The following is a 60,948-nucleotide window of genomic DNA, read 5'->3' on the forward strand; positions in this document are numbered from 1 at the left end:
AAGTGGTGTGTTTGGTTGGTTGGCTGCTTTTGCATTATTCATGAAATCTGTTGCAGTCATAGACACAGCTACAGAAATATCAATATACTGGGTTACCATATACGTATTTCTTGCAGTGCAGTTCCTATTGAACAACTCTGCATCAAGGGACAAAAACCTTCAATATGCATGTGAGGAGAGGCAGGATGGAAGATTAGTCTCCCCAACAAACTTGCTCCAGTGTATGGTACTTAGAAATGGTATAACATTCTCCAGTTTTAACATTTCTCTTCATCACTTTGTTGACCTGGAATTCCTGCTCCTGTTCAAGATGCCCTTCTAGTTTGGCTTTCTCCTGCTGCAAAAGCATCAATTTTCTGGAAAGACCATTAGTGAGGAACTTTTCTTCCTTCTTGTAATTTACAGTAAGGGCATCTTTCTCCTTCTTTTTGAGATTCATTCCTGTTGTGTGTATCGCTAGATCATTCCTTTTTATTGCTGAATGGTGTCTCATTATATGGAAGCACCCACAACAAATTATTATACTTTGAATTTTACCAATAAAACATTCATTTTTTTGTCTTGTTATGTAAATGCCTACCCAATATCCTTATTGTGCAAAGTCTAAAATATTTGCTACCTAGACCCTTAAAGAAAATGTTTGCAGACCTCACACCAGCTGCATAGTCATGAACTGGGAGCTTGCTAGAAATGCAGTCTCAAACAACATTGTAGAACTACTGAATCAGAAACTAGATTTTAACAAGATCTCAGATAATTCATATGCATATCAAAGGTTGAGAAGCCCTATTGTTTTCTTTTTCTTACAATTCTAACAAGAAACAACACATATCTACCGTATATGTAAAAGTGCATGAGTCTGTGCATGTGTGCATTGGTAAGCCTAATAGAATCATTCATATCTATGACTTTCAGAAAAATTTTACTGGTATCTAAAATAAACTCATAAAAAACAAAATATGGAGATATATATAGGTTGAAAATTCTAAGTCTTATTTTAAAATTCTTTAGATAAAATGTTTATTATTTTACAATCTTAAGGTTATAAAATAATTCTTAAAAATTCCTTGTTAAAGCAGTTTCCAAAAGAGCAAATGTAGCACAAATAAAAACCGTTCTGTCTTCTGTACAAGGATGTACCAGTGATTAGTAGAGATTAACAGATGATCATCTTCATGCATGTGATCAACAAGACCAAAAGGTCAACAGGGTTTTAGTTTACCATATGCTGCAAAATTCATGCAGCAAACCTACTTGGCATTTGCTTACGTTATACATACCTTTTAATCAACAAATTAGAAGTTAAATAATAAATCATTCACTTACATTCCTACTAACATTTGTTCAATAAGTACTGGAATATGATGATTCTTCTCTTCTTTATGCAAAATAGTATGATAAAGCGATTTTCAAAGCCAGAGAAAACTAATTTATATGTAATTATTTTAAATTTGCTATAGCAATAACAAATGGCATTTTATTACTAAACTCAGATGTTCAGTTTGTAATCATCCAACCAGCAGTTGTAACTTTTTGGGTTTCCTAGTTGAACATTTAAAATTAAATTTATGTAACTACTATTTTAAAGAGTTTCACATTTTTACTGATTTAATTCTATCAATTCTAAGTTACTATTTGAGACTCAAATTCTTCAAAATAAAGAAAACATTTAAATCTCTTTTCCATATTTATTTCATTAATGCTAGCTAGAAAATAGCAATTTCTCCTTTTCAAACTATCTTTTCCAGAATTTCTTGATTCACTTTGTATCTTTTTGCACACATGTTTGTTCTAAATATATATCTGAACTCTAAATGACTTCTGTTCATATTAATAGTCCATAACAAGCTATTAAATCTTCCTTACAACAAGCAACAATATGCCAAAACACTTGCTCTGTAGTTTAGCACTTTCATGAAAAGAACCTATAAACTACCACAAAAATAAGTATAAAACAATCATTCCTTCATTAATATATATTATGCTCTCCATTCATAAAACAAAATTCAGCAATAGTCAGAAACTACCAAAGAATTATTCAAAGATCAGGATTTTGGGGGGGTTTATTTCATCTTATTTAAAAACGTGTATGTATTATGCTTAAAACAAGATTATTTGGTCCCTTTAAGTCTTTCAGATATTTACCTAAATTAGTCCCACTTTGGAAAGTGAAAGTTGTTTCTATGTTATGATTAAAATCTTATTTACTCATATTTATGTCTCATTCTTCAGATTAAGTTGAATTTGTGAAAAAAACATAAAATAGATATACCATATGTTATAATATCTAGTTTAAAAAACAAGAACTTATTAATGATAAGAAAAATACAATAAAAAGAAGGGTTACATTTAAAATTGTGTGCTTCTCTGGGAAATGCAAAAATAAAATAAAAAATATTACGGAAAAAGAAATACAAGCAAAATGTTAAACAGAATTCTAGCTTTAAATATAGGTGTTTGGAGAGCACATAGGTCATAATGTAATAAGCCCTGATTTTAAAAAGTCAAGTTTTTCACTATGAAAGATACCCTTTCGTATTTGTAAGGTAATATATGGAGAAAAATAGAAATCATTAATGATGCATGAGTCAGAACATTGGTTTAGAGTAAAAGCCAATTACAATTATGGAATCTGCATCTGTTCATTACAACTTTGTCAGTTTTCCAGAATATGAGGCTAGGCAGTTTTTACAAATGACGTAAATGGAAATGTGTTTAGAAACGGCTAAACAATTTGTGCAACACACAAAAAATGCGATGTTACAGCTAAAAAGGAATTCACTCGTCTTCGCATTACTATTTATATAGACTCCTCTTGGTTCTATTTCTATGGACTTTTCTTACTCTGCATAATTTTGCCATTAAGAGACTGACTCAACATTCCATGAATGTTTAAAATTTCTACTACTTTTTCTATTAGGATACAAAACATCTCCTACAAAGGTGTATAGAATGGTTTACAAAGAATCTAAATAATTTTGAAAAATTGCACTAAATTTGTCTGATGAGCATGTGACAAATGTTTAGATGAATAATCTTCCTAAAGCCATCTGTAATACATGGGCTCAGCTTTTTGGAAAACCAATGAATTTCATAAGACATGTCATTTAGTTGAAAAGAGGCTGTCTGGATTAGTGAGAAAGAAAATTCATTTTGGGCATATCAAGTAGACTAAAAATGACAATGTGATACAAAAAAATAACAAAGAAATAATACTAAAGAAAGTTAGGAAGAATTTTAGAGATCAGATAAGCATTTCCTGAAGTGTGTTCTATGATACCATGGTCTCTAACAAACTGAGAAAATGGGTTTTATCATTAAATAAGCTTCAAAGATACTGCATATTCTCCTTCCTGTAAGAGATTTACAATGCAGAATAATAGAGTATGAAAGACTCTGTGAGAAAAGTGCTGGAAAAAATATCAAACTGATTTTTGTACATGAAATTCCCACCCCTTTTTGAAAAATTTGAACACTCATACTTTTCTACAGAAGACAATTTAGGAATGTTTTAATAGATAATTATAGTTATATAGGCAGCAAAGTGTTAAAAGTAAAAAATGGCTCACATATGAAAAACTATTAAGTTAAAAAATGATCTGAGGAATTTAAAATAAAAAATAATAACATGGGGCACCTGCGCGGCTCAGTCAGTTGAGCGTCTGACTCCGGCTCAGGTCATGATCTCGCAGTTTGTGGGTTCGAAACCCTGAGTCGGGCTCTGTGACTGCTCAGAGTTACAGAGCCTGTTTCAGATTCTGTGTCTCCTTCTCCCTCTGCCCCTCCCCGACTTGTGCTCTGTCTGTGCCTCTCTCTCAAAACTAATGAACATTAAAAAAAATAACAGCAAATTGAGTCCTTCCTTTAGCTATTATTCATTCATTCAACAAATATTTACTGAGCATTAACTTAAGTGCCAAACATAATGCTAGGAGGTACAGTTTTGACTTTCTAAGAAGTTACTCGTACTTCATCTTTATATTTCCCCCCAAAAGACTAGGAATCTTTTTTGAGAGATACTTGAATAAACTGCTAGTTGCAACCCTAATGTAATCTCTCTCTCTCTCTCTAATGATAACCTTGTTGCATAAGCACTGACATTATTAAAGGTATATAACAAGCAAGAAAATAACCAAATTCTAGCAACAAATGCAAGAAAAACAAGTGGGACTACAATAGACTAAAAAAGCTTCTGCAGAGCAAAGTAAACCATCAAAATGAAAAAGTAACATACTGAATGAAAGTATTTTCAAATCATTTATCTGACAAGGGGTTAATATCCAAAATATATAAAGAACTTATACAACCCAATAGCAGAAAACAATCCAATGAAAAAATTGACAAAGTATCTGAACAGACATTTTTCCAAAGAAGACATACAGATGCTCACGTGTACATGAAAAGATGCTCAACATCATTAATCATCAGGGAAATGCAAATCAAAACCACAATGAGATATCACCTCACATCTTTTGGCTGTTACCAAAAAGACAAGAAATAACAAGTGCTGGAAGGATGTGGAGAAAAGGGGACCCTTGTGCACTATTGGTGGGAATGTAAATTGGTACAACCACTATGTAAAATTGTATGGAAGTTCTTAAAAAAATTTAAAATATAATTACCGTGTGATCCAACAACTCTACTTCTGGGTATTTATCCAAATAAAATGAAAATACTAACTTGAAAAGATATGTTCACCGCAGCATTATTTACAATAGCCAAGATATGTAAACAACCTCATTGTCTATTCATGGATAAATGGATAAGGAGATTGTGGTGTGTGTGTGTGTGTATGTGTGTGTGTGTGTGTGCCTGTGTGTGTGTGTGTGTGTGTGTTCTTTCTTAAAACAGAATTGCAATTAATGACAATGGTAGATTTGATAGAATTAGAAAAAAAACCCCACAATATTATTCATCCATAAAAGAGAATGAAATCTTGCCATTTGCAACAACATGGATGGACCTCAAGGCCATTATGCTAAGTGAAATAAGTCAAAGACAAATACTGTATGATCTCTCCTTTATATGGAATCTAATATAATACATACAAAGAACAGATTGGTAGTTGACAGCGTCAGGGGGTGGGGACTGGGAGAAATGGGTGAACTGTCGTTTTTGATTGATTTTAAATAAACCCAATAATAATAATAAAATCTCAGGGGTGCCTGGGTGGCTCAGTCGGTTAAGCATCCAACTTTGGCTCAGGTCAGGATCACACAGTTTGTGAGTTCAAGCAGCAGAGCCCACTTCAGATTCTCTGTCCCACTCTCTCTCTGCCCCTCCCCCACTTGCACTTGATCTCTCAAAAATAAATGAACACTAAAATTTTTAAAAAAATAGGGATGCCTGGGTGGCTCAGTCAGTTAAGCGTCCAACTTCATGGTTGGACCTCAGGTCATGATCTCACGGTTCATGAGTTCGAGCCCTGCATCAGGCTCTGGGCTGACAGCTTGAAGCCTGGAGCCTGCTTCCGATTCTGTGTCTCCCTCTCTGTCTGCCCCTCCCCTGCACATCCTCTGTCTCTTTCTCTCAAAAATAAGTAACCATTAAAAAAAATAAAAAAAAAATTTTTTTTAAATAAAATCTCAGGGCCAGGGAAATTCTTTTAAGCAAAAGAATCTGAAGTTACATCTCTTCTGCTCACATTCCATTGGTGAAATCTTTGTCACATGACCATGGCTTTGCTGCAAGGAAGACTGGGAAATCTAGTCCAGGCCAGGCAACCATATCTTAGTTATGGCTCTGTTATTATGGAAGAAAGAGGAATAAAATTTAGTAACTGTGCCTCCTAATAGTCTATATATATCTGTAAAAAAAAAGACAAATTATCTGTTCCCTCTCGGCCAACATCCAATGGTGATGTGGGAAAGGATAACCATAATGAAACTCTTATTTGGAAAAAGGAAGAATTAGAAACACTAACAGTCATTGATCTGTATCAGCTGTTAAACCCACTTAGTAGATATTGCAAAGACTCCTACCCCTGACAGTAGATTAAATTCCTTGAAAAGACTGACTGCCCTGATTTTGCTGATGGGGAGAATTACTATCACCACCCTCCTCTAGGGGCCTATCTTTGCTCTTTGGGAATTTCTTTTTTGTCTATGATTCCCCATGATAACATACAAAGAGGAAGTTGGGTAAATATTCTTCTTGGTAGCTATACCAATTTCATATACTGGTTCTTGCTGCTGCAGGTTTTTCTAAACATTATCATCCTTTGTGTCACCTAGAGGGTTTTTTTTTAAATGTTTATTTATTTATTTTGAGAAAGAGAGCACACGAGCAGGTGAGGGGCAAAGTGAGAGGAAGAGAGAGAGAATCCCAAACAGGTTGCACACTGTCAGCATAGAACCCAAGTTGGGGTCAATCCCATGAACCGTGGGGTCATGACCTGAGCTGAAATCAAGAGATGTTTGCTCATCTAACTCTAAGCATTAGAGTTTCTAATGCTGCACTGGTTAATGCTCAACTATTGTCTCTGGGAATTCCCAAACCATTGGCACCCATTATGCAAGTTCTGATGCTGGCACTTCTTTATCCTACAAGAAGAATTTAAACCTTCATTAATATAAAACATTTATGCCTTGGGGCGCCTGGGTGGCTGAGTTGGTTAAGTGTCCGACTTCACCTCAGGTCATGATCTCACCGTTTGTGAGTTCAATCCCTGCATTGGGCTCTATGCTGACAGTTCAGAGCCTGGAGCCTGCTTCGGATTTTCTGTCTCCCTCTCTCTGCCCCTCCCTTGCTCACACTCTGTCTTTCTCTCTCAAAAATAAATAAACATTAAAAGAAATTTTTTAAATTTATGCCTTGCTGCTCTGGGCTTTTTGCAAATAAAATAATTTTTTTTCATTTCAATGGCAAATAATGGTATAATATTTTTGAAATCTTTTTTAATGACAACTGAACTTAACAAATGTAATATCAACAGTACATATAACCCAACCAAAGTGATGTTGATATGAGTTAGTTTGGGTAAATTCCTGCATGTTTCCACAAGTATAAATACATGAGAACAGATGCTTGACATACAGGGATTGTAATTCACTATTCATTGTAAGATACTCCTGATTTCCAGAATGTTAAAATATTAAAAAAAAAAAGGTGTGTTTGGAATTGATGATTCGAAAGGATATCTGCATCTCCATGTTCACTGCAGCATTATTTATAATAGTGAAGACATGAAAACAACCTAAACATCTATCAACAGATGAATAGGCAAAGAAAATATAGTGTGTGTGTGTCTATGTGTGTGTGTGTGTGTGTGTGTGTGTGTGTGTGTGTGATGGAATACTAATCAGCCATAAAAAAGAAGGAAATCCTGCCATTTTTGACAACATGAATGGAATTTAAGGGTGTTATGTTAAGTGAAACAAGTCAAAGAAAGACAAATACTGCATGATTTCACTTATATGTAGAATCTAAAAAACAAACAAAACCCAAACTCAGAAAAAGAGATCAGATTTGTGGTTAGCAGGGGTAGAAGTAGGGGAATTGAATGAAAGTGGGGGTTAAAAGGGACAAACTTCAAATTATAAGATAGATAAGGGATGCGCATTACAGTAGTTAACACTGCTGCATGGTATATATGAAAGTTGCTAAGACGGTAGACCCCAAGAGTTCTCATCACAAGGAAAAAATATTTTTCCTTTTATTTTTTTAATATCTATATGAGATGATGGATATTAACTAAACTTATTGTGGCAATAATTTCATAATATAGAAAAGTCATGCTGCACACCTTAGTGCTGTATGTCAATTATATCTCAATAAAACTGAAAGAAAAAAAGAATTGATTTAAAAAAAAGGAAATAATGCTAATTATATGAAACCTCTTCTCAAAACTGAATATAATAAGGGATCCTGAACCAAAGTAAGAGCAGTAGGATGTGTAGCTAAATTTGGAACTCTTTTTATTTTGCTGTAAAGGGCATTAGTGGAACAAGCGGCACAATTAGAATCTCTAGACCGTAACTGTCTAGTAGAACTTTATGCAATGATGAAAATGGTCTAAATCTATGCTTTCCAATACAATAGCCACTGAACTGCCAAGTGCTTGAAATGTTAAGTAGTGTGACTGAGGAACCAATGTCTAATTAATTTAAGTAGCCACACATGGCTAGTGGTTATCATATTGGAAAGCACAAGTATATAGATTAGACAATGATACTGTATCAATGTTAATTTACTGATTGTGATAATTGTATTAAGTTTTCAAGACTGTCCTTAATTTTCAGAAATATATAGTAAAATTTTTAGAGGTTAAGGGGCATTATGTGTGCAGCTTAAATGGTTCATAGCGTTTCAGAGAAAGGTAACAGAGAATGCTAAATCAAATGTGGTAAAATGTTAATATTTGGAGCATCTGAGTAAAGGGTATAGAATTCTTTGTACTACTTTTGCAAATTTTTGTAAGTGTAACATTACTTCCAATTAAAAGTTGCAACTGACTGAGCCACCCAAGCACCCTAGTTAGGAAATGCAAAAGACATATACTTACATATTCAAGGTAAGCCCCCAAACATAAACCCAAATAAATCTGTACCAATACATATCATTGTCAGACTTCTGAAACTAATGACAAAGAAAAAAATCTTGAAAGTAGCAAGAAACAATTCAGATGACAGTAGATTTTTCATTAGAAACCATGGAGCCTAGAGGGAAGTGGGATAACATTTTTCAAGAGCTACAAGTAAAGAATTGTTAACCCAAAATTCTATATCCATTAAAATTCCTTCAGAAATGACAGATTAGTTAAAACATTCCTAGATGAAGAAAAACTAGCAGAATTTGTCATCAACAGACCCGCTGTATAAAAAAGCTACAGGAAATCCTCTAAACAAAAAGGGAATAATAAAAGAAGAAATCTTGGAATATCAAGAAGGAAGAAAGAATACAGTAAGCAAAAAATATGGGTAAATACACTATGCTTTACTTCTCTTCTTGAGTTTCTAAATTATAGTTGACAGCTGAAGTAAAAATTATCATATTAACTACTATGTCTCTAAATGTATGTAGAGCAATACTTCAAACAATTATATTATAAATGGGAAAAGATAAAATAACAGAAGAGAAATAAAGCTTCTATACTTGAACTGGTAAAATGACAAGAGCAGTTGGGTGTGTGTGTGTGTGTGTGTGTGTGTGTGTGTACAGCAACAGCTAGAGCAACCTCTAAAAAACTATACAAAGAGAAACTCAAAAACACTAAAGATAAATCAAAATTCTAAAAAATGTTCAGGTGACCTAGAGAAAATCAGAGAAAATAAAATAAAAATGAAAAAACACATTAAACAGAAAAAAGAGGCAGACTTAGGTCCAATATATTCATAATTAGACAGTGGCTGTCTAAAACAAATTTAACTTCAGGGGTGCCAGGATGGCTTAGTTGGTTAAGCGTCCAACTCTTGATTTCAGCTCAGGTCATGAACTCAGGTTTGTAAGACTGAGCTCCACATCAGGCTCTGCACTGAGCATGAAACCTGCTTAAGATTCTCTCCCTCCCTCTCTCTCTTCCCCTCCCTTACTTGCACACACATGCATGTGATCTCTCTCTCTCAAAAAAAAGTGTATATATATGTGTATATGTGTATATATGTGTATGTATATATATATATATATATATATATATATATATATAAAGAAATACGACTTCAAATATAGTAATATAATCAGGATGAAAATAAAAGGATAGAAAATATGTATAATGCAAACATAAATCAATAGAAAGCAAGTGTGGCTCTAGTAGACTGCAGAAAATTACTAGATACAAACAGTGACATTATATGATGAAAAAGAGTCAATCCATTAAGACAATATAGCAATCTGAAATGTGTACACACCAAACAGCAAAGCTGCAATATTTGAGGTAAAAGCTGATAGAATAGAGGAAACAGACAACCCACAATTACAGTTGGAGATTCCAATACCCCTCTCTCAACAATTGATAGAACTAGACAGAAAATTAGGAATGATATAAGATCTGAACAACACAATCAATAAACAAGATCTAACAAACATTTACAGAATACTCCACTCCTAAAAGTAGAATACACACTCTATTCAAATGCCCATAGAACATATACCAACATAGACTATACCTTGGGCTGTAAAACAAACCTCAACAAATTTAAAATAATTGAAATATAATAGAGTATGTTCTCTGATCACCATGGAATCTAACTAGAAATCAAATATCAGAAGGATAATGGGAATATCTTCAAACACCTACAAACAACAAAACATACTCCTAAATAATCCATAAGTCAAAGACAAGTCTGAACATAATTAAAAAAAATACATTGAACTGAATAAAGTGGGAATAAAACACATCAAAATATGCATGACTCAGATAAAAAGGTACTGAAAGCAAAAATTTTACCCATTAAATATATTTATATGAAAAGTCTCTTATCAATAATCTGTTCTCACTTCAAGATCCCAGAAAAAAAATCAAAATAAATCCAAAGCAAGCAGAAGGAAGGATATAATAAAGATAAGAAATCAATGATATAAAAAGTTGAAAACCTATAGAGAAAAATGAAAGAAATTGTGAGCTGGTTCTTCAAAAAGAACAATAGAACTGACTAACCTCTTACAAAACTGACAAAGCAAAAATAGACAAAATAGACAAAGACAAAAATTACCAATATCCAAAATGAAATAGTGATGTCATAACAGACCTGCAAGCATCAAAAGGATAATAAGAAAATATTACAAAGAACCCTGCCCACACAAATCTGACAATTTGGATAAAATGGTGCAATATCTCAAAAAACACAAACTACCATAACTCATAATATGAAATAGATAATATCAACATAATCATAATTACCTTAGACTGAATAACCCATCATTTAAAAAACTCCAAATGTAATAAATCTCCTGGCGCAGGAGTCTACCAAATGTTTAAATGAGAATTGACACAAACTCTGCACAACCTTTTCCAGAAAAGAGAAGAGGATGGAACACTTTACAATTTATTTAATGAAGTTAATAATAGCCTGACACCAAAATAAAAAACAGTATACTGAAAGAAAACTACAGACCACTATCCCTCATGAGTATAGATGCAAACATCCTTAAAGTATTAGTAAATAGAATTCAGCAATATATAAAAAGGTTTTTTTCTCTATGATCAATGAGGTTTATTCCAGGGATACAAGTCTGGTTCAATATTTGAAAATCAATTTATTCCTTCATTATTAACAAGATAAAGAAAAATCACTAGATCATAATGGTCAATGCATAAAAAACATTTGGCAAAATTCAATACTCATTTTATAATTTAAAAAAACTCAGAAAAATGCGAATAGAAGGAGCTTCTTCAACTTGACAGAATATATACAAAAACCTACAGCCCACATTACAGTCAATGATAAAACAGAAGGGAGAAACTTAGTGAGAAATCCCTAAGACAGGGAACAAGTAAAGGAATGTCTTCTCTACACTACTTCTATTTAACATAGCCGGTGGAATGGTAGAAAAAACAAAATGCACAGAAACTAGAAAGAAAGAAAACTGTCTCTATTTCCAGATGATATGATTGTCTACATAGAAAAGCCCAAGGAAGCCACAAAAAACTTACAGAATAATTTCAGCAAGGTTGCAGGATATAAGATAAACACACAAAAACCAACTGTACTACTATATACTAGAGATAACCACATAGACACAAAATGTAAAAAGTACAGTACCTTTTATAACCATTCAAGAAAAATGTATAAGCCTAACAAGTTATAAATCTAACAAGACATACAGTACTTGCATGCTGAAAATACAAAATGGTGATAAGAGATAAAAATCCTAAAAATGCAGAAACACACTGTATTCATGTATTAGAAGACACGATATAGCAGCGATTTCAATAGTCTCCACACTGATATTCAAACTTAATTCAGTTCCTATCAAAAATCCCAGCAGGAATTTTTATAGATTATTCTAAAATTTTTATGAAGAGTAAAGAAACTAGAAAAACTAAAACAACTTTGTAAAAATAAAGTGAGAGGAATAGAATGCCCATTTTCAAGGCATTATATAGACACAGTAATCAGGACGTTATGATATTAGATGAGGGATACACAGATAGATCAATGGAATACAAATAAGAACCAAGAAACACATCATACAAATGTGCACAACTGATTTTTGACTAAAATGTAAAAACAATTCCATGAAGCAAAGATAGCTGTTTCAACAAATGATGCTGGACCAATTTGGTGTCCATTAACACCCCCTGACTCCCACCAGAAAAGAATTTATCTAAGTTTCACACCTCATACAAAAATTAAATCAAAATCAATCATGGGTTTAAGTGTAAAATATAAAGCTATAAAACTTCAGTGCCATTGAATAAACCAGATTTTACATTGTTTTGGAAACAACCCAGACGTCCTTCAATGGGTGAAAGGTTAAACAATCACAGTGGCACATCCATATTACGGAATACTAGTCAGCAATAAAAAGTAACAAACTACTGATACATGCAACAACTCATCTGGATGAATCCGGATGCTGGGTTATGCTGTGTGTGTGTGTGTGGGGGGGGGGACATTCCCAAAAGGTTACATACTGTATGATTCCATTTATATAACATTCTTTAAATGACAAAACTGCAGAAATGGAGAACAGATTAGCTGTTTGTTGTAGGGTTACAGGAAGGCAGTGGGAAACGAAGTAGCTGTGGCTGTGTCAGGTTAACATGAGGGATCCTTATAGTGATGGAAATGTTCTGTATCTTGACTGTTTTAACATCAATTGTTCTAGGTAGGATATTGTACTATATAGTTTCGCAACATGCTATAATTGATGGGAACTGGGTAAAAGTTACACTCTCTGGTAGTATTATTACTTAAAACTACATGTAAATCTACAATTATCTCAAAATAAATGTTCACTTCAAGAAATAAAAAAAACAAACGACAAAATACTTCTGCCTAAGAAATCTTTGTACTATATAAAATGATAATTTTATTATCTTTTATTCTCTGTGTTGGATAATTAATTTTGATGGAAACAAATAAAAAATAATTTGAATAAATTACGAATGTTGAATATAGCATAACTGATTAAATTTAGCAAAATATGTAAAATATTCATTTAAAACTGACAACATAAAAAATGATATTTCATAGTCCTGTAGGCAAAAAGATATGTCTATGCTTCTTCTCATATTTCAGACTTTTATGCAAGAACATTTTTCCCCTTAAAAACCACCTTATAATGGGCCTCTATTATATTAAGTTTCTTCCAGCAATACCTCATGACATTGCTGATCCTAGTTAATCTTATAAGCATTCTCATCAGTGTCAAGGGAAACTACACTGAAGTAACCATCTGTTAGAAATGGAAATCTTAAAACTCTCTACAAAAGTAATTAGCGGGACACTTTTAGATTTCTAGAGTTTTTTTTTTTAATCAACTGCATACAAACAGCATTTGCTAGCCTTGATCTTGACCAATTAATTTAAGTCCACTGAGTGTCAGTTTCTTCATACTATAATATGGGGTACTTCTTACGACAAATGACAAAAATAAACTACAAGTATAGAAGTGGTTAGTAATAATATCTCACAGGGAACAGTCATTTAATAAAGTTTAATAATAGCTGATACTTCTGGGGTAAGGCATAAATAATATAACATAGGTATAAATTATATCATGCTGCTTTTTAAAATCTCTTGAACCAAATAAAGTTTCCTTTTTGGGAAGGGGATCAGATTGTTGGAGTTGTCTTCACAAACTAGTCCAATTAGAGTAAAATCATAAGGAGGTATTTGTAAATCTTTTCTAGTGTAGACTATGTCACAATACCTGTGACACTCCTCATGATGTTCACTAGCACTGACACAGTCATCGTGTGGTAAGAAACCAAAAACTGGAACTCTTCCTCTTTCCATGCATGTTTTAGTTATGTCTTCTTTTTAGGCAAGAGGACTAAATGAGATAACTATCACTTTGGAGTACACACAGAGTGGCTTCAAAGAAAGGAACCAAAGTTTACTTTGCACATAATTTCCCTTCTATATAATGCTAGTGTTAGATGCTAAAGGCAGGCAAAATGCAAAGTTGTTAAGAACGAGAGGCCTGAGGGTGAAAATGCCTGGGTTTAAATCCAGTCTCCACCACTTCCCAGCTGTAAGATTTGATCAATTTACATCATATCTCTACAGTAGAATTTCCTCATCTACAAAAAGTGGCAAGAATACATAATATATATAAAATTCTTTGCATAAATAAATACTTTCAGACATTAAGAGTAAAATTAATGTTATTAATAATAATAAAACAATCTTACCTAATACAACTGCTTAAGTGTAAAAGTGATAATTACTATTGTGGCATCTAAAATATCTTTTCTGACAAGGTAAGATGTAAGGATTAAAACACAAACTACAAAAGGGTCACTAGAACTGAAATAATTTTCAGGGTGATTTTGCATGAATATGGTCATTATTCTAAGAAAGTATTATGTACTCTGCTCCATTTATATCTGATAAAAGAACCATAATTTCCTTTTTAGCTTATTGATGGCAATTTTCAAGCATAAAATTAAAAAAAATTGCTACTTATTTAATAATCATCTTCATATTCAACAATTTATTTAAAAAAACTTTTAAAAATTATTTATGCTACCTAGAATATTAGTCAATTCAGAGAGAGAGTAAGAATTTTATAAACATATGAATCTATGAATCAGTCTCCTTAACAGTCAAACTGAACTGATCTTTAGAAATCAAATTGTGATAAACAAACTACATTATGAATACTTGAAGATTAGAAATTAGATCTCATTTGGGCCTGGGAAGGAGAAATTAACTAAGAAATTCTATAATTGTAAGTAACAGCTGCACAGTCAATATTTAATCACTATATTGTGAGACAGTTCAGTAGTGGAAGACAGGATTAACATATTGCTTTAAAACATTCCATTACTTTCTGCATCTGTTTACTGATAATAAAAGACACAGCTGTTCTAAACGAAACACACTAACAGGTGTAAAGTGCCAATTTGGCATTTTACATAAAAGTTACTCCTCATTTCCTTTTGGAATACTCTAAAATTATACTGTAAGAACAGCTACCAATAACTTAGAGAATTTTTTATACTAACTTGGATCATTCTAGTCATTGTGGAAAAGATACACTTCTTTCTTCATGAATTCAAGATTATTTTTAAACAATACACATCCTGAACTAATTATAATTACCCCAGATGTTTTCCATAAAAATGGTCACACATCTGAACAGGGTTTCTTTAGCAACTGTTCTATATCAAATTTACTGCAAAGAGCATCAAAATTATGAAGTAACACTGTATCAGATTTGTTATGTTTAAACTACAAATGATAATGAAGCTTCAGCTTATAATTTATTTTGACAAGTATTCAGCTAATCTGTAGCCATATATATTTAATCAAAGGCCACATAAGGAAATTGAGTATTTTTATAATAAATTCTCAATAATCACTCACCTAAAGCAAGTCAGAGTAACCAAAGTTTGTGAATACCACATAACATTAACCAAATAGTTTTTTTTATTTTTTTGTTTGCTCGTTTTTAAAACATCATATGCCACAATCAACTTAAAATATCTCAAGTAAAAGAACTAACTTTATTCTAGGAATTTAATAAACATGGATAATTAATTTTTAGATTTTATAAATTATAATGGTGACATTATGGGACAATTACAAAATCAAGGTCAATGAAAATACTAACGTATTGGTGATAAGAAAGAACACTGAAATATTTTAATTTGGTTATTATATTTACTTTAATATATAAAACTTGGAGAGGAAATGTTAAGGTAGGATATCAAAGAAGTCCAAAGCATTCCAATCTCTTTCTTTTCTTTTCCTAAAATAAAGACATTTGTCAAATTAGCTTCAGAAAAAGAGGTTCACTAACATTTACAAATACTTAAGAGAGTCCTTGAGACTATGTCTATATTTTGAGATATACACCTAGGGAAAAACATACAAGATATATACATTTTAATTATTTAAGATTATATAAAGACTTCAGATCTTTCCCCAATAGTTCTGTTTCCTTGTTAGCTAAGTTACAAATTTAAACAAAATACTCTACAGCTTTGCCATAAAGTGTCCTCAGTCAGGTCATTTAGTTACAACTGCTTTATGGTCCTTCTGGAAACAAGTTATGCTCAGTGAAAATTCTATTAGTTTGCTGCTTAAGTTTTGAAAAGAAACACAGGAAACAAAGTTTTACATCAAAAGAATACAGATAAACATCAATTTTACTGCAGAATCTAACAAAGCTTAACTCTGTCTATAATGTGGTAAAATCATGTTACCGTAGAAACATACCACGGGATTTTCTGATTTGTAAAATAAGTCAAAGTATATAATCAATAATCCAAATCATATGATAATGATATTTGGGAGTTGTTTATATACATTTCATAAGGCTCTCAGTCTTCATAAATTTAGTTACTGTATATAATGATTTATCCAAGCTATCTTAATCTTTATCATATTTAATTATCAAGAAAGAATTTTATTATTTGGAATTTCATAGAAGTATATGCTGTGGTATACTAAATACAAAAGCACAATGTATACCTTAAAGAATTTTAAAATTTCTTTCTCATACAAGATTATGTTAAATTGTTTAATTTTAATAATTTTAATTCTTATATTCTAATAATTACATATTTATTTTGCAGTCTTATTATGTTCATAAGGAATTGTGGACCGACCAATTTGTGTTAATAAAAGAAGCAGCTGATATAGATATAAAAGAAAAACTATGAGAGGAAAGAATCAAATAGAGCCTCTCTTAGAAAACTGAGATTTTAAAGTACTTGCTAAAGCAGTTAGGTGACCTAACACCATTTTGTCTCTAACAAAATCACTTGTCAATTCATTAAAGACAGTAGGAATGACAGTTCAATGCCTTAAAAAGAATTAGCCTTTAAAGAAATTACAGGGGCGCCTGGGTGGCGCAGTCGGTTAGGTGTCCGACTTCAGCCAGGTCACGATCTCGCGGTCCGTGAGTTCGAGCCCCGCGTCAGGCTCTGGGCTGATGGCTCAGAGCCTGGAGCCTGTTTCCGATTCTGTGTCTCCCTCTCTCTCTGCCCCTCCACCGTTCATGCTCTGTCTCTCTCTGTCCCAAAAATAAATAAACGTTGAAAAAAAAATTAAAAAAAAAAAGAAATTACAGAATGAGTGTTTCTAACAATGAAAAACTACTGAATTTTAAAAAGCCATATTGTATAAATTTAGTCAAATTTCTACATTAGGTATAGGTATGGAGAGACTCATGAGATCCCGGCATGGGGGTTACATTACATAGCACTTGAGTAGCCACTGCACTTCACCTAACAATCGAGTACCGAGTTACAGCTGTGGCTTGAAAAATTTCAGGATGGTAAGAAATCAATAAATTCTCTAAATCTCTTTCATAATTTAATAATCTTATTGCATGTATCTCCTACTTCAGTCTTAAAAACTAATATATTTGCTCCCAAATTAGTAACAAATACATAATTAGAATCAGATGTTCAACTAGGTTCTAATAAAATGGTATGTTAAGACTAGCAAAGCTCAACTTCTTTGTTCTATACAATTTCTTTTAAAATATCCCTAAGTATTGATTGTTATTTCTAAAACTATGATGTGGTTATCCATAGTAAATTCTGAAAGCATTATTAAGTCTAACTAGTGTGCTTTCTGTCTACTTACTATGCCATTATTTCTTCAGATGAAGTAAATTCTTCCTCCCATTCATTCTCTGTTTTTCAAAGACTCAAAAGTTTGCATCACTATATAAATCCATGTAGAGTAATACATAGAGGACTTCATTTTGGAAGGGTATATTAGAACCTTAACTTAAACGCATGGAATTAATTCTGCCTTTACTTGAGATGTGAACAGTGCTTAAAAAGGAAACAGAGATTGTGGTACATATAGTTTATGTCAGATTACCTCCAATCTTTAGTGAAAAGGGTAAATTACAAAATACTGCTTGTAAGTACCATTCAAAACGTTACATATGTTACATATCACCTTGTTTTATATCCCAAAACAAAAGCCGTGTCTTTGTTTTCACTGAAAATTTAAATAAATAGCTTTATTTGCTACCATATTAGCAATTTAGTTTCTGATTTCAATATTGATTAAATACTGATTAACAGTAAAGGAAATTTAATTATGCTTTAATTGTCATAATTAAATAAAATAAGACACTCATAAATATAACAGACTACTGATACGTATTAATCCAAAGAGAACTATTTTTAGTAGTAAATAAGTGAATTTTAAAGAACTAAAATTTCACTGTTAAGTATACAGTATCAGAATAGGTGAAAATATTACCTACTAAAAATCAAAAGGGATTTTCAAATTGTTCTATGACTGTGTCATTTGAATTTTTCCAGGTTAAAAAATCATATAAAATAAAAACAGAGAGGAAGACAAACCATAAAAGACTCTTAGATAGAACAAACTGAGGATTGTTGGAGCGGTATTGGGAGAGGGGATGAGCTAAATGGGTGGTGGGCATTAAGGAGGGCACTTGTTGGGATGAGCACTGGGTATTATATGTAAGTGATGAATCACTAAATTCTACTCCTGAAACCATTATTACACTATATGTTAACTAACTAGGATTTAAATAAAAGAAAAAAAAATAAGGCATGACATTAAATAAGAGAAGGCATGACATAACTCAACAACAAAACTATAGGGTTGCTATTATGATGCACTTATGTAAATATTTTTATAATCATCAACTTCTTGACGTGGAGTGGTCTGCTGATCACAGAGTAATGCCTCCCCATTACCAACCTGTAGTACCAAAATAAGCTGAGGTGTCCTGACAGGTATTTATTAGCTTCCTAAGGGCCTTTCTAAGGGCCTGTTTTGTGCCAGTGCTGCTCCAAATACTGTCATAACAATTCTTCTGACCAAAGCATATATTGCGGATAAATACTGAGCCTTTATTACTTCTGTAGACAGAACAATGAATAAAGTCATGAACATAATATGCTAGTGTGGCTAAAAGTTTGGTTGATGTAAAATATCTTGCCCTGATGGTGATACATGGCCAAAATTAACTGAAAATGTGTTTATGTTCTTACATACTTGTTAATATATAATGCCTTAAAATTTTTTTAAATGTTTATTTTTGAGAGAGAGAGACAGAGCATGAGCGGAGGAGGAACAGAGAGAGAGGGAGACACAGAATCCGAAGCAGGCTCCAGGCTCTGAACTGTCAGCACAGAGCCTGATGCGGGGCTCGAACTCATAAACCGTGAGATCATGACCTGCACCGAAGTCGGACACTTAACCAATGAGCCACCTAAGCGCTCCAATATATAATGCCTTTTACAATTCAAAACAGATCAGCCTCCACTAAAATTTTTCTATATTAATACCTGTGATTCTTCATAAAGTATATCCTTAATTTTTCAAATTAGTAAGGTGGTTGTAATGACATGGATGGAGCTACAGAGTTATGCTAAGCGAAATAAGTCAGAGAAAGACAAATACCATATGATTTCACTCATATGTGGAATTTAAGAAACAAAACAAATCAGCAAAGGGACAAAGAGAGAGAGATAAACCAAGAGACAGACTCTTAATTAAAGAGAACACACTGATGGTTACTAGAGGGGAGGTGGGTGAGGGGCTGGGTGAAAGAGGTTATGGGGATATAGGAGGGCACTTGTAATGAGCACCAGGTGTTGTACGGAATTGTTGAATCACTATATTGTACACTTGAAATTAATATTACACTATGTCTTAACTAAGTGAAATTTCAATAAAAACTTTAGGGGTGCTTAGGTGGCTCAGTCGGTTAAGCACCCAGCTCTCAGTTTCAGCTCAGGCCATGATCTCATGGTTTTGTGAGTTTGAGCCCCACATCAGGCTCTGCGCTGACAGCATGGAACCGGCTTGGGATTTTCTCTCTCCCTCTCTCTCTACCCCTCCTCCACTCATGCTGTCTCTCTCTTTCAAAATAAATAAATAAAACTGAAAAAAACTTTTAAAAAAGCAATTAAAAATATAAACTCAGGTGTCGTATATGACATATTTATTGCACAAACTGAAAGATCATCAATGCATTAGTCTGGGTGTCAAAGGAAGGGAATAGAGATGGATTAAGAGAGAGATCAACAGACAGATGGAGGGAACAGATACAGACCTTGGAGTAAACTTTTTTTGTTTGGTGATTTCTGAATACATTTCAAATTCTTATGATAGTACAATTTGGGAAAGTATAGTTCACTATGGAGCTATTGGCTTAAATTCAAATTGGCCTGCCTAGGTCCACTTTTAAGAGAGTATTCAGGTGAGTGTAACGACACTGTGAATCAAGACTTTTGTGATACTACGAAGCCAAAACAAACAAACAAACAAAAAACAATAAAGAAATACACTGTAACCAATGCTGGGATAAGGCTGCAACTGTTAACTTTAACCTTGTTAAAATTAGTTACCAAAAACATTCTCTTATTCTCAAACATTCCTTATATAAAAAGTAGAGGTTATAAATTACCATGGCTTTTATGTAAACAGTGCCTCTAATGTTCTAAAGTCATTAAAATAGGGGCACCTGGGTGGCTAAGTTGGTTAAGCCTCCCACTTCAGTCCAGGTCATGATCTCATGGTTCCTGAGTGTGAGCCACGCATCAGGCTCTGTGCTAATAGCTCAGAGCCTGGAGCCTGCTTCAGATTCTGTGTCTCCCTCTCTCTCTGCCCTGCCCCCCCCTCCACCCCCCGTTCATGCTCTGTCTCTGTCTCTCTCTCTGTCTCAAAAGTAAATAAACCTTAAAAAAATTTTTAAGTCATTAAAATAGCTTTCATTTGTATATTGATTAATTTATTTTTTGAATGCTTATTTTTGAGAGAGACAGCAAGTGCAGGGAGGTGCAGAGAGATGAAGACACAGAATCCAAAGCAGGCTCCAGGCTCTGAGCAGGCTCCGGAGCCAGATGCAGGGCTCGAAACAAGAGCTGTGGGATCATGACCTGAGATGAAGTCAGATGTTAAACCCACTGAGTCACCCAGGTGCCCCTGTAATATTTATTTAGCAAAATTTCACAATTCAAAGGTAAATGCCCTATCCATTTCAAATGATAAGTTCTTAAATGAATAAAATTTGTATCAGAAAGCTAAACTCAAAATATGCCCAATTTCAGAATAATTTATTCATAGGGGGCTAATTCAAACATAGAGCTAAAGCAAAACATATTTGTTCTAGCTAGACATTGGACCCGCGTTACAGAAAACATTTTTATACATGAAAAAACACCTTTAACACAACTCTAAATGTAAAAGTTTTATAACTATCATTATTGAAATCAGTAGCTTTCATAAAGGGTTTGAGGTACATACAAAACATATTAATAACCATTAATATCAATAATTTTTTGTATATAAATATCATTGCTTACCATGTCGATATTGACTTCTTGGCCTAAAAATAAAAGATAATTCAGATATCAAATGATATTAAATATTGTCAGATAGTGGATCCAATTTTAAAAACTGGAAGATGGGGGGATGGGTTAAATGGACGATGGGCATTAAGGAAGGCACCTGTTGGGATGAGTACTGAATGTTGTGTGATGAATTGCTAAATTCTATTCCTGAAATCATTATTACACTATATGTTAACTAACTTGGATTTCAATTAAAAAAAAGAATAAATAAATAAAAATAAAAACTGGAAGAAATTCATCAATATTTACATAAGCAATCTAAGCTGTTCCTTACAGTAGCTATCATTATTGAGCACTATCTATGTGTGCCAAGTGCTGTGTATATAAGTCTTTACCTGGATTATTTGTAACCTTTAGGTCATCTCTGCAAGACTGGCATTTTCCAAAATGTATAAATAAGGTAACCATGAGATTAACTGAAAAAATTAGTACATTTCTCAGAATAAAGGCAAAAGGCATAGTTATGCTTGGAGTACAGGTGTTCTAGGAAAACTACAATACATGGTCACCATACCAATGAAGAAACTGCCTCAGACAGACTCATTCAAAATACATTCAATGGACATTTATTGAACAAATTTTGCACAGTGTGTTAGTTAATGGGAAGGGCAATCTGACTTTGCAGAGCAGGTAACTGTCATATTTGCTTTCGAAGCCTCACCTCTAATCACTATATATACTACCTACAACTCATAAATAATTTGTATCTCTAAGGCTTTATGTTTTTCCAAACATTTTCACATTCATATACCCTTTGATTTTAAAGGTATACTTATATATTACCTGTTCACTTCAACCAATAACTCTTATACTTAAAAAGTCCTCTTAGAAGTCTGATATACATTTTTATTTTCTACTAGTTTTGCTCTAGTTTGACATTATATGTGTGTGTGTGTGTGTGTATATATATATATATATGTATATATATGTATAATTTAATACACCCAGAACTTTGAAACACAGTATGAGATAGGATTCTAAGTTTTGTCCAAATTAATAATGTAATGCCTGAATATGGTTCTGAATAAATCATTACTTCACCAATGATTTATATAGCACTTGCTTTTTCATTCTCGTAGGTTAAATCTGAGTCACCAATTTCATTCCATTGATATCTGCTTAATCCCATGTTATTAATATATTATCTTATCTACTAAAACTATGTTATTATTACTTGGCCCTACTACTCCTTCTATACTTGCTATTTTTGTCTATTTATTTTTGTAGATTAAAGTTTCAATCAAGGTAATCAAATTTGAAGAAAAAAACAAAAATTGAAAAAAAAATGAGACAAAAAGACAGTTATAAGTATGAATGGTAAACACAGAAGCTGATAAAATGTTGGTTAATTTAACAAATGATATAACATTACTAAGTTTTGTGTTAAAATACTGAAACAAATGCTAGATAAAATATTTTAACAAGAAACAGCCTTGGGGGCTCTATGGGTAAAGTTAAATTTATGTAATTCAGGGGGAGGAGAGATGTTGACTAATTTTGTTAAAAAAATTTATAGTCCAGGATATATTTTAAACATTTAAAAGTAACCATTAAAAATAAAAAAAACAACAAACACCAAGAACAACAACCAAACAAAAAACAGAAATAAAGTCCATAGCTTCCAAACTAAGGGAAACTGAAAAAGGGAAAGTAAATTTAATTCTTTTAAGCAGAAAGCATTAATTGAGAGAAAGAACACACACACACACACACACACACACACACACACACACACGCCAAACAAAAAGCATAAAATAAGATAATGGCAATATGTCCAAATACATCAGTAATCCCCATAATTATTTATTATTTTTTGTAATTATTTATTTTTTATTTATTTTAAAAAATTTTAAATGTTTATCTAGTTTTGAAAAAGAGAAAGAGACCGCATAAACAGGGGAGGGGCAGAGAGAGAGGGAGACACAGAATCTGAAGCAGGCTCCAGGTTCTGAGTTGTCAGCACAGGGCCCAGTGCGGGGCTCAAACTCAACAAACCGTGAGACTGTGACCTGAGCCAAAGTCAGACACTTAGTCTACTGAGCCACCCAAGTGCCCCATAAATGTAATTATTTAAATTCACCCATTAGCAATATCATATTGTCAAGGAGATTCACAAGTTATATCCCCAATATTGCTAAAAGACTGGAGATAGAGAGAAACCATGCTGCCACCTGGTTTCAATCTTTTATACAAAATAATTTAAGTATAAGATGGTACAGATGCTCTTCTAAGATATTATTATCCCCTCTTATCCTCACCAAAACACTATCTCCCAAACTGAATATAAAGATCTCTTATATTGGAAACTGGGTTTCCAAAATGCTGGTAGCCAGGTTTACCCTTTAAGAAGGAAATTAAACTATTCTTCCTTGGGAATATGACCAGCCCAAAGAAAAGACCTGAATTCTGGCCTGGTCCACAAAGGAACAGTTGTCAAATAACCATTTAACGAAGGCTTCAATAAACAAGTCCCACCCAACCAGCTATTTAATGTCTCTTATTCTTAGTATAAACAGGCAGCCAAGGATAAGAAGACGTCTGAGAAAAGACACTATCATAAAAAACTGAACTGCAAACTAAAAGAGGAACTCAGAAGGAACAAAGGGATATGAAACCTTCAAAAGAACTCAAATTGCCTATGAAGAAAGACGCTCATTCATTTATTATTGATGGAAGTGCAAAATGGTAGAACCCCTATTGATAGGGTTTGGCTAGATCTAACAAAATTTTAAATGTATTTACCCTTTGACCCAGTGTTCCTATTTCAAGGATCCATCCTGAATATACATCTCCACCAGTAAAAAATGACATAGGCACAAAGTTATTCATTAAGGCATTATTTGTAATAACAAAGACCAGAGCAATACAAATAAACATATTAGGGTACTAGTTGAATAAACTGTAAAATCTCGATATAATAATATGCAGCCATAAGAATAGAGTGAGGAAACTATGTGCTAATTTGGAGCCATTTCCATAATATATTGTTAAATGAAAAAAAGCAAGATGCAATACAAGCTTGTCTCAAGAAACAAAAAAAAGCTCAAATAAACCTAGTCTTATACTTAAAAGAGCTAGAAAAAAAGAACAAAGCCCAAAGCTACTAGAAGGAGGGAATAATAAATACTACAACAGAAATAAATGAAAGACTAAAAAAAAAAAAAAAAAAGATCAATGAAACAAGAAGCTGGTTCTTTGAAAAGATAAGCAAAATTGATAAAACTTTAGCATAACTCATCAAGAAAAAAAAGAGAGAAAACTCAAATAAATAAAATCAGAAATGGAAAAAGAACAACTGACACCACAGAAATACAAAGAATTTTAAGAGATTGCTATAGATAAATGCCAACAAATTGGACAATCTAAAGGAAATGAATAAATTCCTAAAAACAGATCTTCCAAAAGTGAAACAGGAAGAAATAGAAAATTTTAACAGATTATAAGAAATAATTTTGAAGTGATTGTAAGAAATGAAATTGAATTGGCAATTGAAAAGCTACCAATAATAAAAAAATCCAGGACCACATGATTTCACAGGTGAATTCTACCAAACATTTAAAAGAGTTAATACCTACTCTTCTCTAACTATTCCACAAATAGAAGAGGAAGGAAAACTTCCAAACTCATTCTACAAAGCCAGCATTACCCTGATACTGAAACCAAAGATGCTATGAAAAAAGAAAACTATGGGCTGATATCTCTAATGAACAAAGATGCAAAAATCCTCAACAAAATACTAGCAAACCAAAGTCAACAAAACATTACAAAAAAAAAATTCACCATAATCAAACTGGATTTATTCTAGGGATGCAAAGGTGGTTTAATATTCACAAATCAATTGATGTGATATGTCACATTAAAAGAAAGCATTTGCCAAATATAACATCCATTCATCTCAATAACGTGGGTCTAGATGGAACATACCTCAACATAGAGGTCATATATGAAAACCTCACAGCTAACATCATCCTCAATGGTAAAAAACTTAAACCTTTTCCTTTAAGATCAAAAATAAGACATGGATGTCTACCCTCACCACTTTTATTCAACTTAATACGGGAAGTCCTACTTTCAGCAATCAAACAAGAAAAAGAAATAAAAAGAATCCATACTGGGGCACCTGGGTGGCTCAGTCGGTTAAGCATCCAACTCTTGGTTTTGGCTCAGGTCATGATTGTGTAGTTTATGAGTTCAAGCCCTGCATTAGGCTCTGTGCTGCCTGTGGGGGTTTTCTCTCTGCCCCTCCTCCACTTGTACACACTCTCTCTCAAAATAAATAAATAAATGTAAAAAGAAAATAATCCTTACTGGTAAAAAGTAAGTAAAACAGTCACTATTTGCAGATGACATGATATTATGCATAGAAAATCCTAAAGACCACCAAAAAACTATTAGAACTAATAAATGAATTCAGTAAAGTCACAGGATACAAAATTAATAGAATTTTATTGCCTTTCTATACACTAATAATGACCCAGCAGAAAGAGAAATTAAGAAAACAATCCCATTTGCAACTGCCCCCAAAAGAATAAAATACCTAGGAATAACTTAACCAAGGAGATGAAAGACTTGTACTTTGAAAATTGTAAAATATCAATGAAAGATGACACAAATTGAATAATAATCCACACTAATAGATTGGAAGAATACTGTTAAAATATACTACACAAAGCAAGCTATATTCAAAGCAATGCGTATCAAAATACCAACAACATTCTTTACAGAACTAGAACAAATAAAAACTAACATTTGTATAGAACCATAAAATACCCTGAATACTCAAAGCAATCTTGAGAAGAAGGAACAAAACTGGAGGCATCACAATCCCAGATTTCAAGATATACTAGAAAGCTATAATAATCAAAAGAATATGATACTGTAACAAAAACACACACATAGATCAATGGAACACATAGAGAGCCCAGAAATAAGCCTATGATTATATGGTCAACTATATATGACAAAGAAGGCAAGAATATACAGTGGGGAAAAGACAATGTCTTCAATAAATGGTGTTGGGAAAACTGGATAGCTACATGCAAAAGAATGAAATTGGACCATTTTCTTATACCATACATGAAAATAAATTCAAAATGGATTAAAGACCTAAATGTGAGACCTAAAGCCACAAAACTTTTAGAAAAAATATAGGCAGTAATTTCTTTGATGTAGTCCTTTGCAACATTTTTCTAGGTGTCTCCTCAGGCAAGGGAAACAAAAGCAAGAATAAACTACTGGGACTAAACCAAAATGAAAAGCTTTTGCACAGCAAAGGAGACCATCAACAAATGAAAAGACAATCTACAAAATGGGAGAAAATACTCGCAAAAGATATATCCAATAAATGACTAATATCCCAAAACACAAAGAACTTCTACAACTCAACATCAAAAATACAAATGACCCAATTAAAAAAATGGGCATAGGACCTGAATAGACATTTTTCCAAAGAACATATACAGATGACCCAACAGGCACATTAAATTTTTTTTAATGTTTATTTATTTTTGACAGAGGGAGAGATAGAGACAGAGCATGAGTGGGGGGGGGGGGCAGATAGAGGGAGACACAGAATCTGAAGCAGGCTCTAGGCTCCGAGCTGTCAGCACAGAAGTCCATGCGGGGCTCAAACTCAAAACTGTGAGATCATGACCTGAGCCGAAGTCGGATGCTCAAGTGACTGAGCCACCCAGGCATTCCTCACAGGCACATTAAAAGATGCTCACTATCACTACTCATCAGGGAAATGTAAATCAGGACTACAATGAGATATTACCTTATACCTGTCAGAATGACTAGAATCAAAAAGACAAAGAATAACTAGTGTTGGTAAGGATGTGGAGAAAGAGAAACACTTGTTCACCATGGGTGGGAATGTAAATTGGTAGAGCCACTGTGGAAAACACTATGGAGGTTTCTCAAAAAATTAAAAATAGAAATATCATATAATCCAGTAATTCCACTATGAGGTATTTACCCAAAGGGGGGAAAAACATCAATTCAAAAAGACATACATATACTCCTATGTTTATTGTAGCATTAGCTACAATAGCCAAGGATGCAAGCAACCCAAGTGTCAATGAATGGATAATGAAGATGTGGTAAACACACAGACACACACACACACACACACACACACACACACACACACACACACATTCCTTAGCCATTAAAAACATGAGATCTTATCCTTTAAGACAACATGGATTAAGGATATTATAATAAGGGAAATAAGTCAAATAAAGACAGACAAATACTATTTAATTTCACTTATATGAGGAATCTAAAAACAAAATAAATGAACAAAGAAACAACAACAAAAACACTCTTTTTTTAAAAGCTATTTTTATTTATTTTGAGAGAAAGAGAGAGAATGCGAGCAGGGGAGGGGTAGAGACAGGAGGAAAGAGAGAGAATCCCAAGCAAGCCCCGCACTGTCAACATGGAGCCTGACGTGGGGCTCGAACCCATGAACTATAAGATCATGACCTGAGCCAAAACCAAGAGTTGGATGCCTAACTGACTGAGCCACCCAGGTGCCCCAAAACTTTCTTTCAAATACAGAGAAGAAACTAGTGGTTGCCAGAGGGGAGCTGGATGGAGGGATGGGTGAAATAAGTAAAGGGGAGTAAGAGGTACAAACTTGCAGTTATAAAATAAAGAAGTCATGGAGATGAAAAATACAGCATAGAAAATACAGTCAAAATTATTATAATAACGTATGGTGACAAATGGTGACTACACTTATCATGGTGAGCAGTGTACAGAATTACTGAGTCAATAAGTTGTACACTTGAAACTAATATTGTATGTATATTATACTTCAATTAAAAAAATCAAGGTGCAGAACAGTGAATAAAATATGCTGCCTTTTACTCAACAAGTAGGAATAAATTACACATATGTATATATGTATTTGGATATTTTTGCAAAGAGAAACAATGGAAATATACAAAACTAATAAAAATGATTCTCTATAACAATGTCTATAAGAATGGGATGGTGGAGGGGAGGGAATGGAAGTAAGACTTCTTTAAATATATTTTTAATTTAGGTTTTGACTTTGAATATTAAAAATATGTTTTATATAGCTTACAATAAAATTAAACTGTGAAACTGAAAGCAAATTGAAGCAAAAAAACAAAAACAAAAAATCCCAAACTCTGTTACAAAACCACCCGTAAAACCACATAAAAGTCATATCAAATATTCTTACAATACTGACTTTCTTTTAGATATAAACAAAACATGTGAAAAAGTCTTAAATTTCCATCAGCACTTTCACGGTTGGCAATAACCTTGGTATTGACTTCTAAAAGTAATTTTACATACATTGTAAAATAACAAAATAACATGTTATGTTACAAGAAGTCATATTTTTAGGGTAAGAAAAAAATTAAATATGAAAACAAAGCAGTAAAATAAAACCCTGAAATATTTTAGTTGAGTTAGAAATTATTTATTTGAACTCAAGAGTTTTTTTTAAAAAAAAGACATGGGTGGTATGTATCTCTATCCATCCTTGCCACTCAGGAAGCCGAAAATTATTAAGATCATCCCAGTGAAGGAGTACATCTAAAACACCTGCCATGAGGTTCCATATGCCATTCTGAACAAAAAGAACCAGGAAACATGGCTGATTTACAGGGGCGAGGGAAGTACAAGATGAGCCTGGGCATCATATATGTGAAAAAATAGTGATGTGCTCAAAGACTATATAACAGGACATGTCAGAAAGACATAAAACCAGCTTGAAAGGACTTTTAATGGCTAGGTTTGGGACCATTTTAGTTTAAAAGAGTATTTGTGGTTGGCGCTAAGATACTAAATTAATAAACATTCAAGAATCCATAGTACCAGTTAAAGGGAAAGGAAGAAAAAAACCCTCATCTGCCACCATAGAAGAGAAATATCATATGACTTTTATAGTGAAAATTGGTAAATGTTCCAGAATTAGACATTCATCCTGTTTTTTGTTTTTACCTTAGCTGATGAGGGAGAGCTCTACCTTACAGAAAAAAAAGAAATCAGCTAATAAATATAAAAAGAACAATCCAATTAGAAATTGCTATTCTGGGGCACCTGGGTGGCTCAGCCGGTTGAGCATCTGACTCTTGCTATTGGCTCAGATCATGATCCCACGGTTATGGGATTGAGCCCCATGTCAGGCTACACACTGAGCATGGAGTCTACTTAAGATTCTCTCTCTCTCTCTCTCTCTCTCTCTCTCTCTCTCTCTCTCATCCTCCTGCCACTCCTCCTTGCTCATGCGTGCTCTGTCTCAAAGAAAAAAAAAGAAATTGCCAGTCTGGAACCTCCAGTGTAATAACCCATTTAGGAATATTTGCACAATACCAAAGTATCTTCCCACAGATTAGTCACTAATTGCAAAGGGAAAGGCTATCTTTACAATGATGAGGTCAAGTAGTCACCACCTTCACCAAACGATCGAACTTAGCATCAAGTGGAACAACCTGGTATTACACCCTTTTGCTATATGTAAGATGAAATACCCAGTATCACCTATGAAGTATTCTTGCCAAAAAGATTTAACCTGAATCTAATCAAATTATTTGAGCTTAGAAATACAAAGCATAGAACAAGTAGAAGAAAACCAAGAGAAAACAAACAAATCCAGGATATAATTCTTTCCTCAAGACAACTTTCTTGGTCTCCTTAAAAGGGCAAAGCCATATAAAAAAATGAGAGAACTGTTCAATATGAAATGAAACTAAGAGATAAAATAGCCAATGCAATGAATGAATCTGACTGGATATGAATCCTAAAAAATCAGTTCCACAAGACATTTTTGGATTGGGAAAATCTGAATATGGATGGATAATAGGTGATTTAAGACATTTATATTAATTTTCTTACATGTGACACCAATTTTATTTTTGAATAATGTTCTTATTTCTAGGAAATGCATTCCATTAGGAGACACATCTTGAAGTACTTCAAGATCAAGTGTCATGAGGATTACATCTTTCAAATAGTTTAGAAAAAAAATACAAATGTGGATAAATATGGCAAATGTTAACAACTGTAAGTCAAGAAGGTGAGAATATGGGTAATCATAGTACTGTTCTTTCAGTTTTTCTATATGTTTAAAAATGTTCATAAATTATTTGAAAAATTTGGATATGAACAGTTGATATTAATAATAGATTAGCACAAATCTTTTTAAAGTTGGAAAATAAAGTTGAGAAAATTTAGAAAATACAGCATAAAGGCAAAGAGACAGAAAATTATCCATATATGCGCACATGTGTATATGTGTGCATGCATTATTTATCAGTCTATACATCAATTGAAGAAAAATTTCATAAAACAAATTTAAGAGAATACACACAGAAAGAAACCAACTAAAAAATAAGGAAATATCTCAGACTAAAGAACATAAATTTAAAACTGAAAAGGCACATGGAGTGCTCAGCACAATGATAAAATCAAATCCTCACCAAGACACATTATCAGGAAATTCCAGAATGGTTAGAATAAAGAAAAGGTCCTACGAGTTTCAAGAGAGAATAAACAAGTCAGATACAAAAATGATTAAGACTTAAAATGGCTTCAGACAGCACCACTAAAAGCTAAGACAAAAAAAAAGTAATGCCTTTAAATTTCTGTGAGAATTTTTTTTTCCATACTAGAATTCTATATCCTGCTGAGTAAAAGCAATCAGATGTAAGTGATTTCAGGCATGGGAGGTCTGAAAAACTTTCTTATGTACCATTTCTCAAGAAATGACTGGACGACATGCCTCACTAAAAAAGGTAGAAAACAGGAAAGAGAAAGACATTGGAATTCATGAAACTATATTGAACTCCAGAGAGATGTAAAATGAAGCCCCAGATGATGTTAGATCCCTGGGAAACAGCTGGGTATGAGGCATAGAGAATGACCAATTCAAAGTACAGCAGGTCAGAAGCCTCCAGTGAGGTAACTTTAAGAAAATAAAAATGATAGATTACATAATATGTGTAAAATGTACTGAAAAGCAATTTAGACACTTGGGAAGACTTGGGGAATAAGTGAATGACAGACGTAAAAACCCCAAAAGAAAAAAAAACACACAAAGAAAATATTTTTATATTTGATCCTGAAATAGGAAAAAGTTCTTTGGAAAAAGAACCTATTATTTAATTTCTTCTTGGTCTATAGACCCCTTGATTATGATACAAGGTCCTTCTTCATCTCTTGTTACAGCCTTTAAAGTCTAGTTTGTCTGATATGAGTATGGCTACTCCAGCTTTCTTTTGACTTCCAGTAGCATGATAGATAGTTCTCCATCCCCTCACTTTCAATCTGAAGGTCTCCTCAGGTCTAAAATGAGTCTCTTGTAGACAGAAAATAGATGGGTCCTGTCTTTTGGTTGGAGCATTTAGTCCATTTACAGTGTTATTATTGAAAGATATGGGTTTAGAGTCATTGTGATGTCTGTAGGTTTCGGGCTTGTAGTGATGTCTCTGGTACTTTGTGGTCCTTGCAACATTTTACTCACAGAGTCCCCCTTAGGATCTCTTGTAGGGCTGGTTTAGTGGTGATGAATTCCTTCAGTTTTTGTTTGTTTGGGAAAACCTTTATCTCTCCTTCTATTCTGAATGACAGACTTGCTGGATAAAGGATTCTTGGCTGCATATTTTTTTTCTGTTCATCACATTGAAGATTTCCTGCCATTCTTTTCTGGCCTGTCAAGTTTCAGTAGATAGGTCTGTAACTACCCTTATGTGTCTACCTTTGTATGTTAGGACCTATTTATCCCTAGCTGCTTTCAGAATTCTCTCTTTATCCTTGTATTTTGCCAGTTTCACTATGATATGTCATGTTGAAGATCGATTCAAATTACATCTGAAGGAAGTTCTCTGTGCCTCTTGGATTTCAATGCCTGTGTCCTTCCCCCAGATCAGGGAAGTTCTCAGCTATGATTTGTTCAAGTACACCTTCAGCCCCTTTCTTATGGAATTCCTATGATACAGATATTGTTCCGTTTGATTGCATCATTTAGTTCTCTAATTCTCCCCTCATACTCTTCAATTTTTTTAATCTTTTTCTCAGCTTCCTCTTTTTCCATAATTTTATCTTCTAATTCACCTAGTCTCTACTCTGCCTCTTCAATCCGTGCTATGGATGCCTCCATTTTATTTTGAACCTCATTTATAGCATATTTTAGTTCCTCATGACTATTTTTTAGTCCCTTGATCTCTGTAGCAATAGATTCTCTGCTGTCCTCTATGCTTTTTTCAAGCCCAGCGATTAATTTTATGACTATTATTTTAAATTCCTGTTCCATTATATTGCTTAAATCGGTTTTGATCAATTTGTTAGCTGTCGCTACTTCCTGGAGTTTCTTTTGAGGAGAATTCTTCCGTTTTGTCATTTTGGGTGGTCCCTGCAGTAGCTCCAAACTGCAGGGCACTTCCCCTGTGCTGTCTGGAGAAACGTGTGCTGGTGGGCGGGGCCGCAGTCAGACCCAATGTCTGCCCCCAGCCCACCTCTGGGGCCACAGTCAGACTCGTGTGTACCTTATCTCCCCCTCTTCCAGGGGCAGGACTCACTGTGGAGTGGTGTGGTCCCTGTCGGGGCTGCTTGCACACTGCCAGGCTTATGGTGCTGCTTTGATGGGATCTGGCTAAGGGTGTATTAGATGGGGTGGATCCGCAAGGTGCACAGGAGCTGGAAAGGCAGGCTTAGAGCTAGCTTTGCCACCGGTGGTCCCCTGTGGGAGGGGCCCTGCAGCACCAGGAGGGAAGCAGGCCCATTGGAGGGATGTATCCACAGAAGCACAGCGTTGGGCGTTTGCACGGTGCAAGCAAATTTGGTGACAGGAACTGGTTCCCTTTGGAATTTTGGCTGGGGGGTGGGAGAGGGAAATGGCACTTGCCAGTGCCTTTGTTCCCCCATCAATCTCTGTCCTTTTGGGACTCAACAACCCTCCCTTCTGGTGTCCTCTTGCCCTCCCCGCTCTCTGAGAGCAGAGCTGTTGACTTTTAACATTCCAGATGTTAGTGCCACTGGCTGTCAGAACTCACGGAGTCTGGCCCCTCCACTTTCGCAAGCCAGACTTTCGGGTCTCTAGCTTGCCTGGCGGGCTGCCCCTCCACTTCCCCCGGCAACCTCCTGCCAGTCCTTGTAGCACGCACTGGCTCTCTGCCCTTCCTATCCTCTTCTGTGGGCCTCTTGTCTACGCTTGGCTCCGGAGAGTCCATTCTGCTAGACTTCTGGCGATTTTCTGGGTTATTCAGGCAGATGTGGGTGGAATATAAGCAATCAGCAGGACGAGGTGAGCCCAGCGTCCTCCTACACTGCCATCTTCTCAGCTATAGCTCCTGTTGGATTTCTGATAGTGATTGCATTAAATCAGAAGATTGCTTTGGGTATAGTATAGACATTTTAATAATATTTGTTTTTATAATCCATGAGCATGGAATATCTTTCCATTTCTTTGTGTCATCTTCAATTTCTTTCATCAATGTTTTATTATTTTCAGAATACAGGGTTTTGACTTCTTTAGTTAGGTTTATTCCTTTGGCTAGGTTTATTATTTTTGGTGCAATTATAAAGGGGATTATTTTCTTAATTTCTCTTTCTTCTTTTTCATTATTGGTAATAAATCTATTGGCAATAGATTTCTATACACTGATTTTGTATTGAGCAACTTTACTGAATTCATTTATCAGCTCTAGTTTTCTTGTGGTCTTTAGGTTTTCTGTGTATATTATGTCATCTGCAAATAGGGCAAGTTTTACTTCTTCCTTACCAATTTGTATGCCGTTTATTTCTTTTTGTTATCTGATTACTGTGGCTAGGTCTACTAGAACTATGTTGAATAAAAATGGTGAGAGTGGACAACCGTGTCTTATTGCTGACCTTAGGGGAAAAGCTCTGTTTTTACTCGTTAAGGATGATGTTAGCTGTAGGTTTTTTATGTATGGCCTTATGTTGAGGTATGTTTCCTCTAAACCTACTTTGTTGAGTGTTTTTTTTTTTTATCATGAATGGATGTTGTACTTTGTCAAAAGCTTTTTCTGCATCTGCTGAAATGATCACATGGTTCTTACCCTTTCTTTCTTTTTTTTAAAACTTTATTATGTGAGAGAGCACACACATGGGGGAAGGGCAGAGAGAGAGGGAGAGAATCCCAAGGAGGCTCCACATTGTCAGCAGAAGCCTGGTGCGGGCCTTGATCTCACGAACCATGAGATCACGACCCAAGCAGAAATCAGGAGTCAGACGCCCAACTGACCTAGCCACCCAGGAGCCCCTCCTTTCTCATATTGATGCAATTGATGTATCACGTCGATTGATTTGAGACTACTAAACCATCCTTACAACCCAGGAATGAGTCCCATTTGATAGTGGTGAATGACTTTTTTAAGTGTATTGTTGAACATGGTTTGCCAGTATTTTGTTGAGGATTTTTCCATCTATATTCATCAGGGATACTGGTCCATAGTTCTCTTTTGTGGTGTCTTTATCTGGTTTTGATATCAAGGTAAGTTTGGCCTCATACAATTGATTTGAAAGTTTTCCTTCCTTTTCTATTTGTTAGACAAACTTAAGAAGAGTATTAACTCTTTTTGGTAGAATTTGCCTGTGAAGTCATCTGGTCCTGGACGTTTGTGTGTTGGGATTTTTTATTTTTAATAAATGATTCATTTTCTTTGCTGGTTATCCATCTGTTCAAATATTCTATTTCTTTTTATGTGTATTTTTCTGTTGTATTCTGCATTCTTCAAATTTTCTACAGTGAACTGGAATTAATTTTATAATTTAAAAAGTTTCATGTTTGCAAAAATTAAGAAACACACAGAATTGAAAGATAAATTCAAATGACTTATATGATACTAACCAGTTGTTTCTTAGACTAATTTCTCTTAAATATTCATTTCCTCCCTTTAAAAATGAGAATAATTTCACTTTCAAAGAATGACTCTGAAGAGTATATGCATGAGTGCAGTCACATAATTCCTAACATATTCAATGCTTGATAAATATGTTGAAAGAAATACAAAAATCTAATGGTCTGAGAATTCATATTTCAAGTAAAATGCAAACTCTCCCATGAAGACCTGAATCAGAACAAGTGAAAAATGTTATTCATTCTTTCACTCTGTTCACTCTTACCTGCAATCCAGTTCAAATTGGACAAAAACACACCACTCTAAATTCAATATAAAAGGCAAACCAAATTGCTACCTTCCTTCCTTGGGGCATCTGTCTGTGTAAAGTCCTCCCTTATACTGGAAAGAAATTTTCAAATTTTGCTCTAAAATTCTCTCTTCCTTCCTAAAGTTGAATGTAAATGCTAGAGAGGACTTATTCAAATCCACATTTGTTCAAGCAGATGCTGAATGAAAGTCACTGAAGTACAATTTCCCACAGCTGATGAGAGCTTGGAAATTCATACACAGTACTGATTCAATTAAACAGGTAATTATCAACTGACCATAGACTGGGATGGAAGCACTTTTAACATAATAAATACCTAAAATTTTAATAGTGGTCAAGGATTCAAGGTTTTTTAATTGTAGACTATAGATATTAAAGACAAAAGATAAGAATTTTCTTTCACTAGAAGAATCTAAAATTACCTTATGTGCTACAGGATTTTTTTCCCATTATGTCGAGTTTCAGATTTTATTGTGTGGCAGGTATGGGAATTGTGAATATCAGTCTTATGACAAATGCATGATTCTTGCTATATCCTTTATTCATTCAGCCCCTGAGCTAGGTAAATGTCTTCATTTTCACACTTCTAAAATAAATAATACAGTTCAAAATATTTCTCTAAGCACGGAGACAAATGGAAACCTGAGTCACCATGTACTTACAACAAACCATCAACTTCTTAGGAAATACAACTGCAGCAGTCCTTAGCTTCACAAGACTAAAAATCCAGATTTAGAAGACAAATAAATTATGACATAATTGTATCTTACTCTTATCAAACACTTTACCAAACTTTCTTTTAGGTGAAAATTTTATTCCTGAATTTCTTTATTTGTAAATCTTACTTATTGGTGATAGAGTTTTAAAATCAGAGAAGAGTTTTAATCTCATCCTTTTGGAGAGAAAAATGACAGAGTCACAGAAGTATAGTTTTTAGAAGCAATAAATGAAAAAAAAACCAAAACCCTATATAGTGTTTTGACATATATGATCTTGTTTCACCTGGACAATCCTATCAGATGATAGCAGTATTCGTGTTTTTAAGTAAGAAACTAAGGTTCAAAGAGGATAAATGACTTTCTTTAGGTCAATGAACTAGAAAGCACCAGAGCCATGATTTGAACGCAGGTCTTTTCACTCTAAACAGTGTTCTTTGTAGTATACAAAATCATTTCTTCTGTGCCATATTTTCTCTCAGGGTAGTTTGTGTAAATGCAAGGATTAAGTGCCAAAGTCTACTAATGTTAATAACTGCACCATCATTTAGAAAACCATTCCTTATTTTCAAATATCTTTTCCCAAAAGTGACTCTAAAAAACAGGTTCTAGCCTCAACATGGCCAAGATGACTCACTAGGAAATTGTTTTTGCATTTCTCATTAAGGAATCCAGTTAGGTAATCTTTTCCCATTCTGTGTTAACAACTTTCATATATTCAGAGATGACTAAAAGAAACAAATAACTTGTCCTTATAACAAAGTATAAATGTAACCATAATTTTGTAAACAACTCTGCAGAATGTTAGCATGGTGGGAAGGGAGGTGAATCAAGAGAAAAGAGATCTGCTGGGAACAAACCTTGGGTTAGTCACTTCAACATGCTGTGCTTCGTCTGCAAAACAGAGTAATGACCTATAGTATATCTGTGAGAATTACACAAAAATGTATATGATGGCAATTTGTAAGGCATCTAGCACTGTATAAATGTAAGAAAACAGAATTCATGATTTTTTCATGTATTGCCTAATGCAGATACTAACCACCATTTAATCAAAATATATAGTTGAACCTATTTTAAGCTATACAAGAGTTACTAAAAAGTGTACAGAAATCAAAGAAAGCAAATCTTGAATAATCTTTTCACTTACATATATTACTTGTAAATTAAAATTTTTACATATTAAGAATGACTCTAAAATGCTAAGTTTACTTTCTATAAATCATATACATTATCAGTCTCATCACTTATTATCTGAAGTGTGTCCTAACAGGCAATGTATCATCTCTTTTTCCAATATAGAATGATCTAAAAATTTGAATTAATCTAATGTTTACACATAAAAGGCATTCAAATATTTACTGACTCTAATGGTGATGTTAACTATCAATTCTCAAAGAATTAAAATATAATGAATGAGATATACTTAATACAAATTACAATAAAAAAACTTAATTTTCCTTAAATGATAGAAACTTCTCTTCAAGATCTTCCCTTGCTCTAAGAATTATTGTTATGTATACAAATTATTGTGCAGTATTTTAATAATAATTCAGCTATCTATGACTTGTGGTTAGAAATTTAATTTATAAGTGTGTTTAATATAAGTTAATAAATGCAATCATATTATTTTCCATATTGTTAATATTATTAAGTTTATTTTTTTATTTAGAGAGAGAGAGAGTGAGTACAAGCAGGGGAAGGTAAGGGAGAGGGGGAGAGAATCCCAAGCAGGCTTTGTGCTGTCAGCACAGAACTGGATGCAATCTCAGGAACTGTGAGATCACGACCTGAGCCAAGATCAAGAGTCGGATGCTTAACCATCTAAGCGACCCAGGTATCCCTCTTCTATTATTTTGTATTAAACTTATCCTATATAACCTCCCACAATAATTAAAATTAAACCCAGTAATATATTCTGTATGTAAAGTTTTTATATCTTTCAAAGAAAATTATGCAACACAATATATAGTTATGTAACATATGCAGCTATCTTGCTCAACTTTTATTTGCTGATCTTCCATTTATAAATGTTTCCTCTATAGTTTACACTTCGAGTTTTTCTTATACTCAAGATCCTTAAAAAAACCTATTTTACAGTACCTTGTAATATAATTCTATTAAACCATGCTATTTCCTTCCTTCCTCATTCCCCAATTATTAGGTTCTTTTTCTTCAGTTTATCTTATCATCTCCTTAAGAAATAATTAACAAAGAATCATTTTTATTTAATGCACTTGAACAAGGAAAAGGGAAGAGAATACGTGCTGCTAAGATGTGCAGGAAAACTGACATCCTTCCTATTGTTGGTCTTCCCTACTGACTAAATTCAAACAAAAATTTTGGGTCATGAAAAAAAGAGATAGCAAAAGTTGAACACCAAAGTATGGACTTTCCATGGCTGACCGAAGAAAAAGATAATTCTGATACCTATAACTTATAAATTGTGTTTATGTCCTACACATGTCTACTTTAACATTTTGAAAGCACTCACTTTTTTTTTTTTAATTTTTTTTTCAACATTTATTTATTTTTGGGACAGAGAGAGACAGAGCATGAACGGGGGAGGGGCAGAGAGAGAGGGAGACACAGAATCCGAAACAGGCTCCAGGCTTTGAGCCATCAGCCCAGAGCCTGACGCGGGGCTCGAACCCTCGGACCGCAAGATAGTGACCTGGCTGAAGTCGGACGCTTAACCGACTGCGCCACCCAGGCGCCCCTGAAAGCACTCACTTTTAATAGTGACAGTACATACCAGCTGACATATTGAATCCAAAGCTTTAAGGAAAAAATAAAGAAAAGCTTTTTGAGAAATTTCTAACTATGCAACTATCATGTAGCAAGTATTTCAGATTTTGCATTAAAAAAAAAGACTTTTTAGATTAGAAAGGCAGGAATTACCAAGAATTTTCTGGTGGTTTTCTGAATTCTTCATTTGTAATTATACCAAACTTCTTACTTCTCATATTAAGTCTCTGAAAATGAATAAAATATTTTATAAGTTTAAGAAACTGTAGTTACATTGGAAACAAAAGATAACTAAAGACAATATTCCTAGTAATAATTCTCAGGAAAAACAACAGATAAAATAATTAAGAACGGTATTTAGAATAGTCAGATATCTATATAATATGTAGAGAATAGTAAAGAAATATACAATTTTCATAGCTTAAGATGAATATAATCTCTTAGACTTCAAAGAATCATAAAGATGGAAAATTTGGCCTACCATATATTAAAATTTCTCATATTGCAATAATTATAAAAAGTTTAGATCTGATAACAAAATAGACTCAACAACGTTAACCAAAAATAATAATAACTCATTTATTGGGCATATAGTATGAGTTAATCAATGTGTTAAATGGTATATATGTCTTATTCATATTTACATTTGATTTAATGACATATTTAGCTCTTGAAAAAAATTTATTATCTCCATTTTATGGATAAAAAAAGCGCAGAGGTTAAGTAACTTAATCAAGGGCATAGAGCTAATATGCTTGAATGCATAATAATATAGCATATGATCTAGGCATTTCAGGTAAACATGAATTATTGAGACAAATGGCTAACATTTTAGAAAAGAAAAGTAGATATCCATGTCATTTCTCATACCAAATGAATTTTCATGAAGATTTTCATTAATAATGTAAAAGTAGCAGAAAAAAATAATAATTACATTTATATAATTTTTAATTGTGATTATTTTTGTTAGAATACCAAGGGAAAAAAAATTTTAAAAAGCCTCTACAATATTTGATTACATAAAACCCTAAAACATCTCTGTGGCAAAATATACTACCATCAAGTTAAATACAAATAATAAACTGGTAATATTATTTTCAACAAAATAGAACAAAGTTTTACTCTCTCCAGCAGAGTGGTTTTATAAATAATAAAACTACTGGTACTCTAAACAGAAAAAGAAATTGGTAAAAAACAGAACAGGGCATTCACAAACGAAGACACAGAATGCTCAATTAACATACAAAAATATTTCATATTCACTAGTAATCAATAAAATGCATACTAAAATAACAGCAAGATATTTTACTTGCCTGATGAGCAAAGATAACTGGCATTGGCAAAGGTGTGGTAAAATCTCCACTGACAATTACTGCTGATGTGAGAGTTAACTACTACCATCTTTTCTGGGAGTAAATGTGGTAACGTATAAAACATCTTTTTAAAATAGTCATATTTTTAGGTGTAAAAATTGCACATCTTACACATTTATCCTAAGCAAATAAATAGGCACATATTTTTATAAAAAAGTTTGTGGGCTGCATTGTTTATAATGGAGAGAAATAACTGGAAGCAAACAAAAATGCAACAATTCGATATGGTTTAAATAAGTTCACACAAATCTATATGATATACTATGCTATGATTTAAATGGTAACACAAATCTTTACTGATATGGTAAACACATATTTACTTAACTGGTAACTGAAATGGCAACACATATTTACTGATACGACAATGTGTTCATGATTACTGATCAGGGAAGCAAGACACAGACCCCCATGTTTAATATTATTTTAATTTCATGAATGCTGTCTATGTGCATAAAAAAAAAAAAAAAGACCTTTTAAAAGAACAGAAATTGGGCCTGGGTAGGAATTTAGGTAACCTTTTCCCTTTTGGTTTTGAATTTTTCACCTTCTCTAAAATGAATAGCAACACTTACACAAATTAATCTAAAAAACAAACAGGAGGTAAAAAGGAGAGAAGCAAATACAGATAATGCTTTTATAATAACAGGTTATAAAGGAGAGAGAGAATGAAGGTGATAGACAATGGGGTAATAGATGAATAAAAAAGAGAGACAGTAGATTCATAGATACCAGGGTTGAGAAAGGGCAATAGCCAAACAAAGGAAAACACACAGCTTGGACCATAGAAAAACAATATTTCAAAATTATTATACAAATAGGTTTGAATCCATGGTCAAAGACCCTTGAACAATTATAGATAAAAAGAAGAGTGGATGCAAAAAATCCACTTATTACCCTATTTCTGACAATATAGTTACCAATGATCTCAATAAAAATAATAATGTCATGGCTCACTCAGGAAACATTATGACTTAATATTTTCCAAGAATCTATATGCAGGACAGAAATGAACATAAAACAAAATGATTAAGCTCATTCATATGAAAGTACTTTGTAAACTGCTCAGATTTACAGCAGTGATACTACTAATCTGTAAAAACTGAGTCTTTGAAGTCAGCCCAGAATGAGAACTGATTTATGAAAACTATCGAGGCAATGTAAGAAACTTTTTAGATATGCTTAGAGCAGGAAGTGAACAAAAAAGACCTGTTTATTTCAAATGATATGTAACTCTGAGGAAGTTGACCTAGATAAAACAACATAGATAAGCGTCTGCTCTGCTTCCTTTTCCTTGCCATATTAAAAAAAAATTCAAATTAGAAAAGGTGGAACATTTATGCAAAACTGACACTGTAGATACAATGTAGATACATTACAGAATCCTATAAATTCTTTGAATTAAAAGTCTCCAAGTGGAGTACCTGGGTGGCTCAGTCGGTTAAGTGTCTGACTCTTGGTCTCAGCTCAGGTCTTGATCTCAGGGTTGTGATTCAAGCCCTGAACTGGGGCCCACAGTGGGCATGGAGCCTACTTAAAAAAAAAAAAAAAAAAAGACAAAGGAAAAAGGAAAAAGAAAAAAGTCTCCAAGGAAATCCCAGATCATCCTGACATGAAAAATAGGTGATGATAATACACTGGCAGCTCAGAAGATCTTCAACCCTTCAGAAGCAGGGATATATATATATATATATATATATATATATATATATATATACACACACACACACACACATATATATATACACACACATATATATGTATATACATATATATATATCCATGCCCCAGTTCTCGACAAAGAAAAATCAGTAAATAGTATCCTCTAGAACTAATGTAACTTTCATGTACATGGGCACACTGAATCATGGTCTATGAGAAGAATATCCAAATTTCTTGGAACACTAAATGACTGAGGTCTAAAGGGAAGTCTCCATTCCTTGCAGTGAGAAATAGTTTCAAGTACTCGCAAGAAGCTAGACAGACATGAAGAAAATGAAGAAAAGATGAAATCTGTTCTTCTTCTACCAGCAGTTAAAATGTTTCCCAAAATTAAAGGTACTAGATGTATCACTCTGCAATTAAACAGAGCTAAGGTGTGTGCCTTACCTCCACTAGAAAGTGGTCCTAATGCTCCATTTCCTCCATCAGTTCCTATCTTTATTTCCTCCTATCCTGCTGGATCCTATGTCTATCTTATTCTGTTAATGATTCCCTCTCTTCTGTACTTTTACACATTCTTCTCTATGCCTCTTTCCTAATATATAAACATGTTCAAAGGGTGGTTTGTTTTTTTTTTTTTAGTATATTTAAAACAAAAATTCTCACTTGGCTTCGTGTCCTACTTTGGCTAACACACTCTATCCTCATTATATTATGCTTCAGGTGTACACTCTTCTTTTCTCATAAACTTGTCAACCCTCTAAAATAAGATATACATTCTTTCTGGTCTACTGAAAGTACTCCTGCTAAGTTCACCAATGGTCTCTAACCTATTAAAACTAAAGGATATTCTGCAATCCTTGTCTTATTTGACCTCTCCTAAGCATTTAATACTGACTTTACCCTTCTTCCTGAAGTTATCATTTCCCTTGGCTTTTGGGATGACTGTTGCTTGATCTCCCCTGCCTCTGCAACATTTTTTTTTTTTTTGGTTGTCTCATCTCAACAATATAGATGGGCTCATCCTGTTCCTTAAAACATTAGTGTTGTTCAGGATTCCATTCTTATTTTCTAAATAAGTGTATAAATAAATGTAGTTCTAAATTTTCTTCCTCTCAGTATGCTCTTTGAATAACTTATCTACAACAGAGGCTTCACTTACACGACAATTATTTCAAGTCTGCATTTTCAGCTACATCCTCTGCTCCAAGTCATATACATGGTTTACTAAATATCTAAATGTGCATGGTCCCTAGGCACTTAATGGGGATAAAACCAAAACAAAACCAGTGTGTAACTTTCAAATTAGTACAAAACAAACAAACAAAAACCTTCCACTGGAACCAAAAGTAAAAACATCCACAATCACAGTAAAACATTTTAACATCCTCTTTCAGTACTCAATATCTAACAAAAAAACAAAAGTTCATGCATGTTTGTGTTAACACAATTAACAAGCCTCAGCTGATCTAATGAAAGGGTGTATGTAGTGTGTGTGTATGTGTGTGTGTGTGTGTGTATAAATCCATACTCAACAAATGGATGTTCTTTTCAAGAACATTTGTAACAGATTTATTTTCTAAAGCTATAATAATTAAAAACTGTGTATTAACTCTAAGACAAACAAAACCAATGAAATAGAATAGGGAATTCAAAAATCAGTGGAGGTAGGATATGCCTCAGTAATAAATATCATTAGGATAACTGAAAACTGATAATCTGTATGATAAAAAATATTTGAATACATACAAAATAAATTCTAGATGAACTCAATTCTTAAGTGTGGCAATGTTGAACTTTAGCTGAACCCTGTGTTCTCTGAAAGAAGTGGTAGTTGAAAAATCCCTCCACTTTTTTTGTGTTTCCAGAACCAATTAACTACAAAAGATCACTCTGTTCTAACTTATTGCTAGATATGACCCACTTCTACCCTTCCTCAGTGACTATAACTTCCTTGTTTACCTGCCTTTATAAAATTCAGGTCCCCTTCTTTTGAGATGTTCCTAATGAATGTTGTCACTCCTGCAATACCCTCAATAAAATCATCTTTTTAATTTCTGGTGACTCTAATGTATGAAAAACAAAGTAGAAGAACTGTTGAAAGAAAACATGAGAGAAAATCTTGTTAACTCTGGGGCAAGTAAGAATTTCCTGACTGACGTGGATAAACTTCAAAAATACCGTTCAAGTGAAAAAAGTTGCAGAAAAAACTCTGCATTTATATATTATATAAAGTTTAAAAAGTCTGTGTGCATGTGTGTAATTAGTGATACAAAACTATGTGATAAAAATTTAAACTATGGACAAAAAGGATACATATCAACTTTAGAATAGTTATTACCTGTTGTGAGAGAGGGAAGTGAATAGCATGGGAGGGGAGCAAGTTTTGCTGGATATATATCTTCCTCTTTTTTTAAATATGAAACTTATTGTCAAATTGGTTTCCATACAACACCCAGTGCTCGTCCCAACAGGTTCCCTCCTCAATGCCCATCACCCACTTTCCCCTCCCTCTCACCCCCCATCAACTCTCAGTTTATTCTGTTTTTAAGAGTCTCTTATGGTTTGCCTCCCTCCCTCCCTCCCTCCCTCTCTTTTTTTTTCCTTCCCCTCCCCCATGGCTTAAAGTTTCTCAGGATCCTCATAAGAGTGAAAACATATGGTATCTGTCTTTCTCTGTATGACTTATTTCACTTAGCATAACACTCTCCAGTCCCATCCACATTGCTACAAAAGGCCATATTTCATTCTTTCTCATTGCCAAATAGTATTCCACTGTATATACAAACCATAACTTCTTTATCCATTCATCAGTGGATGGACATTTAGGCTCTTTCCATAATTTGGCTATTGTTGAGAGTGCTGCTGTAAACATTGGGGTACAAGTGCCCCTACGCATCAGCACTCCTGTATCCCTTGGGTAAATTCCTAGCAGTGCTATTGCTGGGTCATAGGGTAGGTCTATTTTTAATTTTTTGAGGAACCTCCACACTGTTTTCCAGAGTAGCTGTAGCAGTCTGCAGTCCCACCAACACTGCAAGACGGTTCCTGTTTCTCCACATCCTTGCCAGCATCTACAGTCTCCTGATTTGTTCATTTTAGCCACTCTGACTGGCGTGAGGTGGTATCTGAGTGTGGTTTTGATTTGTATTTCCCTGACGAGGAGTGACGTTGAGCATCTGTTCCTGTGCCTGTTGGCCATCTGGATGTCTACTTTAGAGAAGTGTCTATTCATGTCTTCTGCCCGTTTCTTCACTGGATTATTTGGTTTTTGGGTGTGGAGTTTGGTGAGCTCTTTATAGAGTTTGGATACTAGCCCTCCGTCTGATATATCATTTGCAAATATCTTTTTTTGATTCCCAAACCAGACAGAGACCAAGCAAAAAAAAGAGAACTACAGGCCAATATCCCTGATGAATATGGATGCAAAAATTCTCAAAAAGATACTAGCAAATCAAATTCAGTAGCATATAAAAAGAATTATTCACCATGATCAAGTGGGATTCATTCCTGGGCTGCAGGGCTGGTTCAATATTCGCAAACCAATCAATGTGATACATCACATTAATAAAAGAAAAGATAAGAACCATATGATCTTGTCATTGATGCAGAAAAAGCATTTGACAAAATTCAGCATCCTTTCTTAATAAAAACCCTCGAGGAAGTCGGGATAGAAGGAACATACTGAAACATCATAAAAGCCATTTATGAAAAGCCCAAAGCTAGTATCATCCTCAATGGGGAAAACTGAGAACTTTCCCCCTGAGATCAGGAACACGACAGGGATGTCCACTCTCACCGCTGTTGTTTAATGTAGTGTTGGAAGTTCTAGCATCAGCAATCAGACAACAAAAGGAAATCAAAGGCATCAAATTTGGCAAAGATGAAGTCAAGCTTTCACTTTTTGCAGATGACATGATATTATACATAGAAAACCTGACAGGCTCCACCAAAAGTCTGCTAGAACTGATACATGAATTCAGCAAAGTCACAGGATACAAAATTAATGTACAGAAATCAGTTGCATTCTTATACACTAATAATGAAGCAATAGAAAGACAAATAAAGAAACTGACCCCATTCACAATTGCACCAAGAAGCATAAACTACCTGGGAATAAACCTAACCAAAGAGGTAAAAGATCTGTATGCTGAAAACTATAGAAAGCTTATGAAGGAAATTGAAGAAGATATAAAGAAATGGAAAAACATTCTGTGCTCATGGATTGCAAGAATAAATATTGTTAAAATGTCAATACTACCCAAAGCAATCTACACGTTCAATGCAATCCCTATCAAGCATTCTTCTCGAGGCTAGAACAAGCAGTCCTAAAATTTGTTATGAAACCACAGAAGACCCCGAATAGCCAAAGTAATATTGAAGAAGAAGACCAAAGCAGGAGGCATCACAATCCCAGGCTTTAGCCTCTACTACAAAGCTGTAATCATCAAGACAGCATGGTGTCGGCACAAAAACAGACACATAGACCAATGGAATAGAACAGAGACTCCAGAACTGAACCCACAAAAGTATGGGCAACTAATCTTTGACAAAGCAGGAAAGAATATCCAATGGAAAAAAGACAATCTCTTTAACAAATGGTGCTGGGAGAACTGGACAGCAACATGCAGAAGAATGAAACCAGACCACTTTCTTACACCATTCACAAAAATAAACTCAAAATGGATGAAGGACCTGAATGTGAGACAGGAAACCATCGAAACCCTAGAGGAGAAAGCAGGAAAAAGCCTCTCTGACCTCAGCCGCAGCAATTTCTTAACTTGACACATCTCCAAAGGCAAGGGAATTAAAACCAAAAATGAACTATTGGGACCTCATGAAGATAAAAAGCTTCTGCACTGCAAAGGAAACCATCAACAAAACTATATCTTCCTTTTAAAAAGGATTTACAGAAGAGACACCTGGGTGGCTCAGTCAGCTGAGCGGCTCACTTTGGCTCAAGTCATGATGTCACAGTTCTGAGTCTGACCCCTGCACTGGGCTCTGCGCTGACAGCATGGAGCCCGCTTTGTATCCTCTGCCCCTGACCTCTCTGCACCTCCCGCTCTCTCTCTCTCTCTCAAAATTAAATAAACCTTTTTTTAAAAAGGGTTTACAGGGAGTCTGGGTGGCTCAGTCGGGTAAGCGTCCGACTTGGTTAAGCATCCGACTTCAGCTCAGGTCATGATCTCGTGGTTTGTGAGTTCGAGCCCCACGTTTGGCTCTGTGCTGACAGCTCAGAACCTGGAGCCTACTTCAGATTCTGTGTCTCTCCATCTCTCGGCCCCTCCCCTGCTCATGCTCTGTGTCTCTCTGTCTCTCAATAATAAATAAACGTTGAAAAATAATTTAAAAAGTTAAAAAAAAAAAGGATTTACAGCAAAGTTTCAAATAGCTAAAGAATTTTGTTAAAACACAGAATTGTGATTCAATAGGTTGGGAATGGGGGATAGGCTGAGATTCTGCATTTCTAATAAACTCCCAGGTGATATGTTAATGCTGCTAGGCCAAGGACCACACTTTAGATCCTTGAATTTAAAGAAAATATGGCTAATTTGATTAAACCTAAATGGTAAGCATAAAAGTCTATTATATTCTGGTATGTTTGAATTAACTCATAAATAAATATGAAGTTGAAGAGAACTTCTGGCAGCCTCCTTGAGGCACCACAACGCAGTAGTAAATAATCCCTGTCTCAACTGTATATACATACATTTAAAGCTGTTCTCATTTTGTGACACAGACAATATGTTTACAAATACACAAACACATAAAAAAAGGAAATTACCTGAGATTCTAAAAAAATGTCAGGAGAGTAGCTTAAATTCTTATAACACTAATTATTAATAAAATCATTAATATGTTATTAATAATTAATTAGTGGTAAAATTTTACTTTTTTTTCATTTAGTTACTAAAGTTGACAAATTTCTTAGTTAATTTAATCCTAACCTCTTCATCTGTCATTGATGAGATACTCCTGAGGGACACTTTTTGAGGTGTCCTTACACTATTAAAAAAATGGAATAGCATTAATTCAGATTAACATTTAGAATATAATAATTCAGATTAATTTGTAAAGTGACATAAGTAAATGACTTCACTAAAATCTCTGCTTAATAATTGTATATTTTCTGTACTTGAAGATGTGGGTTTAGGAAGTTTACATCAATTGATTAAGACAATCATTAAGCATAGAGTATAAAGTCTCTGAAGGCCAGAGCTTTGGTGTGGTTTGTTCTCTGCTATTTCTTAGCATCTAAAACACTCCTGGTATATAAAAGCCCTTAACAAATAACTGTAAAATAAATAAATAAATTTCATTTAGTGATTCCAGTGTACGAGGATGTTTTAAAGCCTCTAAAGATAAAAACAAAATATGGCTTGTCCTTCAGGTGTCAAAATTTGGTGGGGATGATGGACACATAATTTTTATCTTATATATTATAAAATCATACATGTAAACAATATTGACGTATTTAGAAACCTATATATTTTTATACAGTAGAAAAAAAAGGAAGGTCATGTAAAAAAGGAGGAAATATATATTCAGAGAGAGGAACTATATATAAAGAAGTGTATAATGTGAAAATAGGTGAGGTGGCAAGGATGGTAAAATAGGTACGAGATGCTATGAAAACATAATAAGGAGAGAATGCTCAATTTGCTCAAGAAGATCAAGAATTAATTCTCAAGAATTACCATTAATTTTGAGTGTTGTAGGATAAATCAAAGTTTGATGGGTGACTCTGAACTGACCTGGGATAGAGTAGAGCAGGAGGTAGCAGGTAGCAGAAAGTTGGGAGACAGATATTCTAAAGAGAGGAATGTGTAGAAAAGCAGGAAAACCAAGGAGTATTTTAGAAAATGTCAAGCAATTTAGCATGTCAAAACTTGGGGTAGAAGAGAAAAAAATGATTGGAAATGAACTGAAAAAATAGAAGCCAGGCTATAACGTGCTTGATACATCATACTAAGAATTTTGATTTATAACAATGATTATAAGCAAGAAGAATGGTTTGATTAGATTTGTATTTGAGAGTCTTTGGTAGCAACAGGAAATATGAATAAGTAGGTAGGACTAAAGAAAAAAAGAGATCTTTCAATATGGTTGAGGCCAAAAGTGATTAGAGTTTGGACTAGGACAGTAGTTTTGATGAGTGAAGCAATTCAAGAGCTTTTTGGAGGTAGAACGGACAAGATGATCATGGAGATGTTAAAACAGCTGCCATATTCCTGACTTAGGAGATTGAGCGCAGTGTGCAATAGTGATTATATGTATACAGATGCATGTGTGCTAAAAGCATATATGTATACATAAGACAAAACATGTGAACAGAGAAGCGTGTGGGCACACAAGAAAGATGGAGAAGACAACATATAAAATGAAGTATATATAATGTGTATGTGAGAGAAAAGATGGAAACAGATGAAAAAATATGTTTGTGGGGATGCCTCTTTTTTTTTTCTTTTTAGCAGTCCTCATTTTCACTTCAAGTCACCTAAAAGCTGTACTTACAATTCAGGCAATGTCTAGTTCTCTAAATGAGTTAACATATATAAAGGGCTTGGAGTGCCTGGGAGGATCAGTTGGTTGAGCGTCTAACTTCAGCTCAGGTCATGATCTCATGGTTTGTGAGTTTGAGCCCCACATGAGGCTCACTGCTGTCAGTGCAGAGTCCGCTTTGGATCTTCTGTCCCCCTCTCTCTGTGTCCCTTCCCTGCTTGTGCTCTAAAATAAATAAATCTTAAAAAAAAAAAAACGTATACAAAGGGCTTAGAATAGTATCTAGTAAATATAAGTTTTGAATTAATTTTAACTACTTTATTATTACCCTGAACCCTTGGAGAGCTTTAGTCCCTACTCTCACTTTTCTACTTCATTCCATTCTGAGTTCAAAAGATTTGGTACAATCTCTAGGTTACATGTAACTTTTAACTTCTTCAATACTGTCACCCAATTAAAGCATTTTGTTGAAATAAAGATGATCTGCTTATTCAAAACAAGGAGAAGCTGGAAGAAGAGCTTTCATGAATTGTCCATTTGCTCCCGGAAATATATAAAACTTATGCACCCCAAGTAGGTTATTATAGTGACAGTGGTTTCAGATCTGGCTTAGAAAGATACTTTATGTCATTGGAGTTGATGCAATCTGTTTCTAAAATGGAATTATCAGTAAGAGAAGAATTTGAGAAGAAAAAGATAAAGAAATTCAATACATTTCCAGAGATGCTTGAAATGGACCTTCAAAATGTTCTCTTCTTTTCTTTGAAGAGTTAGGAATAATAAGACCAAAAATATCCATATAGTACAGCAAACTTCAATGAAAATATAAATTATTTTTAACTACACAGGAGCTCTCTTTCATTAGCTTAGTAGAAAATTAACTGTAAATTCATACTATCAAATTATTGTCAGCATCTAATCATTAATGGTTTCTGACTCTAAGATACTGTCATGATGAGTTACTTACCAAAAATGATATACATTTGTTATACTTCGGTGCACAGTGAAAGATTAAGCATTTTTAAAATACTTTTTAAAAAAAGGAAGGAAGGAAGGAAAGAAGGAGGCAGGGGCAAGGCAAACAGGCAAAAAATAAATAAAATGCTTTGGTTTTTAACTGTTATATTCCCTTAAGAAATAGGACAAAAGAGGGGTGCCTGGGTGGTGCAGTCGGTTAAGCGTCTGACTTCAGCCAGGTCACGATCTCGCGGTCCGTGAGTTTGAGCCCCGCGTCGGGCTCTGGGCTGATGGCTCAGAGCCTGGAGCCTGTTTCCGATTCTGTGTCTCCCTCTCTCTCTGCCCCTCCCCCGTTCATGCTCTGTCTCTCTCTGTCCCAAAAATAAATATACGTTGAAAAAAAAATTTTTTTTTAAAAAGAAATAGGACAAAAGAATAAGGGATGTGAACTCATATTCACTGAGTATCTACCATGTCCTAGGTATTGTACTAGTTGCTTTACATTTCCCTTATTTTGTCTTTACAAAACTTGGCAAAGTAAATTATTTTCCCTATACAACACAGAGGATGCACATAGAAGTTGAATAGTCTGCAGTAACAGAGCTAATAAAAGATAAAGCTGGAATTTAAACCTGAAGCTTTCCAACTCAAAGGCCCACATTCTACACTACTGGTGATTCATAAATATAGGACATATATGTCTTATATTTGAATAAAAGTTATAGATTTTAAAGAAATTTGTGTATTTCACTGACATATCATGTGCTTCTTTTGAACTACCATCTTCACTTATAGTTTGTTTCTTCCTCCTTTGGGGAAAAGAAAAATGCATATTAGGATCAGGCTTAACATGTATATGAGAGTATGCAATTCTCTCCCAAAATGTATATCCCTAAATTGCCTGAAATTCAATTATTTATAGAGATTAATTTCAGGGCAACTGACTCATTTTAAAATCCAAATATCCTAGTCATCCACACCATAGTTTTTCTCCCGTTATGACAGAATGTATCTTTATATCATTCACATTGATACAAGTCCCTTTCAATCTAATTCTTTTTAACAATTGGCCAAGATCAACCAAATTAAGAGAGTAAGTATAATTCGTAGTTGGGAAAGAAAAGAACAAACAAGAGGTGATCTGGAAATATTCAGGCCTCTGTAGAACGCAGGAGAAAGTATAGAGACTACAATAAGAATATGGAGCCCAGAAAGGCTATAGAGAAGGATAATAAAATATACATTTCCCCCAGGCAAAACATCAGAAATTTGCTATTATGAAAATCAAGGTAAATTAAATGAATTTAAAGCATCTTTTTGTCCATGTGCACCATGAACTCGACATTCTTGTTAAGTATGGTTTGATCATCATCCAGAGTCACTAATGAACACATTTTACTGGCAAATATTAGAACTGAAAAATGAAGGGGTCCCTGGCTGGCTCAGTCAGAAGAGCATGCAACTCCTGACCTCGGGTCCTGAGCTCAAGCTCCACATGGGGTATAGAGATTACTAAAAAATAAAATAAACTTTTGAAAAAAAAAAGAATCATTTAGAACTGAAAAATACAAAATAAAAATATATGCCTTAAAATTTACTTTGATTGAATTTAAGTTTTGAATAATGTATTTTTATACCTCAAGAATGTCAAATTCTTCAAGCTCTTCTAAAGAAACTTCTTCTATATTGAATGAACACAATGAACATGAGATTACTAAGACACTTAAGATATAATGTAAATGGAATTTTGCAGTGTGATTTTTTTCAACTAACCTCCTCATCTCTATTCTTATCCATTCCAATTCATTTTCAACATGTTTTAAATTAATATTCTTAACACACAGTTCTGATTATGTTACTTCCCTGCTTAAAAATTTTTAGCTGCTCTTACTAAAGTTGAAAATATTTAGCCTGATATTCAAGGCCCTTCAAAATTTGCTTCCAAATGAATCTCTAATCTTATTTCCTAGGACTCTCCTTTGGATGGGGATTAAGAATAGTATTGGTTTGTCAATACCTCCAGACTTGAAATTAAAGGCAGAGTGTGCTAAATAAAATGTCATCATTCAAATATACAGATAATTATAGATTGCTTTGTGGGTTAGGCACCATGCTAGGTGATAAAGATAAGCAGAGATAAAATTATACCCCAGAAAAATTACAATACTAAGTGACTTTAATACTAAGTATACTAAGCATTAAATAAATGACAAACAAAATAAGTGCTAGGGTTTAGAGTTTACCTCACTGTTTTGGAAAACACACACACACACACACACACACACACACACACACACAGGAGATTTTGGCCAGCTGAAGGATGTCCAGGCACTGGGATTAATTATTAGTGCAGAGTCCTATGAGGTATGGGTGAGGAGGAGAAAGGGAAGAACTTTGGCAGTGATCAAACAATACAGGTTCCCTCCAACCCGAGGGCCTCTTCCTTTCTTCCTATTGACTCTAGCTGTGCTCTCCACCCAGAGAGCATTTTCATCTTGTCTTTTCTGTATTCTTTCACTTTCTTTTTCCTTTACTATTTAATTTGAATGTCTTCATCTATGTTAATGGTTTTGATCTCATTTTATTTGTTCTTTAATGGTAATCATTGCAAGTCCTTTTTGGAAATAAACAGTGTTCAAGTCACCTTTTCTTTCCTGTTCCAATTTTTTTTCTTTTAAAAAGCAAACAAACCAATTAAAAAATGGGCAGGGTATCTGAACAGACATTTTTCCAAAGAAGACATACAGATGCTCACGTGTACATGAAAAGATGCTCAACACCATTAATCATCAGGGAAATGCAAATAAAAACCACAATGAGATATCACCTCACACCTATTAGAATAGCTGTTGTCAAAAAGACAAGAAATAACAAGTGTAGGCAAGGATGTGGAGAGAAGGGGACCCTTGTGCACTGCTGATGGGAATGTAAATTGGTACAACCACATGCAAACAGTATAGAGATTCCTCAAAAAATTAAAAATGTAATTACCATATGGTCCAACAATCCCTATTCTGGATATATATCCCCTCAAAAATAAAACTCTTATTTGAAAAGATATATGCACCCCCATGTTCACTGTAGCATTATTTACCAAGCCAAAATATGTAAGCAACCTAAGTGTCTACTAATGAATGAATGGATAAAAAAATTGTGGTTTATATATATAATGGAATATTATTTAGCCATAAAAAACATTTGTAACATGTGTCAGTTGTAATAACATGGACGGACCTAGAAGGTATTATGCTAAGTGAAATAAGTCAGAGAATGATAAATACCATATGATCTCTTATATGTGGAATCTAAAAAACTAATAGGTACAGATTGCAAATAGGTGGTTCTAGAGGCTAGCGGTGGGGAGTTGGAAAAATGGGTGAACTGCTTTTTTAAAATTTAAATAAATGGAATAAAATTATGTTAAAAGTATACTCAACATAATATAACCCATGATGAAAGAATGTGAAAATATTTCATTAAAAGTGAGAAGTGGGAAAAAATAAAGCAAACAAAAAACCATGCCAACAAGATAAATTCCCAGGCCCACAGCCCAGCTGTGCAATTTTCTTTGTGAAGCTGATCACCCTTACTGATGTGATTTTCATTTATTCTGAACTTCCCTGCATTTTTATTCCTCTCATTCAAAAATATTGATTCTAATAGAGTTATTTGTGGACTATTCTAATAGACTACATCTTCCTAAAGGCAGAGATTATGTTTTATTTAACTTTGAATCCCTCTGGGTCTTGAATTCCCTAAGGTGGTTTATGACAGATGTCTGATGAAAATGGAGTGAGTGAATAAATTTTAAAATGTCACTAAAATCATTCTTTATGAAAGTGGTAAAGTGCCCAAAGGAGATTCCTTTAAGAAACTATTGTGGAGAGCAATATATAGACAAATCATAGCATGAATCAAAGAAAAAAGAAAAGTTAATATTCAGTAAACAATATTAATCTTTTTCTCACTCATAGTTTGATCCCATGGATAGGTGACAACATGGACAGGTGAAAATGGAAAATTCTCATGATTATGTGGAAGAGCTGAAAATAAGATATTTAAATAATCCTCAAAACTAGTATTATCTCCAATCTCAAAAGCATGATCACAAAACATAAAATAAATTCTTTAATGCTAGAACATTTTTATGAGAAGAAATTAAAATGCCAGATATTTCATAAATAAATTTATATTAAAAAAGACTACAATATTTTGTATGAAAATTTCAGATGAATTTGCAACTCCTATATTGATCATTTTCTGAAAGATCAACAGAACATTTTAGTAAGTCTCCTCAAACTGGCATAATATAAGTGTTCTGTCTCTGTATAATAAACCACTTCAGGGGCGCTTGGGTGGCTCAGTCGGCTAAGTGTCTGACTTAGGCTCAGGTCAGGATCTCACATTTCATGAGTTCCAGTTCCGCGCGGGCTCTGTGCTGACAGCTCAGTCTGGAGCCTGCTTCAGATTTTGTGTCTCCCTGTCTCTCTGCCCCTCCCCTGCTCGCACTCTGTCCCTCTCTCCCTCAAAATAAATAAACATTAAAAAAAATTTTTAAACCACCTCAAAACTTAGTGGTTTAACAATTTATCTTTTGTGGTTCTGAGGGCTGAAGAGCTCAGCTGGGCAGTTCTCACTGGGGGTGTTTCATATAGTTGTAAACAGATGATAGCTGAGGCTAGAGACATCTGAAGGCATCTTCCCTCAATGTCTGACACCTGAGCTTAGGATGGTTCAACAACTGGGAAAAAAGTAGTCAAGCATCTTTTCTCCACCTGGCTAGCTTGTGTTTTCTAAAACAGACTCAACATAGAAAGAATGACTTCTTCTGAGTTCCCCAGGGAAGCTGTTTCAAGCGAGCCTGCAGGAAAGCTACGAAGCTTCTATGACTTCGTCTTAGAAGGCATATAGTGTCACTTATAATCTAATGGTCAAAGTAATCATAAACTAGCTCAGATTCAAAGAAGTGGAGGAACATTCTTCACCTCTTAATGGGGGAATGGCTTGTGGGTACAAGAAGGTAAGAATTGATGGGGGCCATTTTGGAGCCAGCTACCTCAGTAACATTTCTGAGAATATAGAAGTCCAACTTCTTAAATAAAGAATGATGTCCCATAAGAAAATCTAAATCTAACTTCCCAATGGAAATTGAGAATAGAGAACCATAAACAGTCATAATTCTGATTATTTGTTTTTCAGAATATGTTTGTATTAAAAAATGTATCTGTATTCGATTTCAAGAATCTAGCATTTAGCCAAAGGATTATATGCACTCTTATTAACCCAGTGCACATAAATTGTGTTAACAAACAGAAATGTGAGAAATGCAGAATATCAGATCCTACTCCAGACTATCTGAGCCAGTAGAAATGTCAGAATATCAGATTCTACTCCAGAACTACTGAATCAGACATGAATTTTAGGAAGATGTCCAAAAGATTCAAATGCACAGTAAAGTTTTGAGAAGTATTGACTTCGGGCCATACTCTTACACCAGTATATACAGGGCATCCTCAAACTTCTCATCTGAAGAAATCTAGAAAATATGAAGTATCCTTCTTCCAACTTTGGAAGCAGAGAAGTATTGTACATTCAATTTTGGTTTTAAGTGGAAAAAATAGCTACAATCTGATTGTGCCTATAAAAAATCTTTGACAAATTAGAAACTACATGTATGGAGGGGAATCTTACTTTTTATGTGGGACATCAAGGATCATCACTATGCATGTGGGAAAATGTTTGATCTATGATAGTTCTTTTTATGTAATTAGGGAAGCTAAGGAGACAGATCCAAAAAAGTGCAAGGAACTTAAAAATAGGTAATAAGGAACTTATGTACATTTAGCTATTTATATATAAAGACACACAGAAATGTTTTTTGATATTATTATTAGTGAATTACTTAAAATATATTTTGGGGCAGAATAGGATCATTGTCCTGCAAGTTAACTTGCTGTTATTTATCAACATCTTTAGATAAAATGAAAGCAAATTTATTTTTTAAATTTTTTTTTCAACGTTTTTTATTTATTTTTGGGACAGAGAGAGACAGAGCATGAACAGGGGAGGGGCAGAGAGAGAGAGAGACACAGAATCGGAAACAGGCTCCAGGCTCCGAGCTATCAGCCCAGAGCCTGATGCGGGGCTCGAACTCACGGACCGCGAGATCGTGACCTGGCTGAAGTCAGACGCTTAACCGACTGCGCCACCCAGGCGCCCCTGAAAGCAAATTTAAAACCAAAAATGTCTTTTAAAGGAATAAACTTTTGAAAACATACCATTTTCTTCCAAAAATATATTCAATCCATTCACAATTTCTTGCTTGCTTCTTAACTCATCACTCATTTCTATGATCTAAATTATAAAACATAAAATGCCAATGAGAGAGTTCAAAATCAAATCAGTTCAGCATTAAATATAATTTTAAATTTGACAACTATTATTTTGTTTTGCTAATCATCTGAACGTAAATTTTCTAGGAAATTATATTTGAATTATTGAAGTCCTTTATAAGTAAAACTATTTCATTTAAGGAACAACTAGAAACTTTAGGTTGATTTCCAAAAGGCCCCAGATACAAGCCTAGATTACAACTTAAACACCTGATCTAATAATTTTTTTAAAAAGGGGGGTGCCTGGATGGCTCATTTGGTTAAGCATCCGACTTTGGCTCAGGTCATGATCTCACAGCTCGTGAGTTTTAGTCCCTGCATCAGGCTCTGTGCTGACAGCTTAGAGCCTGGAGCCTGCTTCGGATTCTGTGTCTCCCCCTCTCTCTTTCCCTCCCCTGCTCCCATTCTTTCTTTTGCTCTCAAAAATAAATAAAACATTAAAAAATTTTTTTTTCATTTTTAAAAAGATACTGAATGATTTTCCTAGTCCGTGAGAAACTCAGAACGATTAGCTGAAATTACTCTGACTTCTTAGTGTAGGAAGGAAAGCCAAAGGAGCCTCCATTCTTTTAGTAATGTTATCACCATAAATTAGCCAAATGAGGAGAGACTTCTTTTCCACTTTAATTCTATTATGGTATCATCCCATGTGGGGGCAAACTGAAAACCCCCACAAGACTATGAGGGCCTCAATACCTGTCAAATAGACTCTGTTAGCCTCCACAGAACCTTTATCTCTTTTCATTTGGATCACTCACATTGTCTGAATTCTGAAGTAGCCCGCTAACTTGCTCTATCTGGTTTTAACTTGGCTGAAGTCTTCTGAACCTTACTGTGTACTTACCTGCTTTGAAATTTAATGGATTTTCACAACACTTATGATAAAATTTCCCAAATCCTTAGAGGCCTCAGACCCTTTATGATCAAGGTACTGCCTATTATTCTAATCAAATCTCCATTTACTCCTCAAGATCCAATGATGTAGAATTCCTTGCATTCATCAATGCACTGGCACATGCTGTACCGTCTGCCTGAAATACCCTTCTTTTCTTTCTTCTCCCAGCTAATTCTTTATCAAGGCTCAGCTTACTAGTTTCTCCAAGTTGAAGTGGGTGCCCCTTTAAACTCCTGTAGTATATACTACATATCCTCCTAACATTCATCATATTAGATTGCAATAGTTTTTCTCCTCTAGAGGGCAAAGAATGTCTTCTCTTTTCAGCACTGAGCATGACACTTGGTAAATGTTATTGAAAAAACAAGGAAATGAATATACAATTAGAGACGGAGGAATTTGTTGAGTGATTTCTAGTCCACTTTGAGTAGGGTGGAAGAAATCTATTCCACTCACCCCTGCCACTGATTAATTTAAAATATTTTATGGAAAAAGTGGGCTAGTTCAGAGGTACTTAAATATGGTCGATAGTAACACAGGGATTAACTCAATTAAATAACTGCAACAAGGTTATTCCAGGTCCTGCTAATGAACATTCAAGACAACATAGAAAGAAACAAAATCATAGAATGTTAGAAATGATTGTGTACTTGGGGGTCAAGTTCAACATCTTTACTACAGAGATGAAAAAATAAGGAGCTAAAAGGAATGAACTTGAGATTGTTGGGAGAGCTCTGATATAGGATAGGGTAGTGGTTCCAATTTGTGTGGCTCAAATTTGATAACCACTGGGACAGGAGTTTAAAAACTAGAAAAAGTATCCTTACATGAATCTGTAGTGGCTTAAGGAGTAATAAAAAGTGTAATAAAAAATAAGCAGAGAAAACAATCTCAAGGCAATAGTGGTGAGAGTTAAGTGGTGTGTTGTTAGTATTACTGGAAACAGTAAAGGTTTAGAATATTAAAAAATTTTTAAGTTTAGGTTGAGATCAACCAACAGATCTAGACCAAGGTAACAGTTAATTCTTAATTATTGATGCTTATGATAGGAAGTAATTGACAATATCAAATCAGTTTTTATTTGGCTTTGCAGTACAAATTTATTTTTTCTTTCACTACTTACCTTTCTTTGTTTTGTTTATGGTAATGACATTTGAGGTAGAACTAGTACAGTACTAGATCATCTATGGACACTCAGGCAAATCATTTAATTATTTGTCTGCAAAATTGGGTTGGATTAGGCCACCTCAAAGATTCTTTTTATTAACTATGAATCCACCAACACTGGTTTGCCATAGTCAATCTAGAATGCTCCAATTCCAAGAATAAGTCTAATTCATTTAAATACCTTAATATTATTGGTATTTTAATTTGCCCGGCAACTTTGGTTTTTAAGTTAGTGGGTCAAAATTTGGGGGCCCAATAAATAGGTCATATTTACATTTTTACTTAAGAAATGCAGGCTGCTGGTGAGATAGTTGGCAATTTCTAGCCAGAAAATGTGCATAAGATCACAGAGAATCAAATAGCCAGTGAAAATAACAACAAAAACCAGTCCATCTGAATTAGGGCCTAACATTTTTCAGGTTAAACTAAACGTCGTAGGCACTGCCGGACCACGCGTGGCTACCCTCAAAGCAAAAGGGCCAAGCAAGAGAGGCCTGCAAGCCTCGCCTCTGCATGGCTTTGGCGTCACTTCTGCGCTCCAGCTATGGGTGGAATCTTAAACTAAGCCCTTGGGTCTCAAGAGCACTTTAAGAATTCACTCCCTGAGGGTCGTCCCTCTCCGCGGCCAAACCGCAAGCTAGTGAGAAAAATGGGCAATTTGGGGTGGGCTTTTCTTTCTCTCTAGATCTCCTCCCCTTGCCCGTAATGCCTAGCGCCAGCTGACCAAAATGCATCAGCCGTTACCTCCATCCTGGGAGCCAGGGCTTGGCCGTCGCTGCCACCCGCTCCCGCCATTTTGTCCGGTGGTGCCACGGCAGCCGCAAGGGCTTGTGGGGGATGGGAAAGGAAGCCCGGCAGTGCGTTGGGGCGGGGCTTCCTCAGACTCCTAAGATGCCCAGAGAAGGGGCCTCTTCTGGACCAACTGCGATCCCACCCACCAGACTCGCTGAGAAAGCGTTGCAGCCCAAAGGTGATGTAGCATTCCTTACAGCGGTGCCAGGAAATGTTTTATAGTTTTCATTTTACCCCTTATGTTTTTGTTGTCCCTAATGACTCTTGAGGGCCATTTCTCATGGCAGGATGTGTAATAGTGGTAGGATTAGAGTCCCAATAGTACTTACAATCTTAAATTTGTTGTGAAGATTAAATGTGATCATACAAGGTAAGTGCATAGTGTATCTAGCAAATAGGTAATAAATACCTGCCGTCATTACTACTAGTCTCATCGGGCATGACCCATAACTGCAAAGAAAAAGCTTTGTTTTAGAGGCAATTGTAGGACCTTTTGCAACAACTGACTGTTATCAGCTACAAAATGAGTACTAAATTTTGCTTACATACATTTGCTGGTACAAATGTATGATGCAAATTTCATCTTTTATGTCTCTGTAGGCTTCTCTCTTTCTTCAATTTACCCAGTGTTTTAAAAAGGATTACTATTGGGGCACCTGGGTGGCTCAGTCGGTTGAGCGTCCGACTTCTGCTCAGGTCATGATCTCACAGTCCGTGAGTTCGAGCCCTGCGTCAGGCTCTGTGCTGACAGCTCAGAGCCTAGAGCCTGTTTCAGATTCTGTGTCTCCCTCTCTCTCTCTGAACCTTCCCCCGTTCATGCTCTCTCTCTGTCTCAAAGGTCAATAAAGGTTAAAAAATTAAAAAAAAAAAAAAAGGATTACTACCAGAAATGTCTCCTAGAGAGGGGCCCCAAACTTTGAAAGGAGGTAATGGAAAAAATATATACTATTTAGGTTATGGGTAAGAGGACTGTGCTGGCAGGAAAAAAGGACTGTCTACAGGTAGATTTCTAGGGTATCACAATTTGTACCTCTTAACACAAGGGTCTTAAGAATTTAAAACTTCTTGGGGCACCTGGGTGGCTCAGTCGGTTGAGCAG

The 60,948-nt window shown here is 34.4% G+C and overlaps 1 long non-coding RNA gene across 3 annotated transcripts; it reads right to left on the bottom strand.

Moving 5' to 3' along the window:
* Positions 1 to 15,793: 15,793 nt before the first annotated feature.
* LOC125171888 (uncharacterized) lies at positions 15,794 to 59,873 on the bottom strand. Of its 3 annotated transcripts, none has more exons than XR_007154477.1 (4): positions 59,802 to 59,873; positions 56,882 to 56,957; positions 39,262 to 39,335; positions 15,794 to 15,861 (listed from the first exon to the last, which is right to left on the bottom strand). It is a non-coding gene; the product is annotated as an uncharacterized LOC125171888 (long non-coding RNA). The 3 variants fall into 3 exon arrangements; XR_007154475.1 differs by lacking the exon at positions 15,794 to 15,861 and adding an exon at positions 21,424 to 21,447; XR_007154476.1 differs by lacking the exon at positions 15,794 to 15,861 and adding an exon at positions 39,063 to 39,138.
* Between the last annotated feature and the right edge of the window lie 1,075 nt (positions 59,874 to 60,948).

Source organism: Prionailurus viverrinus, chromosome C1, assembly GCF_022837055.1.
Source record: "Prionailurus viverrinus isolate Anna chromosome C1, UM_Priviv_1.0, whole genome shotgun sequence".
NCBI lineage: Eukaryota > Metazoa > Chordata > Mammalia > Carnivora > Felidae > Prionailurus > Prionailurus viverrinus.